General features: G+C 38.0%; 1 protein-coding gene across 1 annotated transcript; it reads right to left on the minus strand.

The window, feature by feature from the left end:
- Positions 1 to 39,098: 39,098 nt before the first annotated feature.
- LOC123641978 (NXPE family member 2-like) lies at positions 39,099 to 52,854 on the minus strand. Its single transcript, XM_045556917.1, is given in 6 exon segments — positions 39,099 to 39,634; positions 40,020 to 40,220; positions 41,931 to 41,992; positions 50,656 to 50,708; positions 51,312 to 51,417; positions 52,829 to 52,854. Coding segments are annotated over 6 exon segments (984 nt in total).
- Positions 52,855 to 61,457: the final 8,603 nt, after the last annotated feature.

Consider the following 61,457-nt stretch of genomic DNA (forward strand, 5'->3'; position numbering starts at 1 on the left):
CACTCAGGCAGGCTATACCTTTGTCAGTTCACTGAAACATCAATGACCTCTACATTGCAAAACCTAATACTCAGATCTCAACTTCCATGAAAAACAGCAGAGCAAATATCCAGCCATATGCACTTCTACAGCCATGCTGTTTGTTTATATGTTAAAATATTTCCACACCGGTGATAAATAGCCACATATCCAAACGCTCTGAGTGCCCCTACCAACCACAGCTGTTCCCTGGGACCCATTCCTTACCTCCCCAGAATCCAGAAACTAAAGGGTTAATCCTAGGCATTGCAGGAGGCCTCCAGGGCCCCCTCTTAGAAGGCCAGTTTCTATTTTCATTGGTCAACAGTGTGTGTGCCAGTTACACCCCTGGAATTCTCACTCTCTGGCCTTGCCAGGCCCACTACCACCCAAGGGCCTGCCCACACTCCACACACATCCCTGAGCACCCCTGAATGGGGTCTACTCTGATTCAAGCCTCTTGGAAAGCTTGTCTGATGTTCACCATGCTTCTGGAATGCCGGCCAGCCCACCATGGCTCCCATGAGCCAACCTTAAATCCTGGCCTTAGTAGGCTCAGACATTTGTGCAAAGTGCCCTGGTGACACTGGTATTAAAGTGAGTCGATGGCTAAGAGCTCATTTGGCCTCCAAAGCTGTGACCTGGTGCTGCTGGTGCTCACCATAGTGTCATTTGCACATGTGTAGACAGGACTTTAGCTGCCATGGGACTTTGCCTCTGAGAGGGTCTGGGAGAGGCAGGGAAAACAGGTGGTCAGGAGGGAATGGGTAGAGACCTTGGGGACAGTTTGAGGTCAGGGATGCACAGAATGTGGGTAACTGTTGAATTTCACTTCCATTGAACTGTCTGGGCTCATTGAAACCCACCAAATACTTGCTCATCATAAGAATTAGTAACAATAATTTTATTAATAAAACGAGTATTTTCTCTGTTTGGCAAATATTAACTCATTTGAAGTACTATAATTATCATCATCATCTCCATTTCCACCTATAAGATAACTGAGGCCCAATGAGGTTATTTAAAATTTCGATGGCAGAACTAAGATTCAAGCTCAATCTGGCACGTGGCCAAATGTTAACTACAACAGTCTTCTGCTTCTTGTTTGGCTGGGAGGATCATATTCTAACCAATTAAATACGACATTCCAAAATGATTTTCTGGATTTAGTTGATATTAAGGATTTTTAATATATAAAATCTCGGTAATATCAGGGCTAAAAGATTTGGTGAGGACATAACATTTTAAATGTAATTGCTTTTCCATAGAAGCTGAAAGAATTGGGCACCATGATCAATACTACTGATGTTAATTTGACACTCTAAATCACCGGTGACTATTAATGGGGAATTTTTGTATGTCTGATTCCATTCTCTTTATCAATGCATAGCTTAGGGGCATCATTTAGCTAGTGACAGCCTTCTCAAATAAACAACCTCCAAAAATTAACAAATGATTTGGAAATATTTATTACAATGATTTGATGAATTATTTACACTACAACCATGTCACATGACAGATTTATAATATATTCAGATTAGCTTGTTTAAAGGATAAAAGGAGATTCCTTTTAGGTTGTCATATATACACTTTCACATTAATATTTTACTATGCTGGTTGTTAAATATTTCAAATATCACCTCACTTTTCACTAACATTTGACACCCCCTCCTCCTTACAACACATGTTCAATTGGTTTTAATGCAACACTTGTTTTATTCCTAGTTCACCGCTGCAATTTCTGAGTTTCCTTTGCTAGTTATTCCTCATCTCTCAGATCTCCAAATCTTAGTGTGTCCTAGGCTCAGTCTTGGAACCTTTTCTTTACCCATGTTGTCCTCTTTGGTCATCTTATCCAGTATCATGGCTTTAAGTATACAGGATACTTGCAAATGTGTATCTCCAGCCTTGCCTCTTTCTTGGATACCAGACTCGTATATCCAACTGGTTACTAGACCTCTCCACTTGTCTAAATGGCATATTAAATTTAATATGTCTAAAAATAACTCTTGTACTTTTCCAAACTCCCACCATCTTTTCTGTCTTGGGAAATGGCAGCTCTGCCCATGTAGTTTTTCCAGCCCTAAACCTCAGAGTCATTCTTGATTCCTCTCTTTCATATCCCATGTCCAATCTATTGGTGGATTTCCTAGGATCTATTTTTCAGAATAGATCGTGAAGCTGACTTCTCTTTACCACCCCCTCTTCCATCACCCTGGACCATACTATCATCATGTTCCACATGGGTTATTTGCAATATCTAATTAACAGTCTCCCTGGTTCCATCCTTACTCTCCTATTCTCTGTTATTAATGCATCCAAGAAAAAATAAAAGCTAAACCATTATAGTGATCTACAGACCCCCGCATGATCTGATTGGGCATTGCCTCTCAAACTCGCCTCCTACAAGTCTCTACCTCCCTCATTTGGCTTCAGCCATACTGACTTCCTTTCTGTCCCTTGCATGTGACTGACATGCTCCTGTCTCAGGGTCTTCATACTAGTTCTATCTGCCCAGAAATTTCTTTCCTCAAACATCCACATGTATCTTTCCTTCACTTCCTTTGGAAATTCGTTTGAATGCCACTGCATTAGCTTCCTATTGTTGTTGTAACAAATTAGCACAAACGTGATATCTTAAAACAACACAAATTTATTAACTTACAGTTCTAGATGTCAAGGAGTCAGCAGGGCCATTGCATTCCTTTGGAGGCCCTTGCCTTACCTTTCCCAGATTCTAGAGGCTGCCCACATTCCTTAGCTCCGGGCCCCATCCTCCATCTTCAAAGCCAGCATGTAGCATCTTTAAATCTCTCTATCTGCAACCATCGTCACATTTCCTTTGATGACTTTGACACCCCTGCCATCTTATAAAGATCCTTGTATTACATTGGGACCACCTGGGAAAACTAGGATAATCTCCCCATCTCATGATTCTAAACTTAGTCTCCTATTCAAAGTCGTTTTCACCATGTAAGCTAACATATTTACAGGTTCCAGGGATTAGGACACAGACATTTTGGGGAGCCATTATTCAGCCTACCACAGAGACCTTTTTAGTAAGCTTTTCCAACTGAAATATTTAAGCTTACAAATTATATTTCCCTACCAGAAAGCCCTGGCCTCATTTCCTGCTTTAATTTTCCCCGTGGCACTTAACACCAACTCACTGGATAGCTAAAATTTGTCTGTCTAGCCCATTAGGAGGAGGGTAGATGGGTTTTGTCTCTTGTTTACTGCTATACCCCCAGGGTCTAGAAGAGTACCTAGAACATAATAGGCACTCAATAAATGTCTGTTGAATGAATGTAAAAGACACCTCATAAATAATAACATGGTAGAATAAGACTCACAACTGAAATCTGCTAAGGCAATGTGTAGAAGCATTTGCCAATATCTTGTTCTCTCCTTTTTGGCACATGGAAGACTCCACTTTCCATTCCTTTGCAGATCGCTGGGACCACGTAACTAATTCTGGCCATTGAAATGCGGCCATCCAGGCTATACACCAAGTCTGATCTGAGGCAGTGAAAAGCCCATGCACTGTGCTTCATTCTCCAGCCCCTGATGAGGCAACTGGGGAGGTGGTAATTTCAGATGAGATGATGTGGCTGAAGATGGCAACACCTTTGACAGCCTGAGTCTCTTAGTGACTATGCAAAGCAGAGCCTTCAAGCCACACCCACGAACTGGAATAAGCCATAAAATCCCATCAATCCTAATACGATACATGGGATGTATTAGGGCAATGACACTTTGGACTGTTAATTATCAGGACATAACTGATCTATTCTGATGAATACAGACTTTGCTACCGAACGTTGGGTACCCTTGCAAAAAAAAAAAAAAAACCGCCATGATATGTGGCACTGACTTCACATTTAGATGGCCATTGGTGAGGCAACTAAGACCAGAGGCTAAAAAGTTGTGATTCATGTTTTATGGTGACCAAATATTTAGTAAAACTCACTGCTGTGGCTTGGGAGGTAGATCATGATTTAAGTGAACCTAGAGGTAAAGGGGAAAACATAATGTTAGAATGTTTGTTTAGTGATGTTTGTCATGTTTGGCTAGGTACTGTAAGAAATAAGTCCAGGGAAGAATTTCCCAGTTTGGAAGCAGAAATGAAAGGAAATGGAGAAATTTAAGAAGTGGTAGCTTGCAGGACTGAAAAAGTCAATTGCTTCTATACCCCAAATAGTAAAACTTAAGAGTCGAAAAGCAATTTTAAGGGAGATGCCAATAAAATCTTTCAACAGATTATATTACCTAAAGGCAAGGATCAAATTAAGGATATATTGCTCAGTAAATCTTTTTCAATTGTATAAAATTACTCATGGCAGATATCAAGGGTAAAACTTGTCCGCAAAAGTGTGATAGCCTGAAGAAAGAGAGCTGGTGGAGCAAAAAGGCAAAGAAAGATACCAGATATGAGGAATTTGCCTCAAAAGGAACTGTGAGATCTTTCACTTCTCTTCCCATCCCTTTTTGAAGAGTTTGAGCCTAATGCCATGAGGTGGGCAGAGCAAGGTGATCCTCTGAACCTGGTGCAGGGGTTGGGGGAACCTCGAGGCCCAGAGGAAGGCACTGAAATCTTAGCTGGAATGAGGGGCACCTGCATAGGACCACGGCCTGGGTCTGAGCTTAAATGGGTGAGGAGAGTATCCACCTGGGGGAGGGGAGGGAACATCCGGGCAAGTGCTGCCAGCCCCTGAAGGGGACAAAAAGAGAGTCTACATGGAGGGTGGCCAGGCATGGGTGTCAGAGGTCATCCACACGGGAAACCCAAAGGTGGGGTAGGGTGGGGTGGGCACAGGTGGCAAAGCCTGGGCAGGATGAGGAAGACACCTACAGGGAGGGTGGCCTTTCATGGGTCCCAGCACCTGAGCAGAGCCGGAAGGGCACTGCCACAGAGGATTGGCCAGTCTGGACGTTAGGCACCAAGCAGGACCAGCAAGGAGTCCCTGTGGGGTGGCAGCCTCACACGGGCGTGGGGCCGTGAGTGGGGTGACGAGGACATCCACCCTAGAAGAGCAGACCGGGTCAGGGTGTCCGCGCCCGAGCGCAGTGGGAAGGGGGAAGGCGGGCAAGGGGCAGCAGCGATGAGGGGCCGTACACCAGGAACTGGTGAAATGAGGAGAATGAGAGACAGACTTCTCATCGTCAGAGAAGGCCGTTCCAATACGAAAAGGGAGAAAACTGGAACGAACCCTGCGGTGCGTCAGCGTGAACTCCTGGAGATTATACACACACAGTGGGCCCTCCCCACCTGCAGGTTTCGCATCCGCGGATGCGACCGACCCCAGATCGAACCCGGTGGATATTCAGAGCCAACTGTGTATGTTTTCCACGCGCAATTGCTTGAATCCACGGATGCGGAACTCAAGGATACAGAGGGCCCACCCCATTTTCTATAAAGGACTGGAGTTTGTTATCCGTGACGGGTCCTGGAACCCATCTCCTGTGGATATGGAGGGTCAACTGTATACATTATGTACATACATAGATATGTGTGTGTGCATATATATGAATACATACGTATAGATGTAAATATACATTTACAGGTAGAAAACATGATTGGAGGCAAAGGAAGCGTGAGAGTGATATCTCTGTGGGATATTACTACAAATTGACTAAAGAGACAAGGGATATGGGTTTCCTAATAGAAATAGCAATACTAACATACCAGCAAGACATAGACATTTTCTTTCTTTAGGCTTAGGACCATATAAAAGGAAAGTGTACCCTTTTGATTCCTAGCCCTTTAAATGCTTGGATTCTTGGATCCCAAAGTGAATCTCCTAATAATTCTAAGTCTTATGATTTCTGTTTCCTCACCCACCTCTGGTTTTGGTAACAGTCCTCAAATGGTTTATCTCTCTGGATTTGACGTACTGGATTTCTTATAATGCCTGACTCCTACTAAGTGTTTAAGAGTCTTTTCTTTGTTTTGTTTTCTTTTCAGTTTATGTAATATTCTTGACAGAAATCCTGGCTCAGTGACAGAAATAAAGACACTACAATGATCCCCATCCCCATTACCCTGCATACTGGGGATGCTCCTTAGTGAGGGTCAGCACCTCATTACTGAGGGTACAATATGACTGCCAAAATTATATGAGATAATTTGTATTAGAAGTTCACCAAATACAGATTTTGGTCAAATGCCCAATGGCCAAGTGTTGAAAAATCTACATTCAGCTAAAGCCAAGCCAAATCTGAAAATAGCCATCATAAAAGGAAATTCTGAGATATATTTTATTTATATATAGATTAAATTTATGTTTATATAAAATATTTTATTTGTAGAAATACAAAATTTGTATTTATAAAAATGTATTATATGTTGTTATAATATATCTATATATTATTATTGCAATTTATCACTAAACTTTTAGAATTAAAATTTTAAGCTTATCGTTGGAATGCAGGAGTGCTACTTGCTTAGCACAGTCAGCTCATCCATGTTTTCTCTACAGCACATTTGTAAGATTAAATGACTTATTAAAATTGGTGAAAGAACAAGAAATTTGAGGGCATCTAATTTTTCTCTAGTGTTTCTTCTTATCTTCTACTCTAGTATACTTTATTATATCTAGTTTTTGTATGTGATTTTGGAGCTTGACCTTCTCATGAAATTTAGAGGTCGCAAGGTTAACATTCTTAGTTCATGTTTACCTGGTATAAAAAAATTCCCAAAAGAATTTTCCTTGAAAGAATCATGGCTTCCCTGGAATTACATAAATAAAATTTAAATGAAGTTCTTAAAGCTTATTTTGTTTCATATATATGTTCAATAATTTTATTACTATTAGAAGTATGGCATAATAATGTTTTTATTGTTCTTCATATTATTTAAATTCTTATGAATATTTATTTGATGAGAAAGGATAATTTCTGGAACTTATCCAGCTAACACATTTTCTCTTAATTTTTGTATTAAGTGCTAATCTATATCCTTATTTAACTATTTTAAAATTCTTAATTGTTTTGCACATAAAATGAACAGCTTTCATAATAATTATCGTTCCATTTTATAATTGCATAATAAATATGCCTTCATACTTTTTATAGTCTGAGAATTTTCACATACAAAATACATAAAGAGATTTTCATACTAAGTATCATCTAGAATACTCACTTGTATTTAAAGGTATCAACAATAAATCTGCAGACCATGCCATGTTGGCATATGCATGCTGTTAAGCTAGTTAGATATAATAGTAAACCACATGATGGTGTTGTTATTGATCACAGACAAGTTCAAAGATGCCAGAAGTTACGTTTAAACCTGTTATCTGTGCCATCGTGACCTTTAAAGGCTAATACTGATGAAGCCACATCTAAATAACAGAGCTTTTCATAAAATTCCTAGGCTGAAGCCCAACTTCGGTGATCTGTAGTTTATACAAAAGATGCTTTGAAGACAACATCTCTGATATTTGGAATTGACCAGAAGATGAATGCCAAAGACCACATTCACACCAGGCACAACTTAATAAGGAAAGCAATCTTACTCTCTGGGTAAATCAGCCCATGCATATGGCATTGAGCTGGGTTAGCAGAGAGCTCCAAGGGTGATTAGGGAAGCAGAGTCCATAGACATGAAAGAAGGAATAAAGAGACACACCTTTCCCTAGCTTTGGTAAAGAAAAGGTTTACACTAAGTAGAAAGTTCATCTAACATATTTAACCAAAAGACAGAATAGACAAAATGGAAACTAGGTAAGGAGGCAAAAGATTCACTTCCCACCACTGCTGTTTATTGCCTGTTCCACCTTAATCAAGACACATTATCTATCTAAGCCTGAATTTTCCCTTCTGTGAAAGACAGTTAATAGTATCTACATGATAGAATTTATAAAGTGTATGAAATCTTATAAATTCTAAAGCTCTACATACAATAAATAGATTTTTAACATTTTTCTCAAGTAAATTCACTGAAAAGCATTATTTTATTCAGACCACTCCCTCACCCCTCCAGTTTGTTTGGTACCATTTTAATCATGCATACATCATATTATAAAACCCAATAATAATAGTTACTATCGTAATTTCCATTTTACATTTAAGTAAACTGAGGCACAGAGCTACGATTACATGAAACATAACATGTATAATTTCCTTACAAGACCAAATTTGAGAACCCAGAAAGCTGAATCTAGGCCTCGGTACACAATTACTTTGCTAAGCTCATGTCTCTAGTACAAAAACACAAAGCCTTGCCTGATAACCTCCTGAACTTCGTGTTGAAGCTTTTCATTCTAATAAGATAAGTCATCAAGATGAAAAGATAGTTTGGTTAAATACTGGAAAGGGATGCTCATTGTTTAAAATATTTTTCATTTAAGCTGCTTGAATATTCATTGCAAAACCAGGGCTGCTCCTAAAACCAGATGACCCATTTGCATGCCTCAAAAAGTGCCAAAATTCAGTCTTAAAAACTCCAAATAAAATTAGCAGCATTGGGTTCAGCGAGCACCAGAGTGAACTGATTTACCTGAGACAACAAGGGAGGCCTGTTGGAATTGGTCAGATCCACATAAATATCAGAGATAACCTGTGCTACCCTAGAGATATGTTTTGGACCAACTGGGAGAATGGCTACATTCAAGAATTAACTCCAGAGGCACATCATCAAGATGGTAGAATAAGAGCCTTCTACCATCATCCCTCACAGAAGCATCCATTTTAATCACTACTCATAGATGAGAATACCTTTGTGGGAGTGTGAGAATCCAGTGAAGAAGTTCCAGCATGCTGTTGGGGCAAAAAATGAGAATAGTTACACTGAAGAGGGTAATACAGTCTCACTTTACCCATGTCACCCTCCCTAAGGAAGCACAGCTCAGTGCCAAAAGAGACTCCCTTGGCCCATGATTCCTCCCATGGGGGAAAGTGAGAGTGCCATGAGTGAGCATTCAGCTTTCCCAGCTATGTAGGATGCTGCCCAAGAGGCCCACTTCTTTCTCAATTCACCGAAAATACTGATGTGATCAACATGGCTGAGTGGTTGGGAGAGGCTGGGAGTAGGGAAGAAAGGCCATGAATCCTACTAACCATTTTGTGGACTCCATTTGGAAGCCTACCACTTGGGGTGTTTCACCTGCAGACCCCTTCCCCAACTGGCCCCCACTCCAAGTGCACTGAGCCCCTCCCCCCAGGCTGGCTCCCTGAGTGCAATCCCATGGACAAAAAGTACTATGGGATTGGGAAAAAGTACACAAACTTGACCATTTCAGAGCACAACCCTAGAGAAAACAAACAGGAGGCTTTCATCATCCAGCCTGGCTTTGCACAATCAAGAGGAAGCATACAATCTTAAGAATCCTCCAAAGAAGGAAGAAGAAATATGGACTGGGCACACCCATAGAAAAGGTCTGAGAGAGTCTCAGAATCCCTAGCTGGGCTGATTGTTGAAGGTATTTCTCTTCCAAAGCCAGTCAGCAAAGACTAGGAGTTGACTGCTTCTTCAAATGTGGAGATAGCAACCCAGAACTTGAAGAAACAAAAAAATTTAAGAAAACATGACATCATCAAAAGAATACAGTGATAATTCCAGTAACTGACACCCCCAAAATAATTATCTACGAATTACCTGACAAAGAATTTAAAATAATTGTTTTAAGAAATGCCAGTAAACTACAGGAGAACATAGACAGACAATTCAACAAAATTAGAAACATAGCACATGAACAAAATGAGAAGTTCAACAAAGAGATAGAAATCATAATAAAGAACCAAATAGAAACTCTGGAGCTGAAGAATACAAGGAATGAAATAGAAAATGCAATAGAGTCCAACAGCAGACTTGGTCAAGCTGAAGATAGAATCTGTGAACTCAAAGACAGTTCATTTGAAATTATTCAGTCAGAGGAAAAAGAATGAAAAAGAACCAAGAAAACCCATGGGATTTATTGGTCACCATTAAGAGAGCTCACATTGGCATTATAGTATTCTCAGAAGAAGACAAAGAAAGAGAAAGGGTCAAAAAGCTTATTTAAAGAAATAATGGCTGAAAACTTCCCAAATCTGGAGAGAGATAAGAACGTCTAGGTACATGAATCTCAAAAGACTAAAAAAAAAAAAAAAAAAAGACTTCACTGAGACACGATATAATCAAACGATTAAAAATTGAAGACAGAGAATTTTGAAAGCAGCAAGAGAAGAGAAGCTCATCACCTTCGAGGGAATTCTCCATGACAATATCTGCAGATATCTCAGCAGAAACCATGCAAGCCAAGAGAGGGTGGAACCATATATTCAAAGTGCTGAAAGAAAAAAAACTGCCAATCAAGAATACTATATACACCCAGCAAAACTGTCCTACAGGAATGAAAGAGAGATAAAGACTTTCCCAAACAAAAACTGAGAGAGTTCATCTCCATTAGATCTGCTTATGAAAAATGCTAAAGGGAGTTCTACAAGTTGAAACAAAAGAACACAAATTAGTGAAATAAAACCACTTGAAAGTATAAAACTCACTGGTAAAGTTAAATATATAGTAAAATTCAGAATACTGTATATAAATCACATATAACTCTGGTATAATGGTTAAAAGACAAAAGTATTAAAATAACTATAGCTACAATAATTTGCTAATAAATACATAATATAAAAATGTAAATGGTGACATCAAAAACAAAATGTGGGAGGGGGAATAAAAGTGTAGAGTTTTTGTCAAGTTATTATCAGCTTAAAATTCACTGTTATAACTATGAGATATTTTGTGTAAGTCTCAGGGTAACAATAAAGCAAAAACTTATGGTAGATAACAACAACAACAAAAAAAAAAGATGAAGGAATCAAAGAATACCACTACAGAAAAATAATCAAATTACAAATGGAGACCACAAGAGAGGAAAAAAGGAACGAAGGATCTATAAAAACCAGAAAACATTAAAATGGCAATAGTAAGTCCTTACTTATTAATAATTACTTTAAATATAAAAGTATTAAATTCTGCAATCAAATATAGAGTGGTTGAATTAATCTTTTAAAAGAGAAGGCAATACTATTGCCTACAGGAGACTCACTTCAGCATTAAGGACACACAGACTGAAAGTGAGGGTATGGAAAAAGATATTTCATGCAAATGGAATCCAAAAAGAACAGGAGTAGCTGTACTTAAATGAGACAAAATAGACTTTAAGTCAAAAACTGTCACAAGGGACAAGGAAGGTAATCATATAATGATCCAGAGGTCATTAATCAAAAGGGTAGAATAATTCTAAATATATGTACACTCAAAATCAGAGCACCTAAATCAAGCAATTGTTAACAGACCTAAAGGAAGAAATAGACAGCAATACAATAAGAGTAGTAGACTTCAATAGCCCACCTTTGACAATGGATATATCATCAGAAAGAAATTTGAAAAGGAAATGGCAGACTTGAACTACACTTTACACCAAATGGACCTAGCAGAATATACAGAACATTCCACTCAATGGCAGAAAAATACATTCTTTTCAAGTGCACGTGGAAAAATTGTAAGCCTTACACATTGTTGGTGAGAATATAAATTGGTACAGCCATTATGGAAGACAGTATGGAGGTTCCTAAAAAAATTAAAAATAGAACTACCATATGATCCAGCAATCCCATTTTTGGGTATATATCCAAAGGAAATGAAATCAGTATGTCAGGAGATATCTGCACTCCCATGTTCGTTGTATCATTACTCACACTAGCCAAGATATGGAAAGAACCTAAGTGTCTGCCAGTGGAAGAACATATAAAGAAAATGTAATATATACATACACACACACACACATTAGTCTCCTCTACTATACACACACACACATAGTAGTTCCTTTTTGTCTAGGGTTTCACTTTCCAGAGTTTCAGTTACCTCTGATCAACCATGATCTGAAAATAATTGAGTACCACAAGATACTTTGAGAGAAAGAGGGAGACCACATTCACCTAACTTTTATTATAATATATTGTTATAATTGTTCTATTTTATTATTAGTTATTATTGTTAATCACTTACTGTGCCTAATTTGTAAATTAAACTTTATCATAGGGGTGTGTGTGTGTGCGCGTGTGTGTGTGTGTATGGAAATACATAGGTTGGGTATGATCTGTGGTTTCTGGCATCTACTGAGGATCTTGGAACATAAAAGGACACTACTGTATATATGATGGAATATTATTCAGCATTTAAAAAGAAAGGAAATCCTGCTATTTGCAACAACATGGATGACATTATACTTAATGGAATAAGCCAGACACAGAAAGACTAATACTGCATGATCTCACTTATATGCAAAGCCTTAAAAAGTAGAATATAATAGAAACAGAAAGTAAAAGGGTGGTTTCCTGCCATTAGTCAGGGGAGAGAAAAAATGGGGAGATGCTAGTCAAAGAGTACAAACTTTCAGGTATAAGATTAATAAGTTCTGGAAATCTGATGTACAGCATGGTGACTATAGTTAATAATAATGTATTGTATACTTGAAATTTGTAAGAGTATATCTTAAGTATTCTCACCACACACACACACACACACACACACACACACACACACACACAACTATGTGAGGTGGTGGCTGTGTTGATTAGCTTGTCTGTGATAATCATTTCACAATGTATACATATACCAAAACATCATATTGTATACTTTAAATACATACAAATTTTATTTGTCAATTAGACAACATAAAAAAAGAGGAAGGGAGGAAGTGAGGGACAAAAGAAGGGAGGAGTAACTGTTATAAGTAGTAAAAATAATTAATAAAATAAATTCTAATATGAACTCATCAGTTCAAACTAATTAAGAGATCACAACAGCGATTGGTAAATGGTCTTCTCCCTACACCTGAGAAACTTTGCTGCGCCATCTGCTGGTGTGGCAGCATCACTGCAGGCTGAAAAGCTGCTTTACATCTACATGAAAGCACTTTAAAATTGCCTGCTTAAAATATCTTTGAATTATGGAGTTGGTACTGCCTCTAAATAGTTTAGCTTCCAATTTGATTTTATCATTAGTGCATTGTCATTCTTCTGTCAGTAGTAAGTTGCAGTGTTTTAATATTTACAAATTCAAAAATTTTTAATAAAATTTTAGAGCAGAACTTAAATGAATGGACCAAAAAAAAAAAAGAGAGAGAGAGAGAGAGAGAAGGAGAGAGAGAAAACAAGATTTCACTCCATAATGTGGGGTATGTGTGGTGACTACCCCAAACATGATTAAAAAAAACGTCTTGAAGCCTTTGCTTTTTTCTAATATAAGCATAGAAGGGGGCCAAGAGTGAGGGTAGCCTGGAGGCAAGCCTAAGACTCTGCTCTTTTTTATGACAACATCAGCTGATTGTTATGCAGAACAATGCTGGCATGACAATCACTGATATAGACTATAGACGAATGGGCACATTCATTGTAGTTTAAGGTTCTGGTCTCACTTAGACGTATTCTCAGGTCTTAGAGATTGTCTTACTTTCCTTCCAGCTCCTCCAAGACACCTGAAGCAGAGTCTGGGATCACCGGTGGGAAAACCGCCATGCATGAGCTTCAGATAATAAGCTCAAAGAGGGAAACTCTAAGATTTGGCCCAGGCATATGCCACATGCTGCAGGTCCCAAGGAAATAATGGGAAAAAAATTATGGCATCAAAAGAGCCAGAGAAACAGAGTCAGAAGGAATTTGGTGGCAACTCTAGAGACTTCCCATTTTGCCCAAAAAGACAGCTTACTTAGTGGTAGGGCCCTGATAGCTGAATCTGCCTAATTCGGAGGTTTAATATAGGAAGTCACTTGGATAACATACTTAAACCATGTCCTACAATTCTGTTTTCATTGGTAATAAAAATAATACACAAGGATTTACTCTCTATGTCTCCCATCTCCATTCTGGGTTGATGTAAGGTTGCAAGCTGGTTAGGTGTGTCTGCCCAGCAGAAATAAGCTTCGCCATGGTCTAAATTGAGGGGCACTGAGAAGTGGGTGAGAAACCATGTTCCCTAATCTAATTTTTACCAGTAAAAGAACCAATCTTTGATCTCCATCCTTCTTACTATTTTATTTCTCTCAGTTGGTTTAGAATTCAAGAGGGGAGTTCAGGGATGTAATGTATTAGATCCCCTCAAACCCCATAGTTGTGTCCAGGTTTCACTGCTCGATAGATGTGTGTGACCATGAGTTACTGATCCAAGCCACCCAAGTCTCTGTTTTCTCATCCATAAAATGGAGATAATGGTAGAAACTATTTCCAGGATTATTTGGCTGGAAGACAGAATATAACCCAAGAGAAGTTCTTGCTGAGTGACTGGCACGCTGTAAGTACTCAAGAAATGTTGCCTATTATATTTATAATTTAATATTTTAAATTATTTTTATGCTTTATTATTATAATTTTAATCTTTGCTACAAAAATTCATTGCTCTGTTTCTTTTTAAACCCATTCTTTCAGCACTGACATGAACTAATGCCCCAAACCCATCTCCACCCCAATCTGTGTGGAGAGGGATTTGAGGCATTAGCTGATATTGGTGAAGACGGGTTTGGGCATTAGCTGATGTCCGTAGAAATAGGATTGGGGTATTACTGATATCAGTAGAGATGAGTTTGGGGCATTAGCTGATATCAGTGCTGAAAGAACTGGTTTAAAAGGAAAACACAACACTTAAATTCTAGGGCAAAGATCGAAATTGGACTATTGTCAGAACATAGAAAATAAGAGAAATCCAATTGCATAAAGGAAGAAACAAGTTTTACAATGTGTGTGTGTTCTAGGAGAGAGTGCAAGAGTCAGGTAAATCAATGCCTTGCAAATTGCTAGCACTCAGAGGTTGGCGGGTTATCACTTCCAGAGAGAGGAGGGAATGAGCAGGCTTTAGAAGCGCGCTTTCCACAAGCATCACAAACAGGCACAGATGGTGCCCGTGTAGGACCACCACACTAAAGATCCAGTAGATAGAGACAGCTATTTGTAACAAAGGCCTATGGATAGGGTGCTATGGCTACCTTCCTGTTGTAGGTGATCGCCCATTGGGGGAAAACAGTTGGTACATATAACAGTGATGATGATGAGTATAATGACTGTCAGCACCACCTATGCATTTATTGGTCCTTAGGTACTTTGGTCCTTAGGTACTAAGCTAAGCAATATACATCCATTATCTCCTTTAATTTTCACGCAATCTTATGACATGAATACAACTTTAACTCCCCCATTTTGCAAATGAGAAAACTATGCTCAGAGAGGTTAAATGATTTGCCCACGTTCATACAGCTAATTTGTAGATTTGGGAAGTAAACCTGGCTTATTTGAGAGAACAAAAAATTCTTAGATATGATACAATAAATTCTTCTGTAAAAATACACTGATAGAAGGAAACCGCTAATAAGTGGCTTTTGAAAGGTCCCAACAGCAGAGAGAGAAAGAGAAGTCTTATACTCAGAATTATAGATTAGATTTGAAGCTCTTTTTTACAAGATTATTTTGAATATACTGAAAAAATAAAACTGTACTTTCAGAAATGCTAAGAAAAATCCACAGGCACCACAAGGAGGAAGAAGTGTGCAATGGTTATTAATAACTCTCTATTACACTTCATAGAAGTGACCATTGAGTCACACAGAGAAACATGCTTTCTTTCTGGAATAAACTTTTATTACTTCCTATTGATAGCCATAGCTTTAGAGGTAAACAGTGTATGGGAAAGTAAATTATTAGCCATATACTTGATGTTGGCAAAAAGTCTTGGTTCTCTGAACCACGACCAATGACAGTATAATAAGCACTCTCAAGGGATTAAAAAGAAAACTAAATAGATATTATATAAAGCACCATGCTCACACAACGTAGAGAAAATGAGATGAATTATCTTTGCCCTAAAAGTTGCTCATTATACAAATAAACAGTATTTGGAAGACATGTCTTCCATGACATATAAACAGCAGAGTTTCAAAATTATAAAAATGTACTATGTCAAATTTGTGTTGTATTAAAAGATTTGTAGGAAAGGGATAGGTTTTTGAGCAAAATACAAATGATCAAAATTTCAAAATTATCAAGATATAAAAAACCTGGAAAGACTAAATTCATGGAAGAAATGTTATAGGTAGTCAAAACTTTGTATCTAACTCAGGCCCAGAGGGTTTCTTACTTTTAAAGAGAAGTTCTATCAAAACTTAAAATAACAAATAATTCTGGTGCTATTTAAACTATTCCAAAACATAGCAGAAAAAAGTTGGAGTATGAATTGAAGACAAATTCCTGCCTCCACTTATTGACCTTACTTCTTAGAAATGTCAGAAAAGACAATGTTTATAGGAATAAATTCATAAAAGTGCTATAAAACAAGAGTGTAGGCCAGTAATTATGAGGAGTCCATGAAAGGAAATGTACACATGGGATTGGACTGACAGAAGAAACCGTGCTCTACAACACGTGGGAAGACTATTAGGAAAGGTGGCAATGGCTCGGGAGGAACTTCAAGTTAAAGGTGTGGATGCAGGGTCAGGAAAGACCCTGCCAAAACATCTGGGTCAGTGATTAAAGAAATATATTTCAAATGTCTAAGTGGGTTGACCCCATAGGAATATCACATCTCACGTGCACTTGTAGCAAGAAGCAGCCTACAGAACATTAACCTCCAGGCTAAAATTATGGATGTGGGTGTCGGGGCAAAAAGGAAGGGCAATATATTAGTAACTTGCAACACCCAGGAATAAGCAGAAAACCTATGCCCCTTTCCTACCCCCACCTGACTAAATAGCTACTATCACATACCTCCTTGGGGTATGTCTATGCTTTTAGTACCCACAGTCACTTAAAGCAGCATTGTCATGCCCCCTTCTGCCCCCGCCACTCAAAAAAAGAAAATCACAGCATTTACTAAAAACAGAATAGGGAGATTGTCATATATAAAATGAATGCACAAGTAAGAAACATCTAGTATTGTGGAAATATATTACAAAAAACAGCACTGAACTCAGCAAAAGGAATACTAAAAAAATAGTTAAAAGCACAAATGGAAGAATAATTTAAAATAAATCAAAGTAATATCCTCAGTGGGTTACAACAGAATATTAAAACAAGGCTGGTGCGGTGTAATCCTAGCACTCTGGGAGGCCGAGGTGGGAGGATCTCTTGAGCTCAGGAATTTGAGACCAGCCCGAGCAAAAGCAAGACCCCTCTACTAAAAATAGAAAAATTAGCCAGGCATGGTGGTGCATGCCTGTAGTCCCAGCTAGTTGGGAGGCTGAGAGGCCAAAGGATTGCTTGAGCCCAGGAGTTTGAGGTTGCTGTGAGCTAAGCTGATGCCATGGCACTGTAGCCAGGGTGACAGAGAGGGACTCTGCCTCAAATATATATATATGTGTGTGTGTGTGTGTATGTATATGTATATGTATGTATATAAAGAGAACATCTTGAAAGCAGCAAGAAAAGACTGATACATCCCAAAAAAAGGGAGTGATGACTCAAACAACAGGTGAGTTCTTTTTGGAAATATGGAGGCCAGAAAACGGAGGAAGAATATCTTTAAATGCTTAAGGAAAACCACTGTTAATACAGAATTCTATATGCAGCAAAATATCTTTCAAGAATGAAAGTAAAATAAAATATCTTCTAATAAAATAAGCTAAGAGAATTTTCTGTCAGTGGATTCACACTGCAGGAAACAATTTGTGATGATTTTTATTGTTACCGTTTCTTTCTAACTTGGTCTCTCTGTCAAGAATGGCCATACACCAAGATAGCCCTTGTCCAAGAGAGCCTGACTGGGAGGAAAGTTAGGTTGAGGTTTGTGTGGCAGGTGACACACAATGAGGAGATGAAACCAAAATGCATGAAACTGAAGAGTACTGAACTGAGATTTGAGCTGCTTCCCAAGGAACAGGGTTCAACCAAGTAAACTCTATTATTTGCAAGTCCAGAGAAGTTAGGGGTGCTGATGGGAGGTCGACAAGAAGTCTGGAGAGGCAGCAGAGAGCTCAAGCCAGAGAGTGGGGAGTGAGAGATAAAGGAAGAGAGGGAAGCTGGGGGGCTATGCCATCATCAGGTCCATGGGCATTATGCTTTAGGCTTCCCTGAGGAGACTGTGGGTTGGCCAGTTAAAAGAAAACACTCATGAGAAAGGGAAACTTGTTTACATGACTCTGGTGTTGATCATTAGGTTTTATCAGGGTCAGCAGCTGTAAAGTGTACTGGGTTTTAGGTCAGTGAGATGAAGAACAAAGAGGATATATCATAAAAAACCACACAAGGAAGGGAAGTTTTAAGTAGGCCAGAGGTGATGGAATATGACTGAGTTTCCAACAACTTATATCAGGCCTCAAAATGGATGCCAAGGCAGCAACTACATTAAACAAATTTATGACACACTTGTTAACAATCTCTCCATGTGAATCTGATACATGCTTAAGTTTAAAAATCACTGACATGCTTATCTCCAGTGAGAATGGCCTTTATCAAAAAGTCCCAAAACAATACATGTTGGCGTGGATGCGGAGAGATATTGGGACTGCAAACTAGTACAACCTCTGCGGAAAGCAATATGGAGATACCTCAAAGAGCTACAAGTAGAACTGCCATTTGATCCAGCAATCCCATTACTAGGCATCTACCCAAAGGAACAAAAGACATTCTATAAAACAGACATCTGCACTAGAATGTTTATAGCAGCACAATTCACAATTGCAAAGATGTGGAAACAACCCAAATGCCCATCAATACATGAGTGGATTAATAAAATGTGGTATATGTATACCATGGTGTTCTACTCAGCCACAAAACACAATGGGGATCTAGCACCTCTTGTATTATCCTGGATGATAGAGCTGGAACCCATTTTACTAAGTGAAGTAGCACAAGAATGGAAAAACAAGCACCACATGTACTCACCGTCAAATTGGTATTAACTGATCAACACTTAAGTGCATATTTAGTAATAATATTCATCAGGTGCCAGGCAGGTGGGAGGCAGGAGGAGGGGATGGGTATATTCACACCTAATAGGTGCCATGCACACCATCTGGGGGATGGACACACTTGAAATTATGACTCAGGTGGGGCAAAGGCAATATATGTAACCTAAACATTTTACCCCCGTAATATGAAATAAAAAAAAATGTTTAAATTACTGACATAAATGGGAATATAGTACCACGTACAAGGTTGATTTAGAAAATATTTCCTGTCCTTTCTAACTGTAAAAGCTACATTTGCATAATCTAATGACATGTAATGAGGAAGTCTGGCTGGCTGAGCTAGACCTCAGATACTGTTAGTGTGGGCAATATACTTTTATGAACCATGTCCACAAACAATGCTGCTACTGGGTGTGAGTGCAAAAGCATATCATAGAGTTTTAGGGAGAGTATTCTCCCAGCCTCTACCTGAAATCTAGCATTATTGTGGCTCCCTGAGTAGCATTAGATTTGTTAGCATTAAAAAGTAGGCCGGGCGCAGTGGCTCACGCCTGTAATCTCAGCCCTCTGGGAGGCTGAGGCGGGTGGATCGCTGGAGGTCAGGAGTTCGAGACCAGCCTGAGCGAGACCCCGTCTCTACTAAAAATAGAAAGAAATTATCTGGACAACTAAAAATATATATAGAAAAAATTAGCCGGGCATGGTGGCGCATGCCTGTAGTCCCAGCTACTCAAGAGGCTGAGCCAGTAGGATCGCTTAAGCCCAGGAGTTTGAGGTTGCTGTGAGCTAGGCAGACGCCACGGCACTCACTCTAGCCCAGGCAACAAAGTGAGACTCTGTCTCAAAAAAAAAAATAAAGTAACAGTTCCTGTTTTTGACACTGTCAACAATAAAAAAATAAAAATAAATTAAAAAAAAAAAAAGCAACAGTTTCTGAAGGCAATATAACTTAGAGGGCAAAATAAAGTGGTGGAAGCCACAGCAGTACTCATTCAAGTAGCTTTGCAAGCATTGCTTGTCAACAGGCAGGAACCGAAGCAGAGAGGGATGGGAGAGGCAGGCACAGTGAGGCCAACAGACCGGTTCAGAGACATACATGAGGCGTCCATTTAGGGATGATCACAAACAGCTAGGAGGGCTTCTTGTTAGAAGCGGGTGCAGTGGAGGATTGTTAAGTTCCTGCTTGAGCTAACAGGAGACTCAGAGTCACTTAAAATATGACAATAGTGGTAAGAAGCAGCTTCATTTGGCATGGCCAATTGACATCTGGGTTTCAAACTCTATGTATGGCAACAAACTTGTTAAGTGGTGAGAAAAAATGGAGAGAAAAGAAGGGAAAGACTGACAGTATCATCTTTAAAAACAGTTGCTGGCCGGGCGCGGAGGCTCACACCTGTAATCCTAGCACTCTGGGAGGCCGAGGCGGGCAGATCATTTGAGCTCAGGAGTTCGAGACCAGCCTGAGCAAGAGCGAGACCCCGTCTCTACTAAAAATAGAAAGCAATTAGCCAAAACAACTAAAATACATACAAAAAAATTAGCTAGGCATGGTGGTGCACACCTGTAGTCCCAGCTACTCGAGAGGCTGAGGCAGAAGGATCACCTGAGCCCAGGAGTTTGAGGCTGCTGGAGCTAAGCTGACGCCATGGCACTCTAGCCCCGGGAACAGAGTGAGGCTCTGTCTAAAAAAAAAAAAAAAAAAAAAAAAACAGTTGCTGACATGCTGGCTTCTAGCTAAAACACCATGGGGCACAAGTTAATATCATGCTTTCAATTCAGTATGTTGAAGCTCTGTGGCTTTATTCATTCTTGCGGGGAAAGAGACTTCACTCTGCAGTTCACTCAGTGACAGGGTATGAGAATTTAACTGGGATGCGAGCCTTCATGATGGCTTTCATGGCAGTTAGGATTTGGTTGAGGAATCTTACAGATCTGGAATTAAATCTCAGATGACTGGTTTACCCTTCATGTGACCTTGAGAAATTTACTCATCTTTGAACTTCCGCTTCCTCATCTGTCAAACAGAGATAATAATGATCTCTACCTCTATGATTGTTGCTATTGTTCTCTCCAACGAGGTCAACATTTTCTAGAGGAAACTCAGGAAGGTTCTTAGTTTCTGATTTTCCACCTCTCTAGAAGGCATTATTGATAAATTCTGAGGTATAAAGGGACAATAGCTGGGAAGAATTCTAACCACAAGTCAGGCAAGAGTTCTGTGCATGAGAGATTTGGTGAAGAAAGGCCATATGTGTGAGCACCAAGGATGCCATGTGTCACATTGCTTGTGATTCTACATGTGTTTCCTTCTTTTACATTTAGCTATCATAGAATTTATACCATGTTTGCTTACATTTGATAGAAAAGCATACATCATTTTCAGTATTGGTGTTTGTACTAGTCAGGATCAAACTTTATTAGACAAGGGAGTGGTTTCATTTGAAAATCCACCTGTCCAAGCAGGCCAAGGTAAATCTATCTCCTTGTGAAGGTAACTAGGATTTGAGAATACAGCTGGTGCATACTCAGGGGAATTTATGTGCATGAATATAAATTTCATCTTGAGGATTTTTTCTTCTGGAGCCCCCATGAAATTTTGTCCTACAGCTTAACCTTGAGTTTTTCCTCTCTTCCTGCCCAAAATGGATATTTTATGATTGCATTTTTGCCATCACTTCTAACTCTATACTGTACACATTTAGATTTCAAAAACTAGTAATCCTTTCCTCCCTCCTCCCTTTTTTTCATCCTCTTCTCAATCTCACCTTCCTTCCCTTCCTGTTTTCTCTCCTAACTCCCTTCCTCCCCTTCTTGCAATTTTTCAATAAATCACAAACTTTCAGTGAAGTTTAGGGAAAGATACATTGAACACCCACCTGCTGACTGCCTGGTTCAAGAAATAAAACTCTACCAGTAAAAATAAGCTCCCTGGTTACCATCCCTCCCCACATCAGAGACATCCACTACCCTGAATTTTGGTGTTCATCATTACCATGCATGATGTTAGGTTTTTACCACCTCCGTATGTAACCATGCACATATATAGTACTGTTTCATAGGTTTTAAAACATTATATTTAAAACGTTTAAAACTCTCTCTATATAGTTTCACACCATTTATATCCTGCTACTCCCTTTTTTGTTTTTCTTAACATTTTGTTTTTGAGACAGAGCTTTCAATTTTTTGGATGACATTTTAAAAAATAGCACACACTTTCCTATCATTTATAAAAACTGACATTCAATGCCTCAAATTAGAAATAATCTCAAAACAAAGAACAATCCTTTGTTTGTTAAACTGTACACATTTATCTTTGTGGGAGGTACTACGTTGCTTTTGCTCTTTTGCCTGACCTTGACTTGGCGAAAATAACTATCCCAAGCCAAAAGCAGGGCACTGGGGAGCAATGCTCACATGTGGCCCTGCTGCCCTCTTCAGCAGGTGTCTCTGAGGCTGTGTGCTTGCTCAGGGGTCTGTGAGGGATCCTCAGTAAGAAAATCAGGACATTGTAGGGTCCTGGCTTGGAGTGAACCTCAAAGATACATTTTCTCGCTCTGCGGGCCACCGTTCCCTTGGAAAAACCCTCCACTCTTTAATGGTGCCCCTCCCTACTCCCCTAGAATCCTGCACGGAGAATCCACCTTGTCCCTCCCGACAAAGTCCCTCTTCACAAGTCACCGCACTGGGGAAACTCACAGCACATGCATTGTCTCAAAGACAGAGCTCCCAAAGCTGACAGAGAAAGTCAGCTTAAGTAGAGATTTTGCTGATAAGTGTGAGAACAAAAATCCTCCAGGTGCATAAAGAAAAAGTTGAAACTCCATTTTCTTTCCACTTTCCTTTTTATCGTCTCCTTTTTTTAATACTTATCGCTCTCAAGTCAAGTGTCTCTTCTCCGCAACTCACATTACTGGGGCACCTTTATTTCATTCCCTCTTTATGTTTCCTTTTTTCTTTCAATGTCCTTTCTCATTCCCACTTACATTGCCCCTTCCTGAACCAGATGATCTCACGTGAACACCATCGCCATCTCAGACCTCCGTACACTCACAACCCTCCACCCCAGGGTGGTCCCCCGAGGAGTCACCTCAACATCCTGCTGGCAGTGAGGGAACACCTGGGGGAAGGACAAGGTGTGTTGAGGATTTCCTAATGTCCAGGATCTGCAGGCAGGAACTCGAGCAAGGATGACTGACTTAACTGTGGGACCACGTTGTCAAGTTCACCTTGTTCTGGAAGGGCTGGTCACAGTGTCTCTTCTGCCCATCACCCCAGGGAAGGGAAGGGGTGTCTGCTCTCTAGAAGGCAAGAAATTACCAGATCCTCCCAAATCCTCTCTGAGAGTGGCCTCAGTATCAAATCATGAGCTCAACTGCGCTTGGACCTGGACGCATTTTAATACAGATGTGAGCCTAGACATGAAATGTAAAGCTCTTCCTAAGAGGATTGTTCCAGTTAATAAATGGGGAAAGGATTAGAAAATCAGCATGTTTTTAACTCCTAGCAAATTTATCCATTTAGATAATGATCGTTAATAGATGCTGAAGTAATTGCAGATATTCACAGGGTGCCGTCACTCACAGATTACTTCCTGGTCACAAGAGGAAAGTCTGTTTAGATGATGGGGAAGGCAGGTTGCCCCCACCTAAGCCTGCTTATTATCACCAAGGTGGGACACTCGGCCCTTATGTGCCCTCTCGTGTGATACACTGTGAAGTATTTTTGTCCAAAATGCTCAGTGAGAATCTAATAGAGTCTTCAGATCTAAGTTCTCATTTACAGGACATCTAGAAGAGTAAGAGAACAAATTAAAGTAAATAACATCATAAGGAAGCTCTAAGAAAAATCCAGAAGATGGGATATTCTGCACAACAACTGTCCTGTTTTGGTTTGGTTTTTTTTCCAACAAGTTAACGTCAAGGAAACAAAAGCGAGTTGGGAGATAACTGTGAGAGATTAAAAGAGACTTGGGAAGTGGAATGGTGGCTGCTAGGGGCTGGAGGAGAAAGAAATGAGGAGCTGTTAATGGGTGTAAAGTTTCAGTTATGAAAGGTAAGTTCTGGAGATCTGCTGTACAACAAAGTGCCTATAGCAAACGATACTGTATTGTGTGCTTTAAAAAAATTTCTTAAGAAAGTAGATCTCCTGTTAAGTGTTCCTACCCCAAAATGGGCTGGGGATCATGAGAAAACTTCTGGATGTGATGGATGTGTTTATAACTTTGATTGTGGCAACAGTTTCACCAGTGTAAAAATATGTCCAAACTCATCAAATTGTATACATTACATATGCACCATTTTTGTATATTGATTATACATCAATAAAGCTGTTAAGAGAGCAACTGGAGACATAATATCCAATTATTGGAATGTGTGATTATTTATTAGACCCCAGTTTGAACTTGTAAAAGATGTTTTGGGGACAGTTGGGGAATTTTGAATATGAACAGGGTATTAGATGAAATTGAGGCATGACTGTAAATCTTGCTAGGAATGGCAAAGACGTTGGCTTTTTGTAAGAAATGTGATTTTTTTTTTAAAAAAAGAGGCATGCATATACATTTGTAAATAAAACAAAATTTTACTTTAAAATATTTCGGCCAAAACAAAATAGATTGGAAAATATACTAAAATATTAATCATTGTGAAAACCAGATGGCAAGGATTAATCTGAGGATTCATTGTATTATTCTCTTTCATCCACGTTTGAAAATGTGCAAAATAAGAAGTGAAAAAAGAACGTGAGAGTCCAGAATTCCTGCGGTACAGGGCAATGGACGAAGTCACAGCCCATTCTGCCACTTTTCTCTCGGTTGAAACCCATAATAAAGGTGGTAAATCTGGGAGAATTTCCAGTCAAACCACAGTGATTACAGGTACCTGTAATCATGAGTGTCATTGATATGTTCAGGCTTCATGAATCTGTGACAAAAAATAAATGTCACTAATCCTACTTCTTATTTTTAAATAAAAGTAACACATGTTAAAAACAAGCTCAGATACAATAGAATGGTATTAAATGGAAAGTGCCATTTCTATTTGCCTTACCTACTCGCTTCAAAGAGTTAGTCATTTCCATTCTAGTCCATCATAAATCCAAGCCCATGCCTGTACTGATGGATTATACTCACGTTAGAAGGAATCCACTGGGTCACCGCTGGAAAAGATGAGGAACTCAGATCACTCCAAGCTTCTCTCCTCCATGGTAAGATTTGCTCCCTTTAGTGCTTCTGTCATGGTTTTCATTGTTTTAGACAGTATGCTCAAACCTCTATTTCATGTTAGGCCACCTGTAGTCAGTATGTCTTTCCTGACAACACCTGAGATAAATATAATAGTACCTCTCCACTCCTTCTTCCTTCCTTTTATGGCCCTCCCAACCCCAGCCAAAGAAATGACAGAAATGTGTTCAAAGAACAAATTGATAACAATTCTAGGAAACAAGAAAGAGTATCGACAACAGATGAGAAGTAGTGGGCAGGAACCAGCGTGGGCCCTGGGGCTTCTGAGGAGTCAGCAGGTTAATGCAGCGGAACATGGGTGCCGTGGGCCCTGGAGGGCAGCGAGCTGTCTGGTTGTGCCTTTGCTGCACTCCACGTTGTCCTGGGTGGACTGCTGCCCATTCTGTTGTCACTGTGGGCCCCTGGTGTGAATCAGAGGTGAGCATCAGAGCCCTTGAATGCATATAGGCAGGAAACAGTTTAAAACAGTCACGGTCTCTGCTTCCCCAGGCCTGGTGGAAGGTCTGCGGGAGCATCCGTTGCCAGCTCCGTGTGCCCACCTGGCCCAGGGACCTGGCCTGCTTCTGGAAGCTGAGGCTGGGAGACTGTCATGGTGAGTGGGCGGTAAGCATGGGGCTCCTTTGGGTGGTACCGGGGCCCCTGCAGACCCTGTCCTGATGCCCCTCCATCACCCCTCCTTGGGCCTATGCCTCCTGCACTTGCTCAGTCTCATTCTCCTGCTCTGCTCCTCTTTAAAACCCGGGTCACATGCCCTCTCCTGCCTGGGCTCTTAGGTCCCTGGACACTTGGCCCTCGGACTGCAGCTGAATATGGATGGTGTCTGCTCCACAGCGGGGGCACAGTGGGGCTTGCCTCTGACCTCCACAGTGATCACCTCTCAGTTCTTTTGTTACCTATCAGCAGCATTTAAGGGTTTAACAACACTCTCCTCCTTGAAATTGTTTTGCTTGTCTTCTAGGGGGGCTGCTTCTCTGATGTTCTCCTTTAAAGACCCCTTCAGGAAATGAAATCAGAGCAGTGCAAGCAAAACGAATGGTTTCCTGTAATATACTCCCCAGCTGGCGTGGAGGGCTCTGAGCCTTTGGATCTGAGCACAACACCCCACATCAGTGGTGGGGCAACTCGGCTAAGGGAAGACCTACCAGAGAGGGAGTCTCACCTGAGTCCAGCCCTACCCTTCTGCATCCCTTGGGTATCTGAAAGCCTGTATATCTGTAAAACAAGTGTTTCCTCAGAAACCAAGAAAAGACACTTTGCTGTTTCTGCTGTTCCTATGGGTCGGGGCAGCCACAGGGCACATGTTCAAGTTCATGCTGTGGAGGGTTTCTGGGTCCAAAGCTGCAGTGTCCAGTTCAGAAGCCACTTGTCACATGTGGCTGTTAAGCACTTGAAATGTGGCTGGTCCAAAGGCAGATGCACTGTAAGCGTAAAACGCTCACCAAATGCCAAAGTAAAAAAACATTAGAATACAAAATACATCATTAATAATTTTTATACTGGTGAGGTGTTGAAATAATGTATGTTGGATATATTAGGTTAAATAAAATATATTATTAAAATTAATTTCATCTGTGTCTTTATACTTTTTTAATACAGGTACTAGAAAATGTTATATTATGTGTCTGGCTCACATTTCCATTTTTAATGTATCCAGGTCCAAGTGCAGCTGAGTTCTTGATTTGATACTGAGGCCACTCTCAGAGAGGATGTGGGAGGATCTGGTTGTTTCTTGCCCTCTAGTGAGCAGATACCCTTCCTTCCCTGGGGTGATGGGCAGAAGACACACTGTGATGGGCCCTTCTAGAACAAGGTGAGCTTCACAGAAGTGGTCCCACTGTTACATCAGTCACTCTTGCTCCAGTACATGCCTGTAGGCTCTGGCCATTAAGAAATCCCCGACACACCTTGTCCTTGCCCCAGGTGTTCCCTCACTGCCAGCAGGATGTTGAAGTAACTCCTCAGAGGACCACCCTGGGGTGGAGGGCTGTGAGTGTACAGAAGTCTGAGACAGTGACAGTGTTCACGTGAGATCATCTGGTTCAGCTTCTTCAGGATTTCTCTTTCAATGTATCATCCTTCCGTTTCCTTCCACTTGAATCAGCCTCTGTTGTCCTGTGTCCAAAGCCTCGGGACACAATACATGATCCTTCAGAGGAGGACCATAATGGAATGACAAGGAACATACTTTAGTGTTTAAGCAAATCACAAAACCTGTAGAGACAGGGTCATCTAGTTGGTGGGATTGTGACTCCATGTATATAACCTGCTGCTGTTTCTTGTCCAGATTGTGCCCCATTTCTGGATCCCCGTTGTTAGAGAAAGACAGCCTGAGTGCACCTGTGATGGAAGTCTAGGGAGTCAGAGGAGGGGAGGTGAACAAAAACTAGTGGAGAACTAGCTGACAAGCGATGGAAGAGAATGAAAAATACAGAGTAAAAAGATGGTGACAACATTTAATAGCTTTGAGGAGGTAACTTGTGCCAGGTACTGTGCCCAGTATTTTAGGTAAAGTGGAATCTAATGAACATTTCTCATTTAACAAACGTATCTTCAGGAGAAGCTATCCAATTTATTCTTCTTCCATTTTTGTCTGCTCCCAAAGCCCCAGCCAACTCTCTCAGACCTCAAACTTTTCCTGGGGCCAAACACTTCTGGTAACCCTCACTCTTCATAATAGACCCTGAAGGAGGATCCACTGGGTCCACATCCAGTCCTGGCTTAAAAAGAGAGAGCTGTCAAGAGGATGAAGGAGGAGGGAAATGGAAACCTCCTCCACTCTGCTATAGGGCCAGTAGAGAGAAAGCAGGAATGTATGCTCCAGAAACCGTGTAGTATATTCATTTGTGCCTACTCTTACTATTCCCAGACCTTTCTCTCTGAAAGATATGTGGCATTATCTCAGATTTGCAAATGAGAAAAGAAAAATTCATTGAAGTTAAGTGATTTATTGAAGATCACCCAACTCATTAAGTGGTGAAGACTGGGTTTAAATTTAGGAATGTTTAACAAGCTGATAATGGTATTCTTTCTACTATGCCGGATGCCTTAAAACTTTTGGCACTGGTGTACTGGAGTTGACTCATACCGCCTAGCATGATCTTACTGTATGCATGCCTTCCCCATTCCATGTTCAATGACATCATGTTGGTAACTGAAAATCAGCCATGAAGAGGAGTATTTACACCACAGAAATTGGCAGGTGCTACCAATCAGCTCCAAGGAGCTGGTTGTTGAACATTCATCTACACACCACTGGGATATGGTAAAACAGAGGACAGGTATCTGAACTAGGTCAGAAATGACCCTTAAGTGGTCTTCATGGTGAAACCAAGAAGCGTTAAATAAGAGAGTTAGCCAGGTAGTAGCCAGGTGCACCAGTCTAGAAGGGCTCTAAATCAGGGGTCAGTAAATTTTCCTGTAACGGGCCAGATGGTAAATATCTTAGGCTTTGCAGGCTATATATTCTTTTTTATTTTTACAAACTTTTAAAAAGGTTAAAAAATTATTCTTAGCTCACAGGGTGTATAAAAACGGGCTGCAGGATGGATTTGGCTGGCAACCATTGGTTTGCTGACCCCGGCTATAAACTCGCACCAAATATAGACAGACAGAAACTATTTATTACAGTTGTTCTTAGAGGAAGTGCTCTTTATCATTGGAAAAAAATACATGAAGCAACTGCTTAGAGCATGGAACACTGAAAGAGCACCTGCCTACCCCTCAAAGGGCATAATCAAGTGGCAATGGCCTGATGCCAAGCTGCCTCCTGAGTAAGGCAGGTCTTCTTAACCACAGAGGTTTTATGTGGCTTGGTGGAATATGCAGCTTTGGGGTCAGAGCTGAATTGCTCCAGACAATAGGGGCAGCACTGAGTTTTCTCTGCTTTACCATCATGCAGTTCTCAACTTGCCTTCGCCACATATGCTGACCACATATTTGAAAAGTGGCACAAAATTATGTCTTTGTCCACGTCCTACCTTGCAAGAAGGGCAATATTATATCATATTTCTGAGATTCAGATAATTAAGACAGAGATGAGCAAAAGATCCAGGAAACATACCCACCTTTATTCCAGAGCATTTTTATTTTTTCCCTCATTTCTCCTCCTCTCTTCCTGGGGCAACTAATATGTAGGAAATGGATTGACCTTCACTGGATACCAGAATTCCTTTTTTCATGAAATACAGTAGAAGAAGAAACATAAAGACCTAGTTTCATTGGATCCAGAGTAGGTGAAGGTAGCAACAAGCTGCCAGGTAATCAGATTGCTGATGAAGCTTCCACAAAAATTATGGATCTCTTTGAGATCTTGCTTTGAATTCTTTTGAATATATACCCACAGTGGAATTACTGGATCGCATAGCAGTTCTATTTTTAATTTTCGAGGAGCCTCTGTACTGTTTTCCACTTGATTACACCATTTTACATTCCCATGAACAGCGCAAAAGGACTCCAATTTCCCCACATCCTTGCCAACACTTATCTTTTGTTCTTTTGACAGTGGCCATCCTGATGGGTGTGAAGTAGTATCTCATTGTGGTTTTGATTTGCATTTCCCTAATGACTAGTGATGTTGAGCATCTTTTCATGTGTTTATTGGCCATTTGTATATCTTCTTTGGAGAAATGTCTACTCAACTCCTTTTTTAATCTGGTTATTTGTTTTCTGTTGAGTTGTAGAAGCTTGTTATATATTCTAGATGTCAACCCCTTATCAGATATATGATTTGAAATTGTTTTCTCCCATTCTGTAGGTTGCATTTTCACTCTGTTGATTGTGTCCTTTGCTGTGCAGAAGTTTTTAAGTTTGATGTAGTCCCATTTGACTTTTTTATTTGGTTGCCTGTGCTTTTGGTGTCTTATCCAAGAAATTATTGTCCTAATGCTTTTCCCTTCTGTTTTCTCCTAGAAGTTTAATAGTTTTAAGTCTTACATCTAGGTCTTTAATCCATTTTGAGTTAATTTTTAAGAGTCCAGCTTCATTCTTTTGTGTGTGAATATTCAGTTTTCTTAATATTATTTGTTGAAGAGACTATTCTTTCCTAATTGTGTAGTCTTGGCACATTTGTTGAAAATCATTTGGCCAGATATACAGGGGTTTATTTCTGGGCTTTCTATTCTGTTTAATTGGTCTACACATCTATCTTTATGTCAGTACCACATTATCTTAATTACTGTTGTTTTGAAGTGTATGTTGAAATTAGGGAGTATGAAGCCTCCAACTTTGTTCTTCTTTTTCAATGTTGTTTAGGCTGCTTGAAGTCCCTTGGGATTCCAGATGAATTTTATAATTTTTTTTCTAATTCTGCAAGAAATGCCATTGGGATTTTGATAGGAATTACACTGAATCTGTAGATTGCTTTGAGTGTGACATTTTAACGATATTAAGTCTTCCAATCCATAAGCATGCGATGTCTTTTCATTCATTTGTATCTTCTTAGATTTTTTAAAGCATGTCTTGTAGTTTTCAGTGTACACATCTTTCACCTCCTTGGTTAAGTGTAAAATACTTTCTAAGTATTTCATCCTTTTTGATGCTATAGGAAACAGGATTGTTTTCTTAATTTCCTTTTCAGATTGGGCATTGTTAGTGTATAGAAATGCAACTGACTTTTCAGTGTTGATTTTGTATACTGAAAGTTTGCTGAATTCATTTCTTAGTTCTAAAAAAAACCTAACAGGTTTTTTTTTTTTCAGAATCTTTAAGGTTTTCTAAATATAAGATCATGTCCTTTGTGAACAGAGATAATTGTACTTCTGCTTTTCCAATTGCATGCCTTTTATTTCTTTTTCTTGTTTAATTGCTCTGGCTAGAATTTTCAGTACTATGTTGAATAGTAGTGGTGAGGATGGGCATCTTTGTCTTGTTCTTGGCCTTAGAGGAAAAGTATTCAGTTGTTCCCTATTGCCCATGACATTAGCTGTGGGCTTTTCATAGATGGCTTTTATTATATTGAGGTAGTTTCATTCCATTCTTAGTGTATTGGAAGTTTTTATCACAAAAGGATGTTGAATTTTGTCAAATGCTTTTTCTGCATCAATTGAGATTATCAGGTGGTTTTGTCCTTCATTTTGTTAATACAGTACATCACATTGATTGATTTTTGTATGTTAAATCATCTTTATATTCCAGATGTAACTCCCACTTGGTCATGGTGTGTGATCCTTTTAATATGTTGCTGAATTCAGTTTGCCAGTATTTTTTCTGAGGGTATTTGCAACTATGTTCCTCAGGAATATTGCCCTGTAATTTTATTTTCTTGTCCTTATCAAACATTGGTATCAGGGTAATGCTGGCCTCATAGACTGAGTTTGGGAGTCTTCCCTCCTCTTCTATACTTTGGAAGAGTTTGAGGATTGGTGTTAAATCTTCTTAAAATATTTGGTAGAATTCTACAGTGAAGCCATCTGGTTTTTTACTGTTTTAATGTCTACCCAATTATAGGTATGTTCAAATTTTTTACTTCTTCATGATTCAATCTTGGTAGGTTGTATGTTTTTAGGAATTTATCAATTTCTTCTAGATTATACAATTAGTATATAATTGTTCATACTAATCACTTTTAATCATTTTTATTTCTGTGACACCAGTTGTAATGTCTCTTTTGCCATTTCTAATTTTAGCTATTTGTGACCTCGCTCTTTTTTTCTTAGTCTAGCTAAGGGTTTGTTAATATTTTTTTTATCTTTTTGAAAAACTAACTTTTAGTTTTAATAATTTTTTCTATTGTGTTTATTCTATACTTGATTGACTTTATCTCTGCTCTAATCTTTATAATTTTCTTGACTCTGCTGACTTTGGGTTTAATTTGTTTTGCTTTTTCTAGTTCCTTGAAGTGTAACATTGGGTTGTTGATTTGCAAAATTTTCTTTTTTTAGCTAAGCATTTACCATTATACACGTCCTTCTTATTGCTGCTTTCACTGCATTCCATGAGCTTTGATGTGTTGTATTTTTGTTTTCATTTGTCTCCAGATATTTCTGAAATTTCCTTATGTTTTCTTCTTTGACCCATAGGTTAAGAATGCATTGTTTAATTTCTACATATTTGCGGATTTTCCTGTTTTCCTTCTGCTATTGATTTCTAGTCTCATTTCATTCTATTGTGCATAAATGGGTTTTTGAAAGAGGCATGATAATACCAGTAAAGATACATTTCTATGATTTTGAATGGCTTGCTTAAATATTGCATATTAACAGTAGTCAATATTCACAATAACCTGATGCTATAACTTCAAAACCAAAACATTATGAGATATTTAGATACCAGGCTTTTTTTAATTTCAATAGATTTAGGGTGTACAAGTGCAGTTTTGTTACATGGATATATTGTATAGTAGTGAAGTTTGGGCTTTTAGCATATCCATCATATGAATAATGTACATTGTATCCATTAGGTAATTTTTCATCCCTTTCAAAATACAAGAGAAAATTGAAACCCAACACAAAGAAACCATGAAAACAATACAGGAAATGAGTTAAAAATTCACTAAAGAAATTGAATTTTTACAAAAAATCAAACAGAACTTCTGGAAATAAAAAATTCATTAAGGAAATACAAAACACAGTGGAAATATTTAAGAATAGGCTAGGTCAGGCAGAAGAAAGAATCTCAGAGCTTGAATACATCACCTTTGAAATAAACAACTCAGGAACAAACAAAGCCTACAAGAAGTATAGGATTATATACAGAGGCCTACCATAAGAACTATAGGCATCTCTGAGGATGAAGAAGAAAATACGCAAAGGTTGGAAAACCTATTTGAGGGAATAATTGAAAAAAACTTTCCTGGTTTTGCTAGAAATTTAAATATCCACGTACAAGAAGCTCAATAGACACCCGGGAGATTCAATGCAATGAGGAAATCACCACGACACATTGTCATCAGACTGTCCAAAGCTGACATGAAGAAGGAATTCCTACAAGCCATAAGGTGAAAACATCAAGTAACTCACAAAGGAAAACCCGTCAGACTAACTGCAGACTTCTCAACTGAGACCTTACAAGCCAGAAGGGAATGGGGCCCCATTACCGGCCTTCTCAAACAGAATAATGGCAAGCCTAGAATTTAGTATCCTGCGAAACTAAATTTCTTATATGAGAGAGAAATAAAGACTTTCTCAGACAAGCAAACACTTAGTGAATTTGTCAAGACCAGACATGCCTTGCAGGAAGTACTCAGATCTGCATTATACATTGACCAGCACAATAGACACCCACCAGTGTAAAATCATCCAAGAGCTAAAGCTCAGAACCTACATACCATAATGGCTCAAGAGGTAAAACAAAGTAATAAGGTTCTACCCAACAGGATGAACAGAAATCCATCCCACTTATCAATTCTGTCAATCAACGTGAACAGCTTGAAATCCATATTTAAGAGATATAGCTTGACTGACTGGATTAAAAAAAATATAAGCCAAGTATCTGCTGTCTCTAGGAAACACATGTAATCCACAAGGACCCATTCAGACTCAAGGTGAAGGGATGGAAAAAAATATTCCATGCAAATGGAAACCAAAAGAAAGATGGTGTAGCCATTCTCATATCAGATAACACACTTCAAATCAACAATAGTAAAGAAAGACAAAGATGGTCATTATACAGTGGTAAAGGGAGAAATCCTGCAAGAAGACAACAATCCTAAATATTTATGCACCTCACACAGGTGCTCCCAGACTCATAAAGCAAACCCTAGTAGATCTAAACAAAGTGATATACAGCAATATCGTAATAGTGAGGGACTTCAACGCCCCACTGACAGAACTGGACAGATCATCCAAGCACAAAATAAACCAGAAAACATTGGACTTAAATGGGACTCTAGAACAAATGGGCCTAATAGACATTTATAGAACATTCTACCCCAAAACTATTGAATATACATTCTTCTCATCAGCACACCAGAACATCCTCTAAGACTGATCACATCCTAGGCCACAAAACATGTCTCAACAAATTCAAAAAAACAGAAATTATATGATGTAGCTTATCAGACCATAGTGGAATAAAATTAGAAGACAATTCCAACAGAAACACTCAACTGTACACAAAGTCATGGAATTAAACAACCTACTGCTGAATGATTATTGGATCAAGGAGGAAATTAAGATGAATATCAAAAGATTCCTCAAACTAAATGACAATGGGGACACAAATTATCAAAATCTGTGGGATTCAACAAAAGTAGTCCAGAGAGGAAAATTCATAGGTTTAAATGCCTACATCAAAAAGACAGAAATATCATAAATCAACAATCTAATGAATCATCTCAAAGAATCAGAAAATGAAGAGCAAACCAATCCCAAACCCAGCAGAAGAAAATAAATAAGGTCAGAGTAGAACTAAGTGAAAATGATTCCAAAAGAATTACACAGAAGATTAATGAAAAAAAAAATGGTTCTGTGCAAAGATAAACAAAATTGATAGACCTTTTGCTAGATTAACCAGAAACAGAAAAGAAAGAACCTCAACAAGCTCAATAAGAAACGAAAAAGGAGATATTACAACTGATACCACAGAAATACAAAATATCATCTCTGAATACTATAAAAATATCTATTCACATAAACTTGAACATGTTGAAGAAATGGACAAATTCTTAGAAACACAGAACCTCCCTAGGCTCAATCAGTGAGAAATAGAACTCCTGAATGGACCAATACTGAGCAATGAAATTGAAGCAGCAATAAAAAAATCTTCCAACAACAACAAAAAAAAGTCCCAGACCAGACAGTTTTGCAACTGAATTTTACCAGACCTACAAAAAAGAATTGCTACTCATATTGCAGAAATTATTTCATAACATTGAGAAGGAAGGAATCCTCCCCAACTCATTCTACAAAGCCAGTATCACCTTGATACCAAAGCCAGGAAAGGATGCAACAAAAAAAGAAAACTACAGACCAATATCCCTTATGAATATAGATGCAAAAATTCTCAATAAAATTCTAGCAAACCAAATTCAGGTGCACATCAAAAAAATAATCCAGCATACCCACATGTGCTTCATTCCACGAAGCAAAGATTGTTCAACATACATAAATCCATAACTGTGATTCATCACATAAACAGAAGCAAAAACATCTGAATAGATCATCTCAATAGACCCAGAAAAAGCACTTGACAAAATTTAGTACCCTTTTATGATAAGAACTCTCAACAAAATAGGCATAGAGGGAATATACCTCAAAATCATAAAAGCCATATACGACAAACCCACAGCCAACATAATACTGAACGAGGAAAAATTGAAAGCATTCCCACTTAGAAATGGAACTAAACAAGGTTGCCCACTGTCACCACTTTTATTTAACATTGTGCTAGAAGTCCTTGCCAGAGCAATTGGGCAAAAGAAGGAACTCAAGGGTATCCAGATGGGGAAAGAAGAGGTCAAACTATCACTCTTTGCTGACAATATGATCTTATATCTAGAAAACTCCAAAGACTCTGCCAAGAGACTCCTTGAAGTGATGAATAAATTTAGTAAAGTCTCAGGTTACAAAATCAATGTGCACAATTCAGTAGCATTTCTATACATCAACAACAGTCAAGCAGAGAATCAAATCAAAGACTCAATACCTCTCACAATAGCAACAAAAAAAATAAAGTACCTAGGAATATATTTAATTAAGGAGGTGAAAGACCTCTACAAGGAGAACTATGAATCTCTGAGGAAGGAAATCGCAGAGGATGTTAACAAGTAGAAAAATATATCATGCTCATGGATCAGCAGAATCAACATTGTTAAAATGCCCATACTACCCAAAGTGATTTACAGATTCAATACAATACCCGTCAAAATACCAATGTCATTTTTCACAGATCTAGAAAAAATAATTCTACACTTTCTTTGGAACTACAAAAAAGTCCAGATAGCCAAAGCAACCTTAAGCAAAAGGAACAAATCTGGAGATGGCACTCTACGAGACTTTAAGCTATACTACAAAGCTATAGTAACCAAAACAACATGGTGCTGGCACAAAAATAGAGACATAGACCAATGGAACAGAACAGAGAACTCAGATATAAAACCATCCACATATTGCCATCTGATCTTTGGCAAAGCAGACAACAAAGACACTGGGGAAAAGAATCCCAATTCAATAAATGGTGCTGGGAAAATTGGATAGCCACATGTAGGAGATTGAAACAGAATCCATATCTCTCACTCACTAAGATTAATTTAAGATAGATAACAGACTTAAACCTAAGACATGAAACCATAAGAATTCTAGAAAAAAATGTTGGAAAACCTCTTCTAGATATTGGCCTAGGCAAAAAATTATGAAGAAAATCCAAATGGCAGTCATAGCAACAACAAATATAAATAAATGGGACTTGATTAAATTAAAAAGCTTCTGCACAGCCAAGAAAATAGTCAACAGAGTGAATACACAACCTACAGAATGGGAGAAAATATTCACATGCTATACATCTGACAAAGGACTAATAACCAGAATCTACAAAGAAATCAAACAAATCAGCAAGAAAAAAATCAAAATTGAAAGTGGGCAAAAGACGTGCAGAAGCTTTCAAAAGAAATAGACAAATGGCTAATAAACATGAAAAAATTCTCAGTGTCACTAATCATCAGGGAAATGAAAATTAAAACCACAATGAGATATCACCTAACCCCAGAAAGACCGACTTTTATCAAAAAGTTCCAAAACAATAGATGCTGGTGTGGATATGGAGAGAAAGGAACACTTATACACTGTTGGTGGGACTGCAAACTAATACAACCTCTACGGAAAATAGTATGGAGATTCCGCAAAGAACTAAAAGTAGACCTACTGTTTGACTCAGCAATCCCACTATTAGATATTTACCCAAAGGAAAAGAAGTCATTTTGTCAAAAATACATTTGCACTCAAATGTTTATAGCAGCATAATTTGTAATCACAAAGATGTGGCATCAACCCAAATGTCCATCAGTTCATGAGTGGATTAATAAAATGTGGTATATGTATAGCATGGAGTATTATTCTGCCATAATAAAATAAATTAATATCTTTTGTAACAATCTGGATAGAACTGGAGACCATTCTCCTAAGTGAAGTATCACAAGAATAGAAAAACAAACACCACATGTACTCTATATTAAATTGGAACCAACCAAACAGCACTCATGTGCACAATAGGAAGTAAAACTCAACAGAAATCAAACAGGTGGGAGGGGGAGGAGTGGGGTGGATGAAATCATACCTACAGGGTACAATGTACACTATCTGGGAGATGAGTATACTTATAACCTTGTCTCAAGTGTACAAAAGCAATCCACATAACCAAAACTTTTGTACCCCCATAATAATCTGAAATTTTTAAAAAATGAGAAAATAGATATATGACAGCATCAATAGAATACCTTCTCCTATAATTTCTAAAGAATGAATTATGCAGAGATTTATGGAAAGATTTTCTCATGGCTTTAAAATTCCTTGACTGTTTTTTCTTTTTTCATAGGATTAAATTGACAGACTTTTTTTGCCTTAAAAAAAATAAATAAATTTTAAAAATAAATTGGATCATCCAATTCATTGGAGTGAGAGATGGGGTGGAAGGCATGTTCCAGTGATATAGGCAAACTTTAGTGCATTCAAAAAGTAATGGTAAGAAAACCGGAAATTGTGTCATATCCGAACTAGGTTGAAGGAATTTGGGTGGTCTTGGTGGGTAAATGATTACTCATTTAAGCAATTAATGGTGCAACAGTTGGAAAAATAATTAAATTTATTTTGAAAGTTTCCTACAGGAATAATTACATCAGTGGGTAGCTCAATACAAGGAAGAAATTTCTAAAGTTTCCTTATTTAGAGAAGTTTAGTCCTAAGCTGTATGACCTGGCCTTTGTACTGTAGTCACAGCATTACAGTATCACTTTCTCTCACTAAGAAACACAGTCTAAACAGGGGAATTGTCCTTGATAACAATATTCTCACTCTTGAGACCTAGAGTACGTTCAGGGTGTACCTTTTTATAATGAGAGAAAGATTTACAGACAAAGCTTATAAAGCCATTTGAGTCCCTATGCAGGGGATCCCACATTATATTTTAGGGTCAATGGGAATCAGGGTTTTAGGGTCTGTACATTGACACAATACTACGTTGGTTTCTCTCAATGATCTTGGGGGTTTTGGATTGTGATCCATAATGCTTACTGGAATCTAGAGATTAACTGGTTACTGAATTCCAAACAATTTTCCTAGGCAAGAACTGCTATTATGATCCCGCTAGGTTTTCTCCCATAGGTCACATTTTCTCTAAACTTGAACCATTTAGCCTATGCATTTCTGGGCTGTACATTTCTTAAAATTAAGTTATGGATGATGATCATTTGCTATTCAGTCATCATGGTTATCACTGGAGACATGCCTTTTAATTTGGTTTTCTCTTCATAGCATGAAACAACCCAAATGCCCATCAACAGATACAGAGATAAACAAAATATGGTATATACATACAATGGAATATTATTCAGTCTTTAAAAGGAAGGAAATTTTCATATATGATACAATATGGATGAACCTTAAAGACATTGTGCTAAATGAAATAAGCCAGACACAAAAGGACAAATATTATATGATTTGACTTACATAAACTACCTAAAACAGTCAAATTTATAGATGGAAAGTACGATGGTGGTTGCCAGGGGATAGGGGTAGAGGAGCAGGAGAGAATGGGGAGTTATTGTTCAATAGGTATAGAGCTTCTGTTTGGGATGATGAAAAACTTCTGGAGATGGTTTGTGATGACGGTTGCACAATATTGTGAATATACTCAATGCCACTGAGTCGTATACTTAAAATTATTTAAATGGTAAATTTTATATGTGTATTTGACTACAATAAATTTTTTAATTTGTTTTTTTCAAACCTTGGATTACAATAAACTATCATGGCAGTATATGTGAGATCATCTATAGAGAATGTCTAGTGCTATTTTTCTGTATTTTTCCTCTAGCAAACGTAGTCTAAGAACATGCCAATCTGATTTTCAATCACATAACCAGGTAGATGGGTGTTATTAGTGCAATATGCAACTGTCACGTCCCCGGCATGAATAATACCCACACTGAGATCCACAAAAATGTCCCTCATGGTAAGATTCTGAATATAGCCATGAAAGTCACTAAACATCTCTGCATTTTGATATATCTCGCTGGTGTTTTCAGTTTTAAGTATCAACTTGGTCTCTAGACTTCGCAAGAATAGATGGTCAATGGCCTTTTGAATATTGATGGCCCTATGGATGAAAATGCTGATGGGAAAGGGTCTGAAGTGTTGGCTGAGGGTAATGACAATGGCTGTGTTATTGTCTCCTGCTACCCAGTCAATTTCCTGTGAGATACAGTTTTCATCTTTCACCGAGAACAGTTTTTGGTTAATAAATGGATGACCATGTTTTTTCCAATGTATCAAAATATATCATTCACCATCCAGAAGAACATGTGTTTTAAAGATCCCAGTTCCATGATGATCAAAACATCTTAAGGCTGATGGAAAACAAATCAATAAATCTTTTAACAAAAAGAAAATGATGTAATTTTAAAATGCATATAACATGTGTAAAATTCTAATCAAGGTCACTTCTAACTGGAGAGTTGACATCTATGTGAGGTAGAGAATTTTACCAGATGCATTAAAATCTTAACAAAAATTTGAACTTTTCATCAGAATACATGAAGAGAAAGCAAAATGTTAACATACATGAATGAAAAATATAAAATTTAACTTTTTATTAAAAACCCAAAGCCAAAAGTCTGGCAAGTTAAAAAATGCTAAAACAAACACTAAAAAAGGAAAGCAAAGAATTCTAATTATTATTTTTTAAACCTTCAAAAGTTGAATATAATTTCAAAATGAAAATAAAATACAGACTTTTCACAACTTTTTTAAAGTAGTAACTCGAATCTCCCATGAGGTAAATAAATTTTCCTTCCAAACAGTCATTTATATTTTTTGTTGCATTGAACTTGGTCTGTTTGCAAAATGCTGTAATCCACCTTCTGTTCAAAGTATAACCACTGGGGAAAGGTGTTTTCATTCCAATCTCACATTTCTGTTTGCTGTTCTCATTCTCTGGCAATAAAAATTCCCACAGTAAGTAATTTCTATTACCAGAAATTTATTTTGGAAACACTTTTCTCATTTTTTCCCTTCTTTTTCTCTTTCCCCTCCACCCTTCTTTTTAACTCTATTTCTGCCCTCCTGTCTTCCACAGGTATTTATTTAACAAGATCATGTTAAAAGAGTGAATTAGAAGCTCTCACTGAATTGTTTTTATTGGAGAGGGGATCAGTTTTCTCTTGTGCAATGACAATGTCTCCCTGGACCCCACCTTGTCCCAAAAGCCACTCAACTGTGAGACAGCCAGCCAAAGTCAGGAGAAAATGTGTGGCTGTGAAATCGCAGGGCTCAGAGACCCAGCTGAATATTGCACCGAGGACATTGGCCTTGCGGAACTGTAAATCTCCTCTTCCTCAAAGTAGGTATCCACCAAAAAAGCTTGAACACATTTATGAAACTAGTGTCACACATTGTTTATTTTGTGTGTACCAGAATCACATTCTCTGGTCAATAAAAAAAAACCTTTTAATGCTTAATTGTTGTATCTAGAACTGAGTGTAATATTCTCAGTGTGGTCTCACTAGTGCAATAAAAAGACTAAAATAGTAGGATCATGAACCTCCTTGTTCTGGACACTCCACTCTATTTACTGACTCATAGTGAGCTTTACCCCAGGTAAGATTCTGAGGCCACTTTTATATTCACCACTAGAAAAGCACATTTTCTTTGTCAGCTACCTGCATGGTTGGGTTTTGTGGTGTAAGTTTAGGAACTTACATTTGTCCATATTGAATTATACCAGATTTGTAAATGGCTCCAAAAATAACAGTCTCACACTATCTTCTAAGAAACTACCTGACTTTACTAGCAATTACTGTCCAGGTGAGAGGGAAACAGAAGAGGTGTTATGAAGTCTCAGGGTGCCTCAAGAGTCTAAGAACTTTCTTCACTGTAAAAGTTGGGCATGGATGATGGTTGATCCAGCAGAGAAAGGATCTGTCTTTTTCACAGATTGTGAGCTTTAGGACTGAGTTCATGATTTATTTGTATCTGTGTTTTCCACAGAGTTTGGCAAAGTTCTTTGCATATAGTAGGTCCTCAGTAAACATTTGTTGAGTTCATGAAAAAGGGGCACTGGGTAATGTATACTCCACTGATTGTTATAATGGAAGTCATTTGCTTAAAGTCATTCACTTTAATTCTAGTATGGCAGAAATGTCACTTTTATGAATGAAATGGTTTTGTGTTGACCACTAAAGTTCATGTGATTAAACTGAAAAAAAAATCCACAGAAATTGCTAGTTTATAGAACGTTAAGTGAGATGATTTGGCTTACAAGAGAAATTAGAAACCAGTAAAGAAATTTCCTAACTCTGAATCTGTGCAGCTTATCTGAGACACCTAGCACCAGCACCCAATCGTTGGCTTTTGGAAATTAAATCTCAAGTTTAAATACAAATACCCTGTACATTGTCAGAAGGAGTAGCTGAAATTAATGGTTTCTCTAGACTTTTCTGACTCAGGATAAAAATTGGCTTAAATTGATATGAAAATAATTTCCAAGAATAAAATCCCACCTTTAAAACTCAAGGTGGTTGATATCAAATGTCCCCAAAAATAAGAGATCAAAATGGTTAATGTGGAATAAATATCTCTCAAAGTAAGAATGCCCTTTAAATGGGTAAATTGTGATCACGGCAGGCAATAGCAGACTACACTTACTGTTACATGGGACGACCTCAATGGAGGCAAAGTTCTTCATAATTTCAACCCCCATGTTGGACCTTCAAGAAATAAGAAAACAAATTAACTTAATTATGTGACCATATAGTAAAGTGGGAATCACTGTTTTAGATGGATTGAACCACTCTTAACTCTCTGAAAATACCTTTTTTCATTATTTTTATATATTTAAGATATTCTCAGGAAATAAATGACTCAGGATTCCATAAAACTCTTCCCCTGGCTGGGGATCTAGAGATGCAGAGTCAGTCACCCTCCATGTCCAATCAGTCAAATCTATCTATCTACCCCATCCTTTGATGCTATTGTATTGACTTAGATAATGAAATCACTGAAGAAACTGTTACCAATTTAAAATATGTTCTGGTCTGAGTCTCCCATACCTATGTAGATACATTTAGCCAGGGACAGCATACTAAAATGACATGGGAGACAGCCAGGGTTGAACACCTACCCCTGTTTGGTTATTGGCTTCTTTGGCTGTTGCTTTGTTTTGCATTTTTAATAGTTGACTGCAGTTTGATATTTGTACAGAGAGGCTTGAAGTCCAAGTATACTGCTTCCTCTGCCATAAGTATTGTCAAAGATTTTTCTGGAACAGGACATTTAATTTTGCCAAAACCATTATATAAACTCATGTATATCATATTCTAATAATTAGATTATTGCCTGAATGAAAGATTCAAACAAAATTCACCTGGAAGGATTTTGGATAGCTTCATGGTCACCTAGAGAAAAGAATTGTCCTCATATATCTCACTTGACTAAATCTCCCTCAAAAAAATTCATCCATTTAAATATTTTTGGTTAAATTATAGAATATTGTCCTTAAAACTATGTGTAAATAGTTAGGTGAAAATGGAGGCTTATATAATTTTAAATTACATTTATTTTCTTATCAGTGTGTTCCAACTTTATTTTCCCTCAAATACTTGTTTTACTAATATATTTTTCTTCTCTGAATTGTCTATTTACAATTTTTTACTTGGATTTTAATGTTTTTTTATTTCTCAGTTCATATCAGTTCTTCATGTAATAGCCATCTTAACATTTAGTTTCTCAGTTTTGCAGAAAATATTTTTACCACTTCATTGCTTGACATTTTTAAAAGTATTTAATAGTTAAGTATTTATAGTGAAAGCACTGAAAAATACCCTTGTGATTTACTTCCATTGCTTCTAATCTTAAACTGTTCTCCTCACTTTCATTTCCTAAATACTCAATTATAATTTTTTCAGTATTTTTTATGATTGGATTTGTCAATATTTTAGTCTTTTGCCTATCTAGGTTCAGCCAAGTGGATAAAAAGATCTACCTACTCTACTGGCTACTATGATAAATAAATATACTATCTGCTCTCTTTACTGACCTTAGTACCAATAATTTAATGAACTAAGAACACACACAAATGTTATCTGCAGCTCATATGATTATATTCCCAGAAAGTCCAGTCTAGAGAGAGGAACAAACATGTAAACTTATTATGCAAAAGGTGAATAATTGAACAGATACATAAGTAGAACTCCATGGGTACATACATAAAAGAGATTGTAACAAGTTTGGCCCAGGGCAGTTAAGAATGGCTTTACCGGGAGCAGGGAATGGGGAGTTACTGTTTAATGGTTATAAAGTTTCTCTTTGGAGTGATAAAAAGGTTTTGTTACAAGAATTTATTTGTCTTTTAATTGACAAATAAACATTATATATATTTACAGTATAACATGTGACACTTTGATAAATGTATACATTGTGGAATGATTAAATAAAGCTAATTAACCTATCACCTCACATAATTTTTTTAGTTCTAACAATAAATTTAATTTATTTAATTGACTTAAGACTAGTCAAATTATCTATTTATTCTTGGATGAGTTTTAGTAGTTTGTGGCTTTGAAGGAATTCATCAATTTCATCTAAGTTGTCAAATTTATATGCATAGAGTTTTCTATTGTGTGCCCTTATTACCTTTAAATGTCTATGAGTTCTGCAGTAAATAGCCCTTCTTCAATTACTCATTGGTTATTTGTGTCTTTTCTTCATTGGTTTGGCTGAAATTTCATCAATTTTATTGAACATTTTAAAGAACCAGTGTTTGGTGCTATTGATTTTCTCGATTACATTTCTATTTCCAATTTTAATGATTTCCACTCTAGTATTTGTTCTTTCTTTCTTTATGCTTGCTCCTTCTAGTTCTTTAAGATGAAAGATTAGGTTAATCTTCATCCAGTTCAAATTACATTAGTTTTCATCCAGTTCAAATTGTTTTCTAATATTCCTTGAGACTTCCTCTTTAATCCATAAGTTATATATAATGTATTGTTTAATTTCCCAATGCTTAAAGATTTACCAATTATTTTTCTGTTATTTCCAATTAAATTTATATGGTAAAGGAACATACTTTGTATGATTTCAGTTCTTTATAAATTTGTTTTATGACCCAAGATATGTTTTATCTTGGTAAATGCTTCATGTGCACTGGAAAAGAATAATATATTCCAATATTGTTGGATGAAGTATTTTATAAATGTCAGTCAGATTTAGTTGATTGCTTGTGTTCTTTAGTTCTTCTATATTTTTGCTGACTATATTAGCTTCATAGGACTAACAACAAATTACCACAAATCTGATGACTTAAAAAAACATAAATTTATTCTTTCATGTTCTGGAGGCCAGAAGTCTGAGATCAATGTGTCAACAGAGTGAGTTCCTTATGGAGGGTTCAAGGAAGAATCTATTCCATGCCTCTCCTAACTTCTGGCAGTTGTCAGTAATCCTTGGCGTTCCTTGGCTGGCAGATACATCACTTCAATCTCTGCCACCATCTTCTCAGTCACCTTTCCCTCTGTATGTCTTCTCTTCCTCTCTTCTCTTAAAAGGACATTTGTCGGCCAGCCTCGGTGGATCACGCCTGTAATCCTAGCACTCTGGGAGGCTGATGCGGGAGGATTGTTTGAGCTCAGGAGTTTGAGACCAGCCTGAGCAAGAGCGAGACCCCGTCTCTATTGAAAAAATAGAAAGAAATCATCTGGACAACTAAAAATATATAGAAAAAATTAGTCAGGCATGGTGGCACATGCCTGTAGTCCCAGCTACTTGGGAGGCTGAGGCAGGAGGATTGCTTGAGCCCAGGAGTTTGAGGTTGCTGTGAGCTAGGCTGACGTCACTCTAGCCCAGGCAACAGAGTAAGACTGTGTCTCAAAAAAAAAAAAAAAAAAAAAAAGGACACTTGTCATGGGATTTAGGATTCTCTGTAATCCAGGATGATCTCCTCTTACCATTCTTAACTTAATTACATTTGCAAAGACTGTTTTTCTAACTATAGTGGTCCCCCCTTATGTGTGTTCAGTTACCCATGGTCAACCACGGTCCAAAAATACATGAATACAGTACAATCAGATATTCTGAGAGAGAAAGAGAGAAACCATATTCACATAACTGATATTACAGTATATTATTATAATTATTCTATTTTATTATTAGGTTATTGTTGTTATATCTCTTACTGTACCTGATTTATAAATTAAACATTACCATAAGTACATATGTATAGGAAAAAACATAGTATATGCACCATATAGGCTTTAGTACCATGTGCAGTTTTAGGAGGCCAGCAGGGATTGTGGAACATATACCCTGCAGATATCAGGGACTATTTAATGCTATAGGTCATATTCAGGGGTTTCAGGTATACATATCTTTAGGGGCCACTATTTAACCCACTACACTGACATTCTGTCTATATATTTTACCAATTAGCAAGAGCAATGTTAATGTTCCCAGCTATGATATTAGATTTTCCCTTTTCTTCTTTTATTTATATGTGCTTTTCTTCATATATTTTTCAGCTTTGCTGTTAGGTGTATACACATTTATGGTTGTTATGTATTTTGGTAAACTGACCCTTCCACTAGTATGTACTGATCCTATGTATCCATGGGAATTTTCCTCATTCTCAATCTACTTTGTCAGATATTAGTAAATTCATATAAGCATTATTGTGGTTAGTATTTGCATGGCATACTTATTTTCATCATTTTACTTTTAGCTTACCTATATCTTTACATTTAAAATGGGTTTATCATAGATAGCTTATGTTTTGTTCATTCTTTTTTTATCCATTCTGCCCACAGTTTAGGGGCACAAGGTCACTAAAATAGTGAGACTAAATCACAGGACTATAGAATTCTTCTATTATCTTACCACCACCTCAATAAGGATCCTGTATAGAAACAGGGAATTAAACCTAAAAACACTGCAAGCCTCAAACCCTATTTAAAAAGGAGTCTCTAGGGAAACCCAAGGACAAAGTCTCCGGCAGAGGCAAAAATAAGGACACTAGAGGAAATTTAGCCTCTGACACCTTATCTCTAGTAGCAGTAAACACAGTCTAACTCCTAGCCACATCAATATAAAACCTCATACTAAAGACCTATATCTCAATTCCAGTTTACCCAATATATCATGTCAAGATTTCAATAAAATTTACAAGGCATACAGGAAGAAAAAAAATACAGCCTAAAGAGGCAATGCAAGCATCAGAACCAAACTTAGCTATAGTAGAGATCTCGGAATTATCAGACCAGGAATTTAAAATCACTATGATTAACATACTAAGGGCTCTAACGGAAAAAGTGAGCAACATGCAAGAACAGATGAGTAATATAAGTGGAGATGTGGAAACTCTATGAAACAATCAAAAGGAAATGCTAGAAATCAAAAACACTGCAACAGAAATGAAGAATGTCTTTGATGAACTCATTAGTAGACTAAAATGTAGGAAAAAATCAGAGAGCTTGAAGGTATGTCATTAGAAACTTCTCAAACTAAAAAGAAGAAACAAAGAATGGAAAAAAATCTGAATTTCCAAGATCTGTGGAAAAACACAAAAGGTATAAATATACATAGTGGAAATACCACAAGGAGAATAAACAGTATGAAATAGAATAAATATTTGAAGTAATAATGGCTGAATATTTTCCAGAATTAATAGTGGACACCAAACCATAAATCCAGGAAGCTCAGAGAACATCAAGCAGTATAAATACCAAAAAATCTACACTTAGGCATATCATATTCAAATTGCAAAACATCAAAGATAAAGAGAAAAATCACAATAGAAGACAGAGGAGGTGGGAAAACATTAACTATTGAGAAACAAGAATAAAATATCTACATCCTATTCTCCAAAACCTATGAATATGTTAAGTAACATGGCAAAAGGGAATTAAGATTGAAGGTGTAATTATGCTTGCTAATCAGCTGACCTTAAGATGGGAAGATTATCCCAAATTATCCAGGTAAGCCAAAAGTAATCACAAGAGTTCTCAAAAGTAAAACACAGAGGCAGAAGAGGAGGAACCAGAGAGATGGAAGTGTGAAAAGGACTCAGCCCAATGTTGCTGGCTTTGAGGATGGAGAAGCCAACAAAAGTGGACAACTTCTAGAAGCTTCAAGTGGCCAGGAAACAGATTCTCCCCTTGAACTTCCAGAAGGGAATGCAGCTCTGCTAACACCTTGATTTTAGCCCAGTGAGATACATTCTGTAAATTTGACCTCCAGAAATGTAAGATAATAGACTTGTATTGTTTAAGCCACTAGATTTGTGGTAATTTGTTATAGCAACAACAGAAAACTTACATAGTTATAACAGTTGGTTTAAAGTCTTTGATAAGTCTAACACCTATGTTATCTCAGCACTGGCAACTGTTGTCTATTCCTTTGCAAGGTCACAATTTTCCTAGTCCTTCATGCCGAATCTGTTTGTGTCTCCCTGAAACTCATGTTGAAACATAATCTCCAATGTTGATATAAACTAAACTTTTGTGTCCCCCCCCACCCCTGCAAATTCATATATTAAAACCTAGCCTCCAACGTGATGGCATTAGGAGATGGTGCCTTTTGGGAGGTGACTGGGTCATGGGAGTGCAGCCCTCTTGAATGGGATTAGAGCTGTTAGGAAAGAGGCCCCAGAGAGCTCCCTTGCCCTTTCCACCATATGAGTACACACTGAAAGGACAGCTACCTGTGAACCAGGAAGCAGGCCCTCACTAGACACCAAGTCTTAAACTTCCCAGTTTCCAAAACTGTGAGAAACAGGTTTCTGTTCTTTATAAGCCACCCAGTCAATGGTATTCTTTTAAGGCAGCCCAAATGGACTAAGACAAGGGTTACACACACACACACACACACACACACACACACACACACACACACATCCAAAAATATATATACATTTCAAAAATTTGTAAATATTATATTAAAGGATATATTTTTTCAGAAGACCCTAATATCTTTTGTTCCCCGTGGTACATCTGACCAATTATCACCAATTACTACACAATCCTCCTCCTCACTGTCATTTTTTGACCCATTGGTTTCTTTTATTCATATACTGAAGATTATCGAAGAACTTGGCTGCACTTCCCTAGAAGTCCTGACATCCTCCAGGGAGACTTCAATGTGCACAGAGGCAGTTCCTCCAACACCTAGATCTTTGTCCCTGAGCTTTCTCAGCTTCAGAGACTTATAAGAACAGTCACATGACAATTCAACTTCCTAGCACCCTGCCCAACCTAAGCATAACCACACCTTTTCTTTCCTACTTTCTACACTTTTCTGTTGGCCTTTTTCCATACAAATTTAAATGTATTCAAGTATCTCTCATATTTAAAAAAGAAAGACTTTTTGAGCCTCCTATTCTCCTTTAACTACCATCCTGACTTTGGCTGTCCCCACCCTTAGCAGTAAAGTGTCTCAAGAGCTCTCTTCCGTCCTCATGTGCACTTTCTCTCCTGCCACTGGCTTCTCAGCCTGGTGCTTATTTTGTCCCTCAAGGTTATACCATTAGCAACTTTTTTTTCTCATTCATCCTCTCACTGAAGGAAATGTCACAGACCCCAAAGACTTCAGGGGCCATTTATATTTTGATGTTTTCTAAATCCATTTTTCTAAACCAGGGCTTTCCAAGCATCATATCTGTATATTCAACAGTCTATTGAAGCAACATCACCACTTGGCTTACCTCAAACCTAGACTGTTCTTATCTAAACTTATCTTTTGTCCTCCAAAACTATTTCTCCTACTCTGGTCAATACTCCAGCGAGTGGCGTCACCAGCCATGCAGTTATACAAACCTGGGATGTAATTCTCATCCCTTTATTTCCCATAGTCAATCACTACTGCTGTCAATCATAGCTCAAATTCATTGACTTTTCTGCATCCTTATTGTTGGTACCTTATTTCAGGTCACCATTACTTCTCAATCAGATTACTAAGCAGTCTTTATTTAGTTATTTACTAATTATTTATTAAGCATCCACTATGTACCAGACACTGTTCTGGGCACTTGGAATATACCAACAAATGAATACATACGAAGATCTTTTCCCTTGTGGACGTTACCTTATACTAGGTCAAGGTAGATGATAATCAATGACCATAATAGATACATAATTATATAGTATTTTGAAAGTGAAAAGTGCTATTGCAAAGTAGAACTCAAACAGAGTAAGGGGAATGCTAAGAGGTGGGGGGATGTTGTTTCTAGTATTAAATAAAGAAGATGACATCAGAGCAAAGACTTGAAGGAGCCACATGAAAACCTAGAGGAAGAGCAGGCTGAGGACACAGTCAATGCAAGAATGTCTTAAGCCAATCAAGTGAGTTTCCATGCCCTTTACTTGAATGAGTCTGAATGAGACACTGTGCCAGTGAGTCTGGGCCACACCATGCTGCAGGAGCCGCCACTGAAGGTAGAGTACCATATTCAAGTTTTCATTTTAGAAATATTAATATAATTTCAGATTCTTGAACACAAAGATGATGTCCTACATTCTTGCATCCCTAATGCCTAGGCTAGTGCCTGACACACAATCTATACTCAACAAATGTTTGTTGAATAAATTCTGACAGCATGCTGAGACTGGAGGTAGAAAAATTAACAAGACCATTTCAGCACTTTAGCTGAGAAATCACAAACGACTGGACTAAAGAAAGACAATGGGGATGGAGAAAAAGGACTGGTTTGAGAGTTATTTAGGAGGTAGACTTTATAAGACTCAGCAGCTGATAGTTTGTGGAGAGAGTTTTGGCTTGATTGACTACAAGGGCTGTGGCAACAATTACCTTGATCGGTGAGATAAGAGAAAGAGGAGAGAATTTGTGTCCACCTGATTTGGTATGGGTTTTTTTTGTCTGTTTGTTTGTTTTTTGCCAGGGGATGGTGGTGAAAGAGATGGTAAAATCAGTGTGCAGTTTTTTGCATTGGTAGTGCCAGTAGAAGATTTAGATGGAGATATCGAATGAACAGCACACACACAAGAGTGGGTCTGGGAAGAGGTTTCAGCTCTGGAAGCACATAGGGAGGGATTCTCAAACTTTAGCATGCATAAGAATCAGCTGGGGAGTTTGTTAATACTTCATAATCTTAGGCTCAACCCCAGAGATTTCGGCAGTTCTGGAGTAGGGCTCAGGAATCTGCATTTTACACAGGCAGGTACAAAGAAAGGTGTTCCGGAGCAGAAGACCCCCCCAGACTCCACTTTGAGAAACACTAATATTGGTAGTGGATGGGACCTGGGGACTTAAATTAAAGGGTAAAGGGATAGACGAGAAGAGGGTCAAGGGAAGAAATCTAGAGAACACATATTTACAGAGAGGACCCAGGATGAGAAACCTCTGAGCTGTGGCCTGAGAGTTCTTTTACCGGTTCATAGTATTGTCCAAATGTCCTAGACTTGTGGTGCTTCTTGTTTGGAGCTTGCAAATAAGGATGTATCAGACAAAGGTGAGAGAGACACTTTTAAGGTAGTGGGTTCAAATTTAGAAGGGCCTCTAATGGCTAAACTAGGCAGTTTGTTCTTTGCACTGTCATTGGTGAATGCCATCAGTGAGAGTTTACGATCAAGACCAGAAGATAATAAAATCAGAATTTTTGAAAGATTATTTTTGTACTCAATGGTTGGGAGGAAGAGAAACTGGAAGCAAGATCAGTTAAGAAAGACTGGAAAAGGGAAGATCCAAAAAACACTAACTGAACTACTCAAAGAATAATAAAATCCCTGTGAAGAAGGCAGAGGACTGAAATAGAGATTTGATCAGCTGGGAGTCTCGGAGGCCAAGGGAGGAGAGAAGTTTGAGGTGTGATGGTTAGCAATGTCAAGTAGTACACAGACAGCTGCACCTGCCATTAAAAAACAATAATGATGTCAAAGGGATTAATGCTGAACAGAGAACCCTCTCATCCACGTTCTGCTATGATGACAAGCTTTTAACTTTTATTTCTTACCATGATAAAGGGGATCATTCAAACGAGGTCACTGTGATCTTCTGTGAAATTCTGGAAAAGGAAACAATTCCTACCTTTGTGTGGTCTTTTGAAGCCAAGTAAATGACCCAGAAAATTAAGATAAATGTCAACATCAGCAGTAATTTGCGAGCTATGGCATTTGGAAACAAAGTGAGTATCCTGTAAGAGAGGACAGGAGAAAGAATCGCACATTAAATCAAATAACCATGACATGGCTATGTACATTTTGGTTTCTCTTCGGTAATTTCCAGAACAGGGTGCCCCAAGTTTTCAGAAGGTTTCTTTACATGTTCTGTTGTTTAATAGAAATCAGAAACAAAGTTCTTCCCTGAGACGGGGAACAAACCCAGTCGAAGGACTCCTGGTTTCTGACTCTTGGATTAATTCTTCGGGTTTAGAGTCATATCACCTCTCTGAACCTTTTTTCTCATTGAGGGCTCAGCGTGGACAGCAAGGTTTTAGTCACTGCTTACCTGAAAACACACATTTTTATTTTTTTACTGGTGGCCTCTAATGAATCCTGTCTCTAAGTCTCTCTGATAGACACACACATCCACAGGCACACACGCACACACACACGCCACCTGGAGCCCTCTCTCCCAGGTCTTCACTAGAAATCCAGAGGCTTCACCAGGAATCTCCCATTTCTGTTTTTAGGCAGCTCATTTCCACCTCAGGTTATCTCCTCTCGCCAAAGCAGTTGACAAACAGTGCCAAAAAGAGCCAGGGTTACAGTCTTCAGAGAAGCTCAGTATTGAGTGGCCAGAATTTTAGTTTCAGTTTTTTAAACCCAGAATCCCAAAAGGATGTGGCAAAGAGCTAAATTATGGCAGTGTTTACCAAACTCTTTTTTACCAAGACCCACAGGGGAAAAAAAAAATCAAACCTCAATTTCAGGACACATGCCTGCACACAAACACACACCCAAACACACACGCCCCCCAAAAGTCTCGAAATCGATAGACCTTTAGAATTTGTTCATCCTCACTAAAACTTTGTACCTTCTTATCCCAACTGTATGTGATGTACTGCGATATCTTCTAGTTACTCTATTTTGTTCCATTCCATTGTACTCCATTTTAAGAGAGTTTTTTGTGCCCAAATAAAATACTTTATTATCCCCTAAAGCCGTGGTCCCCAACCCCCCAGGACAAGGTCGGCAGTCTGTTAGGGACCGGACTGCAGAGCTCCCTCCCCTCACCCCCTCACCCCAGCACCCTGTCAGTGGAAAAATTGTCTTCCATGAAACGTGGGGGGTAGGGGGGTAGGGGGCTGCACAGCAGGAAGTGAGCAGCCTAGAGGGAATTTACAGCTGCTGCCCAAAGCTTGCATCACTGCCTGAGCTTCCCCCACCCCCTCCCTCTTCCCCAACTACCCTTCCTACCCACCTCACCCTGTCCATGGAAAAATTGTTTTCCATGAAACCAGTCCCTGGTGCCAAAAAGGTTGGGAACCGCTGCCCTAAACGGTGGCAACATGCTATATGAGAAGCACCGGCTGGTCTACAGTTCTCCCCTCTCCCCTCTCGTCCCTGCTATTAGCCTGCCAGAAAGAGTTGGACGGCGCACACCTGTGGATGAATGCCTTCTCCATCATAGTCTTGTATTTTCTCATAGGAATTACAGCTGTCCAGAGAGTTTCCTTGGTTAGAGCAATCTTTGCATTTATTTCACGGTTGGAGTTTCCCAACAAGCTTCGTCGATCAAAAGCTGAAGTGCTATCTGTGGGCACAGCATGCCAGCTGGAATCACAGACCTCCCTTTCAAAGATCTGACCCTGCTCACCCCGTGGAGACAGAAAAGCAAGAAGCCAGGAGGGAGATCTAAAGTTTGCTTTTAGAGAATGGTCATCTAATCACATCACAAGGTCACCTTTCACTGAGGCTTTACATGTTTATAGACAGAGTGCACTTTCCTTGTTCATAGCTTTGGCTGTCATGTGGGATTAGTCACATCCACCATAACAGGAGAAGTAAATGGAAAATTGGAAAGAACAAAAAACAGAAGCCCTGGTCCCCAGTTCCTGAATGCCTGAGAGTTCATTTGGCTGGTTCCTCTCAGCATTTGGAGTGCTTTCTTTGTAAACTCCTTTCCCTTGCTCTAAACCACTGCGTACATCAAGCACTCCAAGAATGATTATTTAAATCAAATCTCATGTCATTAGAGGAACAGCCACAGGTCTAAATCCCACTGCAATTTGCATATGTAACAAGGTAAGAGAGGATACAAGAGTATTATGATCTATGTCCACAGTGTTTGCAGTGTACATATTTACAGTGTACAATGTGATGTTTTGATATACATATACATTGTGAAATGATCACCACAATCAAGCTAATTAACATATCCATCACCTCATATAGTTATGATTTTTATTGGTATGGTGAGAACATTTAAGATCAACTCTCTTAGCAATTTTCAAGTATGCAATGCATTATTATTAACTTAGCCACCATGCTGTACAACAGATCTCTAGAATTTGTTCATCCTGTCTAGCTATTTAATAAAATTTTGTGTCTTCTGACCAACATCTATTCATTTGCCCCGCCCCCAATAGCTCCCAGCAACCACCATTCTATTCTACTCTGTAAATTTGACTTTTTTAAATTTTACATATAAGTAAGATCCTGTAGTTGTGAACCAAAATAAAATCTTAAGCCCCCCAGTTGACTGAATGGACCCCCCTCTTGGCCAAGGGGACCCCAGAAATACCCTAAGGATGAGAAGAGAGGTCAGACATGCCTTGTCATGCCCCCCTTCCTTCTTGGCGATATCCTTTGTAATTCATTAACAGGCCTAAGGCTATGCAATACAAAGCTTAAACCACACCTGTAGGTCATCGATTTACTTAACAGACCAAGTGAGTCTTAATGTGTGTCTGGTGACTTGTCTCTGATTAACAAACTTCCTTATCTTAACTTAAAACATTCCAAGCCTTTAGACAAAACTTTATTTCTTTAACAAATTACAAATCAAAGCATATTTAAACCCACCTATAATCTGCAATTCCCCACTTGGGAGATGATCTTCCTTTTGGGGCCAAACCAATATTTGCCTTCCATGTATTGATTTATGGCTTTACATGTAATTTCTGTCTCCATGAAATGTATAAAACCAAACAGTAACCCAACCACAGTGAGACCACTTGTTCAAGCCTTCTTGGGCATGGCTCTCCAGGCCATGGCTGTACAAAATTGGCTCAGAATAAACCTCTTTAAATTATTTTATAGAGTTTGGGTTCTTCTCTGTTGACACAATATTTGTCTTTCCGTGCTTGGCTCATTTCCCTTAGTATAATGTCTTCCAGTTTCATTCATGGTGTTGCAAATGACAAGATTTCCTTCTTTTCTAAGACTAAACAATACCCCACTGTATAGGTATACATATATATATATTTATATATATAGCACAATTTCTTTATTAATCCATCTGTTGATGGACACTTAGGTTGTTTCCATATCTTGGCTAATGTGAATAGGGCTGCAATGAACACAGTAATGCAGCTGTCTCCTCAACATACTGATTTCATTTCCTTTGGATATATACCTATTAGTGGGATTGCTGGGTCATACGGTAGTTATAATTTTTTTGAAGAACCTCTATACTGTCTTCCATAATGGCTCTACTAATTTACATTCCCACCAACAGTGTACAAGCATTCCCTTTTCTTCCCATTCTTGCCTATACTTACCTTTTGTCTTAGACTAGCCATCCTAATAAGTATGAGGTTATATCTCATTGTAGCTATAATTTGCATTTCTCCAATGATTAGTGATGTTGAGCATTTTTTCATATACCTCTTGACCATTTCTATGGTCTTCTTTTGAGAAATGTCTATTCAGGTTCTTTGCCCATTTTCTAATTGCATTATTTGTTTCCTTGTCACTGAGTTGTTTGAGTTCCTTATATATTTTGGATGTTAATCCCTTCTCAGATGTATGGTTTGCAAACATGTTCTCCTATTTCATAGGTTGTCTTCTCACTTTATTAATTGTCTCCTTTGCTGTACAGAAGCTTTTTAATTTGATGTAATTCATTTTGCCTATTTTTGTTACTTGTGCTTTTGGGGTCATATCCAAAAACATCAGTGAACATACTAACATCAGGAGATTTTTCCCTATGTTTTCTTCTAGTAGTTTTACAGTTTCCAGTCTTACGTTTACATCTTTAATACATTTTGAGTTGATTCATACATTAGGAATGAGATAAGGGTACAGTTTCATCTTCTGCATGTGGATATCCAGTTTTCCCAGCTCCGTTTATTGACAAGACTGTCCTTTCCCCATTGTGCATTCTTGGCATCTCGGTAGAAAATCAATTGACTGTAAATACATAGATTTATTTATGAGCTCTCTGTTCTGTTTCATTGGTCTATATGTTGGTTTTTATGCCAATACCATGATGGTTTGATTACTAGAACTTCGTACTGTATTTTGAAATTAGGTAATGTAATTCTTCCAGCTCTGTTATTCTTACTCGAGATTACTTTGGCTATCTGGAGTCTTTTGTGTTTCCAAATAAATTTCAGAATTTTTTTGTTTTCATTTTTGTGAGAAATGCCATTGGAATTTTGATAGGGTTGCATTGACTCTGTAGAATGCTTTGGGTAAATCTTTTATGTACAGATCTTTTACCTACTTGGTTAAATTTACTTCAAAGGTTTTTTCATGCTATAATAAATAGGACTGTTTTCTTGATTTCTTTTTCAAATAGTTTGTCATAAATATATAAAAATTCTGTTGATTTTTGAGTGTTGATTTTATATCCTGCAACTTTACTGACTATGATTATCACTTCTAACAGTTTTTTGGAGGGGGTCTTTAGGGATTTCTCTATATAAGAACCTATCATCAGCAAACAGACCATTCTACTTCCTCATTTCTCATTTTGATGCCTTTTATTTTTTCTTGTCTAACAGTTCTGGCTAGAAATTCCAGCACTATATTAAATGAAGTGGCAAGAGTGGGCATCCTTCTCTTGGTCCTGATCTTGACGGAAAAGCTTTCAGCTTTTCACTATTGAGTATAATGTTAGCTGTACGTTTGTCATGATGGCCTTTATTGTGTCAAAGTATATTCTTTCTATACCCAATTTTCTGAAAGTTTTTTTTAATCATGAAAGGACATTGAATTTTTCTAAATGCTTTTTCTGTATCTATTGAGATGATTATATGCTCTTTGTCCTTCATTCTGTTAATTTGCTGTATCACATGTATAGATTAGTGTATGTTGTACCATCCTTGCTATCTCAGTGATAAATCCTATTTGATCATGGTGAATGATATTTTCAATGTGCTATGAGTTCAGTTTGATTGGGATTTTTGTGTTTTGTGTGTGTGTGTGTGTGTGTGTGTGTGTGTGTGTGTGTTCTGAGACAGACTCTTACTCTGTCACCCAGGCTAGAGTGCCATGGCATCAGCCTAGCTCACAGCAACCTCAAACTCCTGGGCTTAAGTGATCCTTCTGCCTCAGCCTCTTGAGTAGCTGGGACTACAGGCATGCACCACCATGCCTGGCTAATTTTTTCTATTTTTTTAATAGAGACAGAATCTCACTCTTGCTCAGGTTGGTCTCAAACTCCTGAGCTCAAGTGATCCTCCCTCTTTGGTCTCCCAGAGTGCTAGGGTTACAGGCATGAGCCACTGCACCCAGCCATAGTTTGATAGTATTTTGTTGAGAGTTTTTGCATGTACGTATATCAGCAATATTGGTATGCAATTTTCTTTTCTTCTAGTGTCCTTGTCTGGTTTTGGTATCAGAGTAATGCCAACCTTGTAAAATGAGTTTTCAAGTATTCCCCTTTCTTCAATTCTTTGGAAGAGTTTGAGAAGGATTGGCATTATTCCTTCTTTAATGTTTGGTAGAATACACCAGTGAAGCCATCAGGTCCTGAGCTTTTCATTGTCAGGAGGTTTTTAGTCACTAATTCAATCTCCTTACTCCTTACTCATGTTCAGATTTTCTATTTCTTCATAATTCAGTCTTGGTAGTTTTTATGTTTCTAGGAGTTTATTTCCTTGAGGTTACCTATTTGTTGGCATATAATTGTTCATAATAATCTCCTGTGATCCTTTGTATTTCTGTGCTATCAGTTGTAATGTCTCCCTTTTTATTTCATTTATAATTTTATTTATTGGAGACTTTTTTCTTGGTTAATCTAGCAAAAACTTTATTAATTTTGTTTATCCTTTCAAAAAACCAACTCTTAGCTTTATAGATCTTTTCTATTATTTTTATAGTCTCTATTTATTTCTTTTCTGATCTTTATTATTTCCTTCTCTCTACTGACTTTGGGCTTAGTTTGTTCTTCCTTTTCTAATTCCTTGAGGTGCAAAGGTACATTGTTTGAGATCTTTCTTTGTTCCTAATGCAGTCATTTATCACTATAAGCTTCCTTATTAGATCTACCGAAACCACCCTTCAATAATGGGGTGCAAAGCAAGAACTGTGGTAAAGGCCTAGCTAAAAATAATGAAAATAATTAGTAACTGTCCCCCTGTAATTGCCACTCCAGAGCCACACACTAGTGGTCATAAAAATTCTTAACTTCTCCCCATAGCTGGTATCCACAAAGATTCTTAACTTTCTCCATAGATAGCATCACCTTTTCGAAACCTAAAGGTAGTTTTTAAGATATCTTCCAGGCCCCACATTCCAGTGGATCCATTGGCCCACCCAGACCAGTGGCCCATACCAAGAAACTGACTCCCCTGGAATTGTGACCCCAGGGACTAGAGCAACACAAGATGATTTCTACATCCGTATAATTTTTCCCTAATGAACAAGCCTTCTTGCCTAGTCTTTTGCCTACCAAACTATCCTTAAAAACCCTGTCTTCCAAGTTCTCAGAGAGGCAGATTGGAGAAATTTCTCCCATCTCCCTACTTAGCACTATGCGGAATAAAGATTCTTTCTCTGCCTTATAAACCCTGCTGACTCAGGGTATTGGCTTCCTCTTGGGCAGCGGGCATATGAACCTGGTTGGGCAGCAACACTACTTTTTCTGTATCCCACAAGTTTTGGTATGTTTTATTTTTATTTTCATTATCTCAAGATAGATTTTAATTTCTCTTTTGATTTCTTCCTTGACCTATTGGTTGTTCAGGAGCATGTTCTTTAACTTCCACATATTTGTTAATTTTCCAGTTTTCTTCCTATTATTGTTGGTTTCTAGTTTCCTACCATTGTGATCAGACAAGGTGTCTGATATGATTTCAGTCTTCTTAAATTTGTTATAACTTGTTTTGTGCCCTAACATATGATCTCTCCTGAACAATGTTCTGTATGTGCTTGATAAAAATATATATTCTGCTGCTGTTAGATGAAATGTTCTGTGTATGTCTGTTAGGTCCATTTGGTCTAAGGTATTGTTCAAATCTGATATGTCCTCAATTGATTTTTCTCTCTAGATGATCTATTCATTGCCAAAAGTGGGCTATGGAAGTCCCCTACTATTATTGTATTGCTGTTTATTGTTCTGTTCAGTTCTGTTAATATTTGCTTACATATTTAGGTTCTCTAATGTTGAATGCATATGCATTTGTGATTGGTATGTATGCTTGATGAATTGAGCCCTTTATCATTACATGATGACCTTCGTTGTCTCTTGTGACAGTTTTTGACTTGATGTCTATTTTGTGTTATGTAAGTATAGCCACCTCTGCTTTCTTTTGACTACGATTTGCACAGGATATCTTTTTTCATCATTTCACTTATAGCTTATGTGTGTTCTTAAAGCTAAAGTAAGTCTGTCATAGATAGCATGTAGTTGGATCTTGGTTTAGCCATTCAGCCATTCTATGTCTATTGATTAGAGAATTTAATTCATTTACATTTAAAATAATTATTGTTAGGTAAGGACTTACTACTTCCATTTTGTTCATTGTTTTCTAACTGCTTTGTAATTACTTTTCTCCATTGCTCCTCTCTTGCTGTCTTCTTTTGTGATTTGACGATTTTTTGTAGTGGTATGTTTTTATTCCTTTCTCTTCATCTTTCATGTATCTAATACAGGTTTATTCCTTGTGATTACCAGGAGGCTTACATAAATAATTATGAAGTCCATGTTAAGGTGATAAGAACTTCAACCATATACAACAGGGTTCTCACCTATATGGAACTAAGTGAAATTATGTGGCTCCATAAACCCTTAAAGATAAATGTGTGCTCTGAGCCACATCATAATTACTACAGCCACATAGACAATAGCATAATAAAGAGATAAATGCTTTGTTCCCCTAAAATATATAATTAACTCATGTTGTTTTCATAGTAGTTGTCGAGCTAGTCAGGACAGATATTACCACCCCCATGCAATAGGCCAAGAGCTAGGAACACACAGAGGGACCACAAAACTGGCCTGAAGTCACAGTGTCAGCAATTGAGCTGAGACTAGAGCTCAAAATCCTTGAATTATGTGGGTCTACAGTCCACTAGAATAGGCACAGTGGGTTCAGAGTGTGGCTGCACAATCATTGAGACTGGTATGGAAGAAATAAATGTAATGAAAGAGAGCTATTTTTTCTTGTTGTGAAAGTAATATAGCTTTGGCTTATGCTTCTCAAATTAAAATTATTTTGCCTGATGGTGGGGGGGAGTAGAGTCACATTTGGTTCCGGGGGGGATACTAAATAGCACATTTTCCTATAGCGTTAATTTTACTTAATGATTTTTTGAGGAAAATTAAGGCTAATTGATAAATAACTTTAAACTTTTTTGTTAGTCTAAACTTCAGCATACCAGTGGTAGGAAACACACCATTTGCATGTATTTTTAAAAGAAAAGACTGACAAAGAATTTTAATTTGTTAGGGTGTTTGTTTGTTCGTTTGTTTTGTTTCCAGGCCACTGGAAGCCCTTTTTCTGACTTTGGAATTCTTTCACAGAGAAGTTTAAGTTTGAGCTAAACTCAGAGAAATTCCCCTGGAGTGCACAGAGAGAAAATTCTGAGAATTTATGAGTGTGTTGCAAGCACCCTCGCGGGAGAGGTTGCCCTAACCTCATGAACACGAGTATTCAGTCTAGGGATGGTGGGAGAAAGGAACGAACATTTGTTTTAAAGCAGAACATTAACAACCCACTCCTGATATTTCCTTGCCTTTGGGAGGACATTACTGATTTTTTGTACAAAGGAACCCAATCTGCCCTGCTTCTTCCTATACAAGAAGGTTTGGCTTGGTCTAGTGCTGTTTGTAAAGGGTAGGCAAACTTTTTTCTGATTCTGGGATTCAGTATTAGAAAGATCACAATGTTAAATAGCAGTGGTGACAGTGGGCATCCTTGCCTTGTTTCTGATCATAGGAGGAAGCTTATGTTGACTCTGAGTTTTTCCACAGAAACCCTTTCTTAGGGTGAGAAAGTGACCTTCTATTACTATGATGTTTATCATGAAGAGGTGTTGAATTTTGCCAAATGCTTTTTCAGTGTCTACTGAGATGATCACGTGGGTTTTGTCCTTTAATTTATTGATAAATTATATTACATTGATTTTCCCATGTTAAGTCAATTTCACATTTCTGGGATAACTCCTACTTGGTCATGGTATATAATCCTTTTTATAATGTAATGTATTTTGTTTCCTGATATTTTACAGATGATTTTTATGTCTATATTCATAAGAGATACTGGTCCATAGTATTTTGTGAGTGAATTGGAAAGTAAACCCTAAAAATCTTTCAATTTTTTAAAGAGTTTACAAAGAATTAGTATTAATTTTTTTTAAATGTTTGGTAGAGTTCATCAGTGAAGTCATCTGGTCCTGGGCTTTTGTTTGTAAAACGTTTTAAAATTATTAACTTAAGGCCAGAAGCAGTGGTTTACTCTGGTTATCCCAGCACTTTGGGAGGCCAAGGTGGGAGGATTACTTGAGGCCAATAGTTGGAGATGAGTCTAGGCAATATAGCAAGACCCTCATCTCTATGAAAAATAAAAAAAAATTAGCCAGGTGTGGTGGTGTGTGCCTGTAGTCCCAGCTACTCAGGAGGGTGAGGTAGAAAGATCTCTTAAGCACAGGAGTTCGAGGTTTCAGTGAGCTGTGATCATGCCACTGCACTTAAGTATGAGTGACAGAACAAGACCTTGTCTCTAAAAAAAGAAAAAATTATTAACTCAATCTCTTTACTTATTATAGGTCTATTCAGATTTTCTGTTTCTCCTAGAGTCAGTTTTGTGACTTTCTAGGAATTTATTTTATATAAATTATT

The sequence above is a fragment of the Lemur catta genome, chromosome 7 (genome assembly GCF_020740605.2).
Source record: "Lemur catta isolate mLemCat1 chromosome 7, mLemCat1.pri, whole genome shotgun sequence".
Lineage (NCBI taxonomy): Eukaryota > Metazoa > Chordata > Mammalia > Primates > Lemuridae > Lemur > Lemur catta.